Source organism: Capricornis sumatraensis, chromosome 4 (genome assembly GCF_032405125.1).
Source record: "Capricornis sumatraensis isolate serow.1 chromosome 4, serow.2, whole genome shotgun sequence".
In the NCBI taxonomy this organism is placed as follows: domain Eukaryota; kingdom Metazoa; phylum Chordata; class Mammalia; order Artiodactyla; family Bovidae; genus Capricornis; species Capricornis sumatraensis.
In genome coordinates, this window is record NC_091072.1 from 75636856 (window position 1) to 75697094 (window position 60239).

The 60239-nt window shown below is 50.1% G+C and overlaps 3 protein-coding genes across 6 annotated transcripts; 2 read left to right on the forward strand and 1 right to left on the reverse strand.

Moving 5' to 3' along the window:
- Nucleotides 1-4788: 4788 nt before the first annotated feature.
- On the forward strand, nucleotides 4789-11657 carry RND1 (Rho family GTPase 1). Its single transcript, XM_068970916.1, has 5 exons — nucleotides 4789-4986; nucleotides 5753-5840; nucleotides 8419-8528; nucleotides 9596-9730; nucleotides 10669-11657. The coding sequence occupies exons 1-5, from the start codon at nucleotides 4867-4869 to the stop codon at nucleotides 10912-10914; spliced, it is 699 nt and encodes a 232-aa protein (XP_068827017.1). The 5' UTR covers nucleotides 4789-4866; the 3' UTR covers nucleotides 10915-11657.
- A 4054-nt stretch (nucleotides 11658-15711) lies between these two features.
- DDX23 (DEAD-box helicase 23) lies at nucleotides 15712-29998 on the forward strand. The gene is made up of 17 exons (XM_068970565.1): nucleotides 15712-15766; nucleotides 20467-20675; nucleotides 21092-21202; nucleotides 22706-22799; nucleotides 22917-22982; nucleotides 23510-23648; nucleotides 23926-24059; nucleotides 24176-24288; nucleotides 24518-24661; nucleotides 24758-24983; nucleotides 25282-25427; nucleotides 25789-25966; nucleotides 26675-26917; nucleotides 27339-27490; nucleotides 27716-27824; nucleotides 28586-28760; nucleotides 29168-29998. The coding sequence occupies exons 2-17, from the start codon at nucleotides 20467-20469 to the stop codon at nucleotides 29389-29391; spliced, it is 2463 nt and encodes an 820-aa protein (XP_068826666.1). The 5' UTR covers nucleotides 15712-15766; the 3' UTR covers nucleotides 29392-29998.
- Nucleotides 29999-31318: 1320 nt separating this feature from the next.
- CACNB3 (calcium voltage-gated channel auxiliary subunit beta 3) lies at nucleotides 31319-43224 on the reverse strand. Of its 4 annotated transcripts, none has more exons than XM_068971216.1 (13): nucleotides 43137-43224; nucleotides 36036-36158; nucleotides 35723-35845; nucleotides 35156-35271; nucleotides 34795-34859; nucleotides 34577-34596; nucleotides 34299-34379; nucleotides 34040-34098; nucleotides 33763-33872; nucleotides 33313-33464; nucleotides 33011-33106; nucleotides 32768-32917; nucleotides 31319-32317 (listed from the first exon to the last, which is right to left on the reverse strand). In XM_068971216.1, the coding sequence occupies exons 1-13, from the start codon at nucleotides 43176-43178 to the stop codon at nucleotides 32003-32005; spliced, it is 1452 nt and encodes a 483-aa protein (XP_068827317.1). In that variant the 5' UTR covers nucleotides 43179-43224; the 3' UTR covers nucleotides 31319-32002. The 4 variants fall into 4 exon arrangements, with proteins under 4 accessions (XP_068827317.1, XP_068827318.1, XP_068827319.1 ...); XM_068971217.1 differs by lacking the exon at nucleotides 43137-43224 and adding an exon at nucleotides 39772-39816; XM_068971218.1 differs by lacking the exons at nucleotides 35723-35845; nucleotides 43137-43224 and adding an exon at nucleotides 39772-39816.
- Nucleotides 43225-60239: the final 17015 nt, after the last annotated feature.

A 60239-nucleotide genomic window follows, 5' to 3' on the forward strand; every position in this document is an offset into this window, starting at 1 on the left:
TGTACTCTGTGCTAAGAGTCAGAGTGGATTTGAATTTGCTACCACCCTGAACACCTTGGTGTATTACGTCACTGTCCTAGATAAGGACCTTATCACAGTAATCAGAGTCAAAAAAGATAGGACAGCCCTGAGCTTTGAAGGTGTGGTACACATACACTCACACACACACACACACACACAAACACATACACATACACTCATGCACATGATATCCAGGCTAGTGGCTTTTAAATTGTGTTCCCTGGAGTTTGTCCCCTAGGACAAACTGGGGGGCTGAGTGAGTCCCATCCCAAGTACCTAATTCTGATTTAACCACAGAAGTTTTGCTTTTCATCTTTTTGTGTTTGGGAATACTGCATGAGATGTAATTTGTAAAAGTGTTTAATACATGTTAACAACACCATGGAGATACAATCAGCAAAATCCAGAATATGGAAGACACTGTAGAATAAACAACGTGGTTTCTGCATCAGGTAAACTATAGGGGAAAAAAGGAAATGGAACCTATGAAATAAAAGATGCTTAAGAGCCATATCAGTGAAATTCAGTGAGTGGACTTTGTTCAGATTCCAGTGATTTAGTTAACTAAATCAATGAATGACACAATTGGGGAAATTTTAGCACTGACTGACTATTTGGTGATTTTTAAGGAGTTATTTATTTTTGGTGGGAATAATGGTATTTTGATTATGTTAATGAAGAATCTTTTTATTTTTCAGATGAGTACTGAAACCTCTATGGATTAAATGATATGACATCCAAATTTGCCTTACAATTGTCCAGTGAGGAGGTGTACTGGGGAGAAGCTGGGTGGGGGTATAGATGAAGTAGGATTGTGTGGATGATTGTTGAAGCTGGGTGATGGTTACAAATGGGTTCGTTGTATTTTTCTATTTCTTTAAATATTTGAACATCTCCACACAATGTTTTTTTTTAAGAAAAAAAAACAAGTTAAAGGAGATTGTAAAGAAAATTTGAAATTATAAACTTATTTATTTTTTAAGTAACCGCTTTGGACTTCCTTGGTGGCTCAGTGGTAAAGAATCTACCTGCCAATGCAGGAGGCATGCGTTCCATCCCCGGTCCGGGAAGATCCTGCATGCCGAGCAGCACCTGGGCCCGTGACCACAACTACTGAGCCTGTGCTCTAGAGCCCGTGCTCCGAAATGAGGGAAGCCACTGCAAGAAGAAGCCTGCTCATTGCAACTAGAGAGCAGCCTGCACAGCAACAGAGACCCAGCCCAAAATAAATAAATAAATAAAATGTCAGGAAAAGTACCAGCTTTATCAAGATATAAGTCACATACCATACAACTCACCAATTTAAACAAGTCAGTGGTTTTCAGTATATTCACAGAGTTGTACAACCATCATCACAATCAAATTTAGAAGAGTTTGTCACCTCAAAAAGAAACCTCGCACCTATTAGCAGACATTCTACATTCCCCCACAACCCTTACAGCCCTAATCTCCTTTCTGTGTCTTTGGATTTGTTTTGGATGCTTCATACAAGTGAAATCATATAATATATGGCCTTTTGTGACTAGCTCCTTTCACCTTAGGATAATGTTTTCAAGTATAACCTAAATTTTCCTGGTCTTATAGGAGGGCTTCCTTGGTGGTTCAGTGGTAAAGAATCTGCCTGCCAATGCAGGAGACCTGGATTTGAGTCTTGGGTCAGGAAGATCCCCTGGAGAAGGGAATGGCAACCCACTCCAGTATTCTTGCCTGGAGAGTTCCACGGACAGAGGAGCCTGGCAGGCTACAGTCCACATGGTTGCAAAGAATCAGCCTCATAGGAAAATACAACCTTATACATTTATTACTCTGGTTTTGGATTTTTAAAGAAAGATACACGGAAGAGGTTTAAACAAACTTGGGGGAGGTAGTCTAACTGCTAAAAAAAAAAAAAAAGGCTAAAATCCCCTTCGTTAGTCGAAACCCCTCACCTTACGTTCAAGGAACTAGAGGCCCAGAGAGACTAACCCAAACACACATAGCTTGTTAAGGACAGAGCTGGTCCAACATCCAGACCAGCTGAGTTTTGGTTCCATCCTCCTTTCATGTTGCCACACTGCCTTCTGAAAACACACCCCCTCCCCACATTTCCCACCATAATTCATAAACACGTGACCCACAAAATATCTTCGGAGACACATCTTGACAAGGTGAAGGGACCTAGAGAAGAAGTCTGGAGAGCTCTCCCTTCTGCTCAACGTCAGTTTTACTTCAGTCCTGATCCCCAGGAGGCCCCATGATGGGGGCTGCTCCATCTCACAGCTCAGGCTTTCTGCTTTCCTCCCCTGAAATGCAACCACTCAGGGAAGCAGTGTTAGCACAAGTTCCCAGAATTTCTATCTCAGTGGACCTCAGGAGTGGCAATCTTGTTAGAAGTTAGAGGAAGTTGTTTGCATAGCAAGAACAGTTTTTACTTATTTGAATACTATTTGGAGTGCCTCGGGAGGGGGTGCGTGTAGGGGGAGGCTGGGAGAGAACATGGGGAGAGAGGGCTAAAGCCTTTGGGGCTGCCATTGGAGGGAACCCAGTTAAGGGTTAAGAGGCTGTATGGGAACCACACTGGTGCTTCCAGAACTGAGTTCGGATGACATGGAGGGAGGGAGACACCGGGAAAAAGTCATGCTGAGGGAGAGGACTCCAGGCTGAGGCAGTCTGTGATCTTACAGCTGTTCCTGGAACACTCCCAAAACATGTTTATGGGGAGCTCAGAGAGGCTGTCAGGCTGCTGCAAAAGGGCAGAAAGAGGACAAATTCTATAGACAGAACATTATCTTAGGGCTGAGGATGAGACCTGGGGAATGGTAGGGCAAAGAAGCTTCCAAAGAGCCTGCCTGGGAGAGGAGGGTAACCAGCCAATGGTATCATCTGGTAACTGATTTTGTACCGTGGAGATTCCCTGAAGTGATCCCTGATCCCTGGAAGGGGGGCCTTAGGGCAGAGGACAGTGCAGGACTTAGCCCCAGGACCCTCAGCCAGGCAACTTGGACTAGACGCAGGAGACCTAGGTTTGATCCCTAAGTGGGGAAGATCCCCTGGAGAAGGGAATACTACCAACCCCAGTATTCTTACCTGGAGAATTCCATGGACAGAAGAGCCTGTATGGCTACAGTCCGTGGAGTCCAGGAGGTCCCAAAGAGTTGGACACGACTGATTGACCAACACTGTTGGGGCTTCCCAGGTGGTGTTAGTGATAAAGAACCTGCCTGCCAATGCAGAAGACATAAGTGATGCAGGTTCAATCCCTGGATCAGGAAGATCCCCTAGAGGAAGGCATGGCAGCCCACTCCAGTATTCTTGCCTGGAGAATGCTATGGACAGAGGAGTTTGGTGGGCTACAGTCCATAGTATTGCAAAGAGTCAGACACTGAAGACTGAAGCTACTTAGCATGCACACACATTGGTTAGGCTACATTCTCAAAATACTCTCCATTCTCCTGTCTATAGAGGATGTTGGCAATCCTGTCCCTTTGGGACCAGGGAAGATTTTAAACATCCTATGTAACAGGGAACACACTCCCCTCCCCTGCCCCAGTGGGGCAGCAGTGATGGCAAGTCAGAGTAAAGCTCCAAGGGAATAGGGCTCAGGCTGTGCTCCAGAGGCACTGGGCTTCCCAAGGTGAAGGGACCCAGAGAAGTCTGGAGTGCTCCGCTTTTGCCCAGGGTCAGTCTCACTTCAATCCCTGATCCCCCAGGAGGCCTCATCTAGACTGTTTTGGTTCTTGAATAATCAGTAGGTTATTCAAGCTGGTTCTGTCTAGTGGAGAGGCGGTAACATGAAGGGCTCTGAGGGCCAAGGGCTGGCAGGCAGTTACGCAGCTCATCTCAACCTCATTTTGCCCTTCAGCTTCCGAATCCCAAAGTCCCAGGCCCATTCTTCCAGTCTGGACTTCAACCAGCTGACACACGCAGTACAGCAGCGTCAGTAGGTGTCAACCTGAAACTGGACCTGTGCCTGATTCATCCAGGAAGCTGAACCCAAGAGGCAGAACAAACACCCCTAAAGCAGCTCCTGCCAGGCCTGGGGTGAGAGGTTGTCTGGTCAAACAGACAGCAACTTTGTTTGTTTTGCCCTCTTCATGCCCCTCCCCACTTGCCAGACTCCCTCATTCCTTTCTCTGTGCCCATCTCTGGGTCAGAAGCTCTGTGGGTTTTTTCCAGATGACGCAAGAAGGTTGTTTAATTTATGTACTTTTTAGTGAAGGTGATTTCTGAGGAAGAGACTTGGGTGTTGAAAGGGGTCCAACCGAGTTAATAAGGGGGTCCAGCAAGAGATTCTGTGAAAAGAAGCCAGAAGTGGGAAGTGGTCCGAGTGGGGATTAGATGGAACGAGGGGGCCAGAGATTTCTGGGACCACCCCTTCCCCAAGGAAGTGCCACCAGGCTGCAATTTAGGCAAGTCCTGTTCTGGAACAACTCCAGCTTGACTTCACTATCCACATTCTTGGCTAGTTTGTTGTTTTTGACACTAATTGGTGGACACTCAAGACCATTAAAGTTTGGTTCATTTTCCCCCACCCCAACCTCATACAAACGCAGAACAACGTGGGAATTCCCTTTCAAGAGGAAGCAAGAAACGGTGCAGCTTTAAGAGAAAGGGAAGGGAAGAAGAGGGTTCTGACTCAGATCCTCCTGCCATTGGCTGCTAGAGGGGATCCCACTTCAGGGATTGGCTGTGACAGAGTCCGCCTTCTCTTGTGATTGGCTCAGCCATGGCAATATAAGGTGGCCGTACTGGCCTCTTTCTCAGTTGGAGAGAGGCAGGGAATCCGGCTGGGTAGTGTGCTGAGACGCACCTGGCGTAACCCTCTCCTTTCTGAATCCGAGTCCAGGTCCCGCGGAGGCTGCAGCCATGAAGGAGAGACGGGCCCCCCAGCCAGTCGTGGCCAGATGTAAGCTCGTTCTGGTGGGGGATGTGCAGTGTGGGAAGACAGCAATGTTACAGGTGTTGGCCAAGGACTGCTATCCCGAGGTGAGTTGCTAGCCCGCCCGCTGGCCACCTTTCCTCTTTGACCGCCTGCTGCTGCGGGTAGATTCCCACCTGCCCAGGGGAGCTGTTTCATCCCACCCCACCCCTCCCCATCCTCAGCCGCTTTCTGGCTGGAGGACCGCCCTGCCTTAGCTTCCCCTGAGACCTGTTCCACTTCTGTCGCCCAGCTGGCTCCTCCTCACCTCTTCACCCATAGGTCCCTGATCAAATCCCCTCCTACCTCTCTTCATCCTGGAGTCTGCTCTTGGGAGAGGAACTGGAGGCATTTGAGAGTCAGGGGTTTCTTCTTGACATAATACCTGCCGTCCCTTCAGCCATTCTATGCGCTTGTCCCCAGGCAGGCTTCTGCCGCCCTGCTGGTCCAAGGGACCTGTGGAGAGAAAAAGAGCTAGAATTGATTTGTGGCTCTGAAATTTGTAGACAGGCAAATCTGGGGACAAGAGGAATCCGTGTGTGTGTGTGTGTGTGTGTGTGTGTGTGTCTGTGGTGTCTCCCTGACCGTCTAGGATATGGGGAGATTGTCCCTGGCAGGAAGTGTTTTACATTTCTCACTTTGATGGAGCAAAGTGCCTGAGCTTCTACACCCCTCTCTCCTGTCCCACGTGGTCCCTCCTGCCCCAGGTATCCTCTCCTTTCCTGCCACGTTAGTGTCTCACTAGGGTGAGTGGCTTCTTGTGTAGCCAGCACTAACTGGAGGGTTCTGAGGGTTGGTACGTCCAAGGTGTGAACAGTTCCTCTCTTTTCACAGACGTATGTGCCCACTGTGTTTGAGAATTACACAGCCTGCTTGGAGACAGAGGAACAGAGAGTGGAGCTCAGTCTCTGGGACACTTCAGGTAAGACTGCTGGCCGCGAGTGCCCCTTTCCCACCCGCACTGGTCTGTTGCAGTCGCTGTCTCAGAAATTGTTTTTCTCTCTGACGGGGGGAAGGAGTATGGTGCTTGCCCGGAGACTGAAAGAGAGAGACCTGAAGATTCTTTGGGGGGTGGGGTGGGGCTTGGCTAACTCAGTTGGCTCATCCAGGGGTGGAGAATGGATGAACCCCAGAAGCTATCACTTCTCTTGGTCTGGCTCCATCCTTTGGAGAGCTGGAATGGGGAGGGGAATGGACCCCAGAAGACTACTGGAGGAGGCAGTTAGGGCTTCTGCATTTCCACATTCTGCCACCCAACACACACACTCACAGCCTTTACTGCCTCAGAGCAAAGCCAAATAAAAAGCAGGAGGCAGTGGTGGCTGTGGCAGGGAGACAAGTCTGTTTTGGGGGAAATGTTGCTCCTGACTCAGTTTTCTCTTCTGCATTTCATCTCTGGCCACTGCTGCCTGCCTGCCTGCCGCAGCTCAGCCCCACTGTCATGCCTCTGCGGCTGAGGGATGAAGCGATGCATCGTCAGTGTTTTGGAGGGTGGGGGGGCTCAAATGGGTCATGGTCATGTTGTACATAGCAGGGGGCTGTTGGCTCTGACTAGGCTGAGGTAGAAGATGCTCTATCTTTCTGGAATGTGAAAAGCAATGTTTTAAGTCTCTCGTCCCTAAATCTTCAGTGCTAGGCTATCCTTTGCTTTTCACTCTGACCCCCTTTCCATTATCTCTTTACCCCAGCCCTTTTAAAATAGACTGAGCTCGGAATCATAATTAAAGGCTAAAAGCCAGAAATATGAGAAAGAAAATAAAATCCATTTCTCTTCAAAAATGCTGAGTTTAAAGAGGAACTATAAATCACTAGGGGTTTCCTGTTACATATAAATATGCCATCCTACTCCTCCAAAGATCTATTATTCCCATCATCCAATTTTGAGGATTGGGAAGACTGGAGGTAGGATATGGGTAATCAGAAAATGAGACATCCCCCTTGCTTCCCACTCCCCAAAACAGGACAAAAATTCCTCCACCTGGTGTGTTTCCCTCTGTTGCAGTTCCAGGGGTTGGGAGCCAGCATTCTGATTATCCGGACTGTGCTACGCTGGCTGGATTGAGCTGGAATGCAGCTCGGCTGCATGATATATGGGTTTTCATCTGCTGTACTCTGCCCACCTCTCAATCTTCCCAGAATCTTCCTGCAGCTCATCTCTTTTCACTACCACCGCCCCCGAAGAGCCCCTCCCCCTCCTCCCACAGTCAGAATGCAGTCCTGGAATCCCAATTCAGATAATGGAAGATCAGCAAGGTGGTCTCTTTTCCCTGTGCCGCATCCCCACCGCCCAAGTTCCCAAAGGATGCCGGCTGTCCGTCGGCCTCAAACTCCCTCTTTCAAATGAGATGCCCGTAAGGAAGGAGGAATGGCAGGGCTGTGTGGGATGGGGCTTCCCAGCACTGGGGCCATTATTCACTTGCTGGTCTTAGGGGAGGGGGATCGCTTAGAGCCAGAAAGGAGGCCTCCTCTCCTCCTCCTTCCCCAGGGCTGCAGTGTTCCCTTTGCTCAGTGATACTGTGATGAGACCCCACTTCATCCCTCAGAGAGGGATGGGGGCTGATTACTGAAGGAGCAGGCAGTTATCCCAACTCCCCTCTACTCCTTTTTTTGAACAACCAACCCCCTGCCTCAGCTTGGATTCCCCCCAGTTTCCATGGCGATTGCGGTTCAGGGAGAGGGGCTGCTTGCTATTCTGAGCACGGATTGTCTGGGTTCCAAAGCTGCTACTGTTCCTTCCCCAGGGTGGAGGGGGGCAGGTTCAAACTCCAGCCTTCTCCCACATTGGACCACCTGGGTCTGCACTGCCTACTCCCCTCCCAGCCATGGACCCTTATTCGAGAGCCTCTAAATCCCAGCTGTTGGTGTTGCTGTCTTTGAGAATGCCTCCCTGAGATCTTGGGACAGGGGGCTGCAGCTTTCCTTTTGCCCTTTCCAGTGTAAGCTTATTTGGGTGGGAGGAGCAGTGGGACCCTGAATTCCTGATGCTCTCCCTCCCCTGCCTGCCTCCTAGAGTTCTGACCCCATGGCAAAGAAGCAGGGCAGCCAGTTATATAACAGGCAGATGTGTTTCTTCACTGGGGAGACCCTGGAGCAGAAGCCAGGAGCAGAGGTTGGACATCAGGCAGATTCTAGAAAAGAGACCTTAAACAAGGCCTGGTCTCTCTGCAGGAGTAGGAGGCGCTTCCCCTGGGACTCAGAAAACTGGTGGACCTTCAGTGAAGCCCACTGTAGGAGATCCAGACAGGGCCCGATTATACTTCACCTCCCTTTTATTTTGCACCCTTTCCCTTTTTCAGGATTAAGGAAGATGACCTTCTTGCACTGTCTCTTGGCAGGTGGTCAGGTGCCAAGCTTCCCATTGCAGCACGTTCCCCTGGGAAATAGGTGGGGCCCTCTCCCTTAAGGGACCAAGCATGGTGTTCCCAGTGCTCTTTGGGTTTAGGCCTCTAGGGGAGGGAAAGTGCCATGATTTACCATCAGCTCTTTCTCCCCGCTACCAGGATCTCCCTACTATGACAATGTCCGTCCACTCTGCTACAGTGACTCAGACGCAGTATTACTGTGCTTTGATATCAGCCGTCCAGAGACTGTGGACAGTGCACTCAAGAAGGTAAGGCTGATTGAATTCTACCATCTCTAGCTCAGCTGGAGAACAAAAAGGAATCTTGGGGACCTGGTCATCTAACCCTTCTTGTGTAGGAAGAAATTGAGGCCAGGGAAGGAAGAGATTTGCCCAAGGCCACACCATTAGCTACAGTTCTGGGACCAGAGGGGCTTCCCAGGTGGTTCAGTGGTAAAGAATCTGCCTACCAGTGCAGGGGCACGAGTTCAGTTCCTGGATCAGGAAGATTCCCTGGAGGAGGACATGGCAACCCACTCCAGTATTCTTGACTGGACAATCCCATTGACACAGGAGCCTGGCAGGCTATAGTCCATGGTGTCGCAAAGTGTTAGACACACTGAGCCACTAAACACTGGGGCTAAACCCAGATCTCCAGTCCCTCTTCATCCTGCCTTCGCCCCTATCCTGCACTGACCTGCCAGAGGCCCAGCAGGGGAGGGTGGTGTTGGAGACTCAGGAAGTGAGGGTTGAGAGCAGAGAACTTTCTGGTGATATGGTTTGAGAGTTGGAGAAGGGGCCTTTGGGTGGCAGCTTTACAGACCTTGATCCCAGGCCTTCTGGGACTTAGCCAGGCAGGCCTGAGCTGAACTGCTGGTAGGAAATGCCTCGGTCATGGTAGTAAGGTCTACCCATACTGAGGAGTCCCAGGAAACCTTGCAGAACTAGCCCAGTTTCCCAGAAGACTCCGGGATTATCTCTTGGAAAGAGACTGGTCGGCTTCTTGGCTTTCTGGACTTGTGCAGCCCTTTGGGTTGAGGGGGTGGACCCGTGCCCCATATGCTTGGTGGAGAGTGAGAGATTTGTCCCTGTGCTCTCTTTGGAGACTGGGCCGTTGACTCTGGGGACAGACTCTTGGGTCAGCACTCCTGTGGCCCCAAAGGCCTCATGGGCAGGAAGATGATGTAATTAGTGCAGTGGCGATGCTGTGACTCACAGCGAGGGCTGGGGATAAGCGGAATGGTGTATGTGATGTTGCCAGCTGGGTTCCTCCGGGTGTCCGTCAGCCACTGACTCTCCTTCCTTCCTCCTTCTTATCTTCTTGCACGGCTCTTCAGTGGAGGACGGAAATCCTTGACTATTGTCCCAGCACCCGTGTCTTGCTTATTGGTTGTAAGACCGACCTGAGGACAGACCTGAGCACTCTGATGGAGCTGTCACACCAGAAGCAGGCGCCCATCTCTTATGAGCAGGTGTGTGTGTGTGCACGCCCATGTGTGGGCTGGGAGTTGAGCTGGGGAAGGCTACAGGAGAGGGCTTGGAAAATGGCTCTTGCTCACACTCTTTCACTATAGCAAGAGAGAACTGGTATTCTGGGGGGCCATCTATAATCAGCAAACTAGTTACCTGGATAGAGGTAGTGGATACCAATTTGCTCAGATTCATACTTCCCAGGTGGCGCTAGTGGTAAAGAACCTGCCTGCCAGTGCAGGAGACATAAGTGATATGGGTTCCATCCCTGAGTCAGGAAGATCCCCTGGAGGAGGGCATGGCTAACCCACTCCAGTATTCTTGTCTGGTGAACCCTATGGACAGAGGAGCCTGGTGGGCTACAAACCATAGAGATGCACAGGGTTGGACACGTCTGAAGTGACTTAGCATGCACGCAGGCACGTACTATAGTTTTTCAGTGAGCCATTCCTGTGTGTGCCACTGTTTCTCAGGTGGTTTTTTGTGTGTATATGTGGACCACCTTCATTAGAATCACTAGAGGTGTTTGTTAGATTCCTGACTCCTTATCTGCAGAGTCATTCTGGGAGAAAAGTATGGGAGTTACATTATAAATTAAGTCCCTGGATAATTTCCTATGCACATGGGAAGGTAAGAATCATTTCTTTAAACCAGTCTTTCACATTACAATCATCTGAGGAGTTCTTAAAAATACTAATTCCTAGGCCTACCCCCAGAAATTCCGATTTACTTGTTCTGGCATCAATATGGTTTAAAAATGTTCCAGATGACTTTAAGGTGCAGTAAGGCTTCACTCTCAGAAAATAATCAGTAGAGGGTGGTGGTGGGAGCCTGGCAGTTGGGTCCCTTGGAGCAGCCCTGGGGAGGACCGCTACCCTGAGAAAGCAGGGTTTCAGACCCATTTTACATCACTGCATGGATGACCTCACTTCCCCTGCAGGGCTGTGCCATTGCCAAGCAGCTGGGTGCAGAAATATACCTGGAAGGCTCGGCTTTCACCTCAGAGAAGAGTATCCACAGCATCTTCCGGACAGCGTCCATGGTGTGTCTGAACAAACCCAGCCCGATGCCCCCGAAGAGCCCTGTCCGAAGCCTCTCCAAGCGACTGCTCCACCTCCCCAGCCGTTCTGAACTCATCTCTTCCACCTTCAAGAAGGAAAAGGCCAAAAGCTGTTCCATTATGTGAAGTGGGGGTTGGAGAGGGGAGACAACCTCCCACTTCCTCCCTTGGGTTGCAGGGGCACGGGGAGAGGGAGGAGGAGACAATTTAGGACTCTGGACATGAGATTTTCAGATGGCCGCGGTGAGGGCTCGGAAGGAGACAGGAATGAGACAAGGAAAGAGCCAGGCCCGGCTTGAGGACCTGACACTGAGAAAGAACCATCACACCCCAAGCCAGGCACTAGGTGGTAGAGGGGGCGGCTGCCCCAGTGGCCTCTGCTCCAGTGACAGAAAAGGTGTGGGGGTTTGGGGGGCATGCTGGCCTCACGGCTTTGGTTGGGGGCCTATAGGAGCCTCACTTCAGCATCATGCCTCTTCCACACAGCGTTTCCATGCAGGCCAGGGGATGGGAGGGGTCCCTGAACCCTTCTCTTCCCCTCTGAGGAGGCTGCAGAGGAGTGGAGGGTGGGGAAGCCAAGAGGCAGCTCCCTTGGGAGCTGAGCCCAGGTGCTTCATAACTGGTAACTGAAATCAGAAGGCAGGAGCTGGTCAGAGCCACCGAGAAGGAAACCTCATCTTTGCATAGCCCATGCCTCATGGAGAGGTGACATCATACATTCGCATGCTTCTCGCCTGAGTCCCCAGGGTCCAAGGGAGAAGCCCCAGACCCCCTTCTCTTGCAGTGTGGGGGTGGTGGTGCTGCAGGAGGCAGGGCTGGGTGGGGGTCACCAGACTTTTTCTGCCCTAGGGCAGTATAGCTGGCGTTTGTTTTATAGACTCTTGTCTTTGGAATCGGGGGGAGGGGGGAGTGTTTCAATCTGTTATATGTTCTGTGTTTAAAGAAGAAAACCTATTTATTAATTAAATATATAAGACATACAAAGAAGTTGACTCCGTTTTCTTAGTTTCTTTCTTGGTTTCCTTTGGTCTCCGATACTGAGGAGAAAGTGGTGCTGGGGTCCTTTCTGTGCATTGCAGAGGGGCTGCCTCCACTGTTCCCTGGCACCTCCAGCAAGGATCTGCTCCCTCTCCCCACAGCCCTGCTTCATCGCCTTCCCCACCCATTTCCTGCTAATCTAGTGCGCCTCTCCTTAACTCTGGAGCAGGGTTTCTCAACGTGGGAACCAATGACACTTTGGAGTAGCTACTGCTTTGTGGTGGGGGCTCTCTTGTGCACAGGAGGACGTCTAACAACATCCCTGGCCTCTCCCTGCTAGGTGTGTATAGCACCCTGAATTGTCTCAGCCAAAAATGTCCCCTACATTGCAGGTAGATTCTTTACCATCTGAGCACCAGGGAAGCCCAAAATGTCTCCAGATGTTGCTAAATGTCTCTCAGGCCAAAGTCATTTGGGGTTGACAACCATTGCCCTAGAGAGTCTAGAGGAGAGAGACAAAATCCAGTGAAAGCATCAGATGGAGAGCCAACCCCACCCCTACAGAAAGTAGGCAGGCGGAAGCAAAGGCTGGGAGGTTCCAAGGGTTCAGGTCTCTGAATTCAACGTGAGGTGATGCCTTTTGCTTTCTTGACCTTCTAATTCCAAGGCCTGTTGATGGCAGCTCAGGGGCCTTATCATCTCTTTAGCTGCTTATAGCTTCTTTTTTCTAAGTGTCATGCTGTACTGGAAATAAAAATTTACTGTGTATTGCGTACTTAACTATGTGCTCAGCGTTGTGCTGAGTGCTTTACCTTATCACATTTTTTTTTGATTTACTATTTAAAAAATCCTATGGTAGTTTATTTACAGTGTTGTATTCTGGTATACAGCAAGGTGATTCAGTTACATATTATTTATCTTGTCCATTATGGTTTATCACAGGATATTAAATATAGTTCCCTGTGCTTTACAATAGGGCCTTGTATAATAGCCACCCTATGTATAATAGCTTATATATGCTGACCCCAAACTTCCAATCCTTCCCTCTACATTATCACATTTCACCTCATAAATGAAAATAACTAACATTTATTAAATGTTTACTATCGGTCAGGTGTGCTTATAAGTTCTTCATGTTACTTATTCTTGTGATAACCCTATGATGTACTAACACCACTCTACAGACAGGAATACTGAGGTTCAGAGAGATTAATGTGCTTAAGGTCACACAGCTAGAAAGTGGTAGAACCTGAATACAAATCCAGGCAACCTGGCTGTAGAACATGCACTTAAAAAAAAATGAACCATTAAATTTTTTTATTTAAAAAAAATTGAATGTCTTTAAATTCTATAGTGCTGTGCAATTTTTAAGTTTCACACACATGATTTCAAATATCCCATATTCTTCCCTTCACCCCTATATTGCTCCTTCACTCTCCCCACTGGTAACCAGTAGTTTGTTCTCTACAGAACATGCACTTTTTCCTGATCTGCTATCCTATGGTTGTAGTGGTGTCAGTTGCTCAGTTGTGTCTGACTCTTTGCAACCCCATGGACTATAGCCCGCCAGGCTTCCCTGTCCATGGGATTCTCCAGGCAAGAATACTGCAGTGGGTTGCCATTCCCTTCTCCAAGGGATCTTCCAAACCCAGGGATTGAACCTGGGTCTTCTGCATTGCAGGCAGATTCTTAACTATCTAAGCCACCAGGGAAGCCCATGCTATCCTATCCTGTGAGGCAAATGGTCTTATTATTCCTATTTTATAAATGAGTAAATAGAAAAGCCAGAGATGCCATATAACTTGCACAAGATTGTACTCTAGTAAATAGTGGAGTCAGGATTCAAACCCAGTCTCAGTGTTAACTAATTCCATGGGTCCTTTACTGCTAGCCATGTGGTACTGAAATAGGAGACTATACTTATGAACCCTAAGAGAATGTAGCCCCTTTGTCTCCATCTCCAAAGATGCATATTTGTGAAAGAGCTAGCAGGGTAGGACAAACCATGCAAGTATCCTTTAAAAAAAAAATTTTTTTTTTGGCTGCTCTGCTAGGCATGTGGGGTCTTAATTCCCTGACCAGGAATAGAACCCCAGCCCCTTGCATTGGATATGGAATCTTAACCACAGGACTGCCAGGAAAGTCCTGCAGGTATTCTTTAAACTCAATGTCTCACAAGTATCATGAGAAAGCTATGTGCAAGTACCAGGGAACTCTGCCTCTATGCACTTGGACAAGCTTAATCAATTTTCTGGGCCTCCCTTTACTGATCTTTAAAGATGTTTGACAATGGTAGCCTGAACATGGGGACAGCATCTACGCTGAAGTTAAATGAACTTGGAGTTGAATCCTGGCTTCGTTCTTTGAACTATGTGGACTTCAAAGGTATAATTAATCTTTCTGGGCCACAAATCTCCTTATCACTGAAATGGAGATAATGCCCATCTTAAAGTGTTAGAACCAGTGAAGTAAGTAATGTAATTAAGTATCCAGCACAGAGTTGGGCAGTAGAAGATAACTTAGTTAAGAGCAGTCGCAGCTCTACCCCTTGGTCTGATTAGTTCCAGTCTGTGAGTGGAGAGCCCTCCAGTGTTCACTGGGTGAATTACACCTAACTGATCTTGGACAACTTCTTCCTTCCCTTTTCTGAGGTTCAAGAGGGCAGATAAAGGCTTCAGAGTTCTAAGAGCAGAAGGATGCCTCTCCTGGGGTTACTGTTGGACTTTGTGCAGTGACGTTCCGAGTTTTAGGTTATTTGGGCTTACTCCAGGCTCTACTTCAGCAGCACTGAACACATTCAGAGAGAAAAACCAGACCAAGAGCCGTGTGGGATTGAAACCCTAAAGCTTGTGATGGGAAAAAAGGAAAGGAAGGAGACGTTAGTTACTTCCTGGTCCGTGGTGCTGCAAAGAGTCGGACACGATTGAAGCGACTTAGCATGAACGCATCTATCTAAACCATCCTAGAAGTTGTCAAGATTTTTGTTTTGGGGAGGAAGGGAGGTAGAATTATTAACCACAAGACCAAAGAGAAACAAAGTGAAAGTACAGTTTTTTGGGGAAAAAAGCTCATTGGAGGACTGAAGAGAGAGAAAGAATAAAAAGTATTAAGGTAACCCAAACAACTGGCCAGATTCCAAAGAGCGAGAAAGTGAAAAGGGCAGGTCCTATCTGGGATGTTTAGAAAACCAGGTGCCACAGCCCGGAAGATACTGTCTTTCCAAGAGGTGCAATCCACCGTGTGAGCTCATTTCAAAATGTTCAAAATGTTGTAACAGTAACTACGGTGTTACCGAGGGGGCCAGGGTTGTTAATATGTTCTCCCAAAGCTGGGATAGTCTCACACAATGAACTGTCCCACCCTCACTGGTAAATACTAGGCTGCTCCTGTAACTTAAATTTTCATTTGTCCATCTGTAAATAATCTATCTCAAAGATTTTTTTTTAACCCACTTTTCCACAAATGGTAAAGTATTTATTGCTGTTAGTACAGTTGCTAGTTATAACTACGTGCTATTGATATGTAAGTTCAGTTCAGTCGCTCAGTCGTATTCGACTATTTGCGACCCCATGAATTGCAGCACGCCAGGCGAGTTCATATGTAAGGAAAGCCTTAAATTACTCCGTTGTAAGCCACGGGCCATGATGTCGTTAACTACAGTTTTCAGGAAAACCAGCATATTCCAGGAGGGCTGCGCCCGCAGAGAGAAAAACCTTCTGATGAAAGCCCACCTATGAAAAACTCTTCCTCCCACAGACTCAAATGTTTGGCGAACCACATTGCCCAGCGGCCCCCGCGTCCCGGGACCGGCGCTCGCGCCGTGCATTCGGGGATTGGTAGTTCTCGGCCCCGCGTTGTTGGCCTGCGCTGCCCGGGACCAGGAACTCGCCTTCCCGGCTTGCCGCGCGGCCGAGGGAGCAGCCCGGCGACCAGGAAACGGGAAAGATGGCGACTACTCGGCGACGTTGAGGCCGCGTTGGGCGGTTTGGGCTCAAGAGTGGTGAGTCTCGGGCGATGGAAGCGGTTTCCACGAGCCTGCAGAGAAGGCGAGAATGAGGGCACAGCGGTCGACCCTGTCTCTGGGACCAGGAGAGGAAGAACACCATAGGGAAAGGGCACGAGCTTGGAAAGATCTATCCGGCAGGAGCGAAGGGGCGCGGGCCCCAGTGGGAGTGTTGGCTCCGGCGGGGATAGGGCAGGTCCCTGGACGATGTTACGGGTCAGACCTTTGCCCATGCGCACAGCACCCGTGATATCCTCAGTCCGATCTTATTCTTTCATGTTTGGAATAGCCCTTGCTCCAGCCAAACTGAAACTCTGGCTTTTCTCCCATAACTAGTCATGCTTTCCCGCCTCTGCGCCTCCTGTATTATTTCTTTTGCCGGGAATGACTTATTTCCGGAACCCTCAATTACACATCTTCAAATTCTACCTATATTTTAATACTCAAGAGCCAGTTCCTCTACACTCTTTCGAGATTTCCTTTTTCAAGTGAAAGGAAACTTCTTTGAACTCGTGCAGCAATTCATCTGAGCCTGCATCTTGGTATGTGTCTCATATCCTCTATTGTTTTGTAAGCTTCCTGTGGACAGGATCTTGCTGATTTCCTTTTGTAACTCACACTGTGCCTAGCACTGTGCCTTGCATATGGTGGTTGTTTGATAAATGCATACTTCATTGAATGAAATGAAGTTCATTCAGTGAAGTTCCTCAGTGCTGTCTTGCAAGCACTGAGGAACTCAAAGATCCGGAGGTTTGTGATGAGTAGAACCTACAATAAAAGTTGCCTGTGTTTACTGTCTGCTTATTTGCACTTCTCATTTTTTTCTAAACTCATTGCACTCAGGCTTTTACTCCCACCATGCCATTAAAACAGCTCTTGTCGTCTCTGTTTTTACAAAGGCGAGGGTGACTCCTTTATCTTCCAGTCTTTCTCCACTTGACACAGATCAGCATTCCCTCCTTGAAACACATTTTTGGCTTCTGTGATGGCATACTTTACTATCTTTTCTTGTTTTTCACTGGCTATTGTTTCTTTCCAGTTTTCTTCTCTGGCTTCTATGCCTGACTTTTAAACGTTACAGTGTTTCAGAGCTCAATCCTGGGTCCTGTTTTTAAAACAAATATTTATGACTGAGTTGGGTCTTAGCTGCAGTTCTGGTAGTGAGGGGGTGGCAGCGCTGTGGTGTAGGTTTTTTCCTGCCAGCGCTTGGGCTCTCTAGTTGGGGCAGGTGGGCTTAGTTGCTCTGCAGCATGTGAGATCTTACTTTCCTGACCAGGGATCCAACCTGTGTGCCCTGCATTGAAAGGTGGGTTCTTAACCACTGGGCCACCAGGGAAGTCCCTGGATCCTCCTCTGTTTTCTTCCTAACTAGAATGCCTACTTAGATAATAATCATTTAGTGTCCTATGGTTTTAAAAGCCATCTGTATATTGATAACTCACATTACTGTCTCCAACTCTCTCCTAAGTTCCAGAATTGCATTTTCAGCTGCCTTCCTGGAATCGCCACTTGGTTTTCTTACTGACATCTTACATTCACCGGGATCAAAATGAAACATTAAATTTCTTCCTCCATCTTCTCCTTCCCCAGTCTTCTGCAGTCATTAATGGCGCTGTGAGCCATTTAAGTTGGTCAGACCATATAGGAGTTTGAGTGTCTCCTGTTTGCTTCCTCCCTTCATCAGTAAGTCCTGTTAGCTCTGTCTTCAGAATCTGCCTTGAGGCTCTCTTCTTTCCGTCTCCACTCTCACTTTCCTAGAACAAACCAGTTACCTTTTAAAAAATATTTATTTATTTATTTGGGTGTACCGGGTCTTAGTTGGACACAAGGAATTGTTTAGTTGTGGCATACAAACTCTTAGTTGTGGCATGTGGAATCTAGCTCCCTGACCAAGGATCAGGCCTGGGCCCCTTGCATTGGGAGTGCAGTCTTGGCCACTGAACCACCAGAGAGGTCCCCACTGTTATCTTCTGTCTGGACTACCATAATAGCATTCTCAGTGGTTCCGTGTCCATTTTTGCCTTTTGCAAGTCACCGAAGTGATTCTTTAAACATGTAAAATAAGACCATATTACTTCTGGTTTAACACCTTTCTAAGGTTCCCACTGCAGTTAAACTAAAAGCCAAGTTCTTCTAGCCTGCCCTAAAACATGTTTCCATGATCTGACTCCTGCCTACCTCCTTGAGCGCATCTTGAGCCAGTTTTCCCCTTGGTCTCTGCCACTCCTGACCACATGAGTATTTTTTTTTGGCAGTGCTGCATAGCTTGCAGGATATTAGTTTCCTGACCAAGGATTGAACCTGGCCCTGGCATTGTGAGGGCCTAACTATTGGACCACCAGGGAATTCCACACGTGCCTATTTTTAGTTAGCAAACATGCTAAGCTAGCTCTTGCCTCAGTGTCTTGCTGTTCTTTCTACACAATAAATTCTTTTCCTTGATTTTTATGGACTATCTATTTCTCATCATTCAAGTCTCAGCTTACATGTCATTTAAAAAAGTCTTTCCAGAGCCCTCTTGTTCATGCTGCTCCCCATCAGACACCCTGCTTTGTTCTCTTCATTAGCACTTATACTGTTTGAAATTCTCTTATTTTCTGCCTAACTGCTGTCTGCTTCACTGGAATTTAAGCAGTAAGAGTTCAGAGGCTTTGTTTTGCTTACTGCTGTATCTCTAGTACTGGAACAGTTTCTGGCGCCTCTCAGGTACTCAGTGAGTATTTGTTGAAATAATGGTGATGTCCAGGATTGCCTTTCCTCTGATTGTTTTCTTAGGGCTATAAGTGAAAGAGACATAAGTGTAATGTCCATGGTCTATGCATGATGTACTGGCAATTCTGAGGTAAAATAGATTGTCTCCAACTTTTTTAAAGTGCTACTTGTTCATTTTTCTTTTCTTTACCCTCTCCCTTCTTAAAGATACATGACAGGAATTACATGGGAAAGGGGGATTGTAAGCTGTAGGTTAGGGAACTGTTATTGCATGGGAACCATTTGGAGATAAAGTAAGTTTTGAGAAATATATTCTGAGGCTTAGGAATGATGATGGTGATGGTAGAATAGAGGCAGATTCAGACTTGCTGTCTGAATTTAGCACCTCGCTGAAATAGATTTTGTAGTCTGAAGGGCAGTTGACAGTATGGTATGGTGTTCAGTATCCCCCAGGCAGGATGGGGACAGAACAATTCCTGCTCAAACTTTTTGTGGGACTGGATCATAATCAAGGCTGTGAAAATCTGGGTACGGAATGTCAGAACGTCTGTGATCTCTAGTTTTTAGTACACTTCTTCCTCCCTTCCTCCCTCCTTGCTCTACTCCATCCCTTCCTCCCTTATTTTTAATTGTAAAATAATCATAGATTCACAGTTCAGTTCAGTTGCTCAGTCGTGTCGGACTCTTTGTGACCCCATGGACTGCAGCACACCAGGCTTCCCTGTCCATCACCAACTCCCAGAGCTTGCTCAAACTAATGTCCATTGAGTCGGTGATGCCATCCAACCATCTCATCCTCTGTCATCCCCTTCTCTGCCCGCCTTCTATTTTTCCCAGCATCAAGGTCTTTTCAGATGAGTCAGTTCGAATCAGGTGGCCAAAGTATTGGAGTTTCAGCTTCAGCATCAGTCCTTCCAATGAATATTCAGGACTGATTTCCTTTAGGATGGATTGGTTTGATCTCCTTGTAGTCTAAGGGGCCCTCAGGAGTCTTTTCCAACACCGCAGCTCAAAAGGATCAATTCTTCAGTGCTCAGCTTTCTTTATAGTTCAACTCTCACATCCATACGTGACTACTGGAAAAACCATAGCTTTGACTAGATGGACCTTTGTTGTCAAAGTAATGTCTCTGCTTTTTAATATGCTGTCTAGGTTTATCATAGCTTTTCTTCCAAGGAGCAAGCATCTTTTAATTTCATGGCTGCAGTCACCATCTGCAGTGATTTTGGAGCCCAAAAAATAAAGTCTCTCACTGTTTCCAAAAGACATAGATTCACAGGAAATTTTAAAACAAAAGTGCATGGAGGTCCTATGTACCTGTCACCCAAGTTTTTGCCATTGCATAACTAGAAGTACATTTCTTTTAATCTGTGTAAAAGTGAGTTTCTCTTCTATTTGAACTTAGGTTTTCCTTGAGGTGCTGATCATAATCCCACATCTCAAAATTAAACTCCTTTTTTCTCTTTTGAGTTTTCTTTTTTTTTTCTTTTGAGTTTTCGTTATGTGCCCAAGATAACTTATCTCTCTTAGATGTAGTTTATTGATCCTGGTGGGCTGGCAGATACAGTAGATTCCAAAGATGAGCAATACAAGATATTTCTAGAGATAGCTAGTATACTATTCATTTGGTAAATTTCTTTTAATATTCTTGCAGTTTAATTATAAAAATTAGGTATGCTTATTGTACACTTTTGGAAATGAATATATACAAAAAGGAATCCCAGAGAGAGAGTATTAATAAATAAGAATGGGCCTCTGGAGCCAGACTGCCTGAAACTCTGACACTTAACACCCAGGTATCCTTAGGCAAGTTACTTTATATATCTGAGCTTCAGTTTCTTTATCCATAAAGCAGGCACACCACTATATCTACTTCAGAGGATTGTTTTGAGATTAAGTAAATTGTTTGTAAAAAGTTCAGAAAAGAAAAAAAAAGTTCAGAAAAGTACCCAGTACATAATAAATACTCGTCTTATGCACGATAGATGGCAGGAGAGCTGGCTGATAAGAAGGACCGTGATGCATCACCTTCCAAGGAGGAGAGGAAGCGATCTCGGACTCCTGACAGAGACCGCGATAGAGACCGAGACCGGAAGTCTTCCCCATCTAAAGACAGGAAACGGCATCGTTCAAGGGATCGGCGTAGAGGAGTCAGCCGTTCTCGCTCCCGTTCCCGATCCAAGTCTACAGAAAGGTAAAGTAACTTGCTGTGTGTTACCTGGAAAGGGAGTGTACATTTCAGACTCCTTTATCCTTGGTTCCTCTGATGCCTCCATATTGGGACATGAGTCTGTCATAGGTTTCTCTACATCTGGGGACCCAGTAGCTCTTACAGGTAAAGAGGAAACTTGTAAGATGAAGTTCCCAGCGATTGAGGAAGATAGTTCATCTGTTCACACAGTCCATGGCCTATCATTGTCATTAGTACTTAGCAGTGCAGCTTGGAGTTCTAAGACCTTATTAATAGAATTCCCTCATAATTTCTTGGGAAACACATTTTCTAATTTGTAAAATATTACTTTGGGAAGAAAAGAGCATGGGAACCTTCTTAGGGCTGCAGTGCAGGTCCACAGGAAATATCACATGATTTCTTAATTGCTCTGTCTTCAGAGATCGCCGGCACAAAGAGCGAGAGCGAGATAAGGAACGAGATCGGAATAAGAAGGACCGAGACCGGGATAAGGATGGGCACCGAAGGGACAAGGACCGCAAGCGATCCAGGTGCCTGACTGGTTGGAGTGGGCTTTAGGGCAACGCCCTCACTGCTTCCTCTCTGCATCTCAGCTCGCCCAGCTTCACGGGAAAGTGAATTTTCCACAGTGAATCCTGTTGGTAGTTATTGCAGAGCTGTCTTTTAGAAGGCACACATCTTCTTCAGAATGTATAACCAGTTAGTGAAGTCACAGCCCCTTGAGGGTCCGCTTGTTCTTAGAATTTTGAAATTAGTTTGAAAAGGTTACCAGCCAACAGAACATTCCTATAGCTCCATCAGACCATTCAGTTTCCTACCCAGAATATACAACATGTACTTGTTGGGTTAGCTTAATGTGCCAATATCTTGATCTCTTTGTTCTGGAAACTTTCTATACAAAGTTTTTATTAGGCCCTGAATATGTAGGTTAGAATTCAGGGCGAAAGATAGAATCCTCATAACAAACACTGTGGTTATTTGAGATCTCTTGTTTATTATGCTTATAGCAGATATGGGGAAAAGATTGCTGGGACTGATGGGAAGGAGAAGTGAGCAAGGGAATATATAGCAGTATCTGGGAAGGGTGTGGGTGGTGGCCATGTTGGCTGAATTCATTGTGCATTACAAAGTAAGGCAGGTCTTTTTTTTTTTTCCTTCTGATGTGCATTTGCTATTTGGAGGAATTTTTTTTTAATTGAAATATAGTTGATTTACAATATTGGGTTAGTTTCAGCTGTACAGTGAAGTGATTTCAGTTACACATATATATTTTTTTCCAATTCTTTTCCATTATAAGTTACTATGAAATATTGAATGTAGTTCCCTGTGCTACAAAGTAAATCCTGTTGTTTATTTTATATATAGTAGTGTGTTTCTACTAATCCCATACTCCTAATTTAGCCCTCCCTGCCCACTTTCCCCTTTGGTAACCATAAGTTTGCTGTCTGTGTCTGTGAGTCTGTTTCTGTTTTGTAAATAATTCATTTGATTATTTTTGCAATTCCATGTATAAGTGATATTATCTCATATTTGTCTTTCTCTGTCTGACTTACTTTACTCGGTATGATAATCTGTGTCCATCCATGTTGCTACAAATGGTAATATTTGATTGTTTTTTGTGACTAATGTTTGGAGGAAATATTTTTGATATCAGTAGTTAAGACCCACATCCCAGAGGAGATTAGTCTCAGAAAAGGAGGTTCAGGTATCATGGGCCCAAGACAGGGCCATCATTGGTTTCAGAGCAGGCAGAGTGACCAGGCCTGCCAAAGGAACTTCAGGACTTGTTGGATGACCGTGGGCAAGTCTTGTTGAGTCATGGGAAAACTTCCATTGTCTTTCGGGGGCTCAGGCTGAATCTCATCCAGGGGCTAGAGTAACAGTGATATGGGGAGTTCTCTGGTGGTCCAGTGGGTAAGACTCCTCACTTCCACTGCAGTGGACCCCTGGTTGGGGAACTGAGATCTCACATGCTTCACAGCGTAGCCAAAAAAAAGTGACGTGGACTGTTCCCCTGTTCATTTGCCTTAAAGTTTATCTCCTGGCCGAGGAAAAGAGTTTAAATCTCGGAAAGATAGAGACTCTAGAAAGGATGAAGAGGATGAACATGGTGATAAGAAGCCTAAGGTAAAAAGAGGAAGAATTTTTTTTTTCCCTTACCATCCTCTTCAGTTTAAGCCTGACTTTGTTGTTCTTCAGAGGGAGAGAGCCTCTATGGACTGAAGTCCTGTGTTTTATCTTCAGGCCCAGCCATTATCCCTGGAGGAACTTCTGGCCAAGAAAAAGGCTGAGGAGGAAGCCGAGGCCAAGGTAAGAGCTTGAGGGTCTGTATTAGTTGCCTAGGATTGCCACGACAGAACATACGGACTGAGTGACTTAAAGAACAGAAATTTACCTTCTTACAGTTTTGGACGTTAGAAATGCAAGATCAAATGGGGTTGTTTCTTCTGAGGCTTCCCTCCCTGACTTTTAGGTGGGTGGGTTTTCCATCTTCACAGGCCCTTCCCTCTGTGTACAGGCCCCTGGTGTCTCTGTGGGTCCAAGTGTTCTTATAAAGATACAGTTAGATCTGTGTAGGGCCTATCTTTGGAGCCTCATTTTACCTTAATCACCTCTCTACATACAGTCTACTCAGAGGGATGGGAGTTAAGGGCTTCAACATCCAGATTTTGAGGGAGACATAGTTTAGCCTTTAACAAGGTCCCAGGCCTGTTTGTATTTTCCTTACACATTTAATGCCTGAACAGGTATTTCTGGGCCCTTTGCCATCTCACCATCAGTGATGTGAGTCTACCCTGTCCCCAGATCCTTGTTAACAGTTGTAATCTATTTTGTAGCCCAAGTTCCTCTCCAAAGCAGAACGAGAGGCTGAAGCCCTGAAGCGACGACAGCAGGAGGTGGAGGAACGGCAGAGGATGCTTGAAGAAGAGAGGAAGAAAAGGAAGCAGTTCCAGGACTTGGGCAGGAAAATGTTGGGTTCGTTTTCTTACCCCGTGGCCCTCGATGGGGGTAGGAAAGGGTGGGACAGGATTGTGGTGTCACTCAGAAGGGCTTGAGACCTGTTTGAGTTTGGAGGAGGGTGGCTGGGGCACGTTCATGAGAAACATCTCTTTCTGTTAGGTCTTCATTCCCCTTGTATCATAAATGTCCCCCCTTCCTTTTTACTCGTTTGGTGTCTGTTGTTTGGATGATCTCCATGCCTTCTTTTTCTTCCACTGAGTTCTTCTGCAGCTTTGTTCTCTTTGGTCTGCAGAAGACCCTCAGGAACGGGAACGTCGGGAGCGCAGGGAGAGGATGGAGAGGGAGACCAACGGGAATGAGGATGAGGAAGGGCGGCAGAAGATCCGGGAGGAGAAGGATAAGAGCAAGGAGCTGCACGCCATTAAGGTTTGGGCCCCACCCTCCACACACACAAATGAGGTTTAGCTGTGTGGCTGTTCTGATCTCTGTATGTGAGGTTTGGGCCTCCTGCTTGAAGGGCTTTGTGTTTTGTCTCTGGGCAGGAGCGTTACCTCGGTGGCATCAAGAAGCGGCGCCGGACAAGGCATCTCAACGACCGCAAGTTTGTCTTTGAGTGGGATGCGTCTGAGGACACTTCCATTGACTACAACCCCTTGTGAGTGGTTTCATGCCTCAGTGCTAGGTCTTTTAAACTAGGCAGTTGCTAGAGAGAATCAGTGACTACAGAGATAGGAGTGAGATAGGCTGGGATGGGGAGATGGGTAAAACAATAGTCAATAGCCCTCTGGGTGGGAAAAGACTCTGACCGAAAGGGGAACTGGTACACCTTCAGCCTTGTGCTTAGCAGCTTCTTCTCTTTTCCTCTTTCTCTGTCCCAATCCCAGGTACAAAGAACGGCACCAGGTACAGTTGTTGGGGCGAGGCTTCATTGCAGGCATTGACCTGAAGCAGCAGAAACGAGAGCAGTCGCGTTTCTATGGAGACCTAATGGAGAAGAGGCGGACGCTGGAAGAAAAGGAGCAAGAGGAGTGAGTGGTCAGGGCTATGGGTTCGGGGGCACAGCCGAGTCTACAGGAAGGAGATGGAGGATATGGACCCCATGTATTCCCCGTGTCCTGCTCCAGGGCGAGACTCCGCAAACTTCGAAAGAAGGAAGCCAAGCAACGCTGGGATGATCGGCATTGGTCCCAGAAAAAGCTGGATGAGATGACGGACAGGGACTGGCGGATCTTCCGCGAGGACTACAGCATCACCACCAAAGGCGGCAAGATCCCCAACCCCGTCCGGTCCTGGAAAGACTCCTCTCTGCCGCCACACATCTTGGAGGTCATCGACAAGTGTGGCTACAAGGTGAGACGCGCAGACTGCCCGAGGTCCGACACGCTGCCAGATTCCAGGGGCACATGCTTAATTTGCGAACAGAAGACTTTGTTCCTTGACTGTTTGGTGCCTCCTCTGCCAGTGGGCACCAAGGTGATGTTGTTGTCAGTTTCTGAAGTATTGTTTGTTGATTGTGTTTCTTCTCGGGTCCCATACCTTTTCACTGTGCTTGGTTTCTTCCCATTGTGCCCAGCCTGGCAGCAGTAGTCCAGGTTGCATAATTCTGTACCCGTTGTCTGTACCCACTGCTATCTCTGGGTCACTGCAGGAGCCGACACCTATCCAGCGCCAGGCAATCCCCATTGGGCTACAGAATCGTGACATCATTGGCGTGGCTGAGACTGGCAGTGGCAAGACAGCAGCCTTCCTTATCCCGTTGCTGGTCTGGATTACCACTCTCCCCAAAATTGACAGGTGAGAGCAGCCAGCATTGGCTCCTCTGGTTGGGAAGGGTGAAAATGGCAAATGAGCATTTGGTCTTCTTTTTTAAGTCTGTAATCAGAAGGGCCCTTCTTTAGTTAGCCTGGGTCAGATATTAGGGAATAATTGGATCATGATATCAAAGAAGCATATGGTTATTTTATTGCTGGTACAGATCACTCCTTGGAGTGCTTGGCTGTCCTGGAGTCTGATTTTTAAGAGCATTTGTTGCATTCTTTTCCCACCACCCTCCCCATTCTCATAGCTGCCCTTAAGAGTGACTTTATCTTGCTCCTGTTTGTGGTTGGATGAGAACCAAAGCTCATGAAACTGCGGGCTGCCCCATTTACCACAGGATCGAAGAGTCCGACCAGGGCCCTTACGCTATCATCCTGGCCCCCACTCGTGAGCTGGCTCAGCAGATTGAGGAAGAGACCATCAAGTTTGGGAAGCCGCTGGGCATCCGCACTGTGGCTGTTATTGGCGGCATCTCCAGAGAAGACCAGGGCTTCAGGCTGCGCATGGGCTGTGAGGTTGGTTCACCTAGCCAGCAGCAAGCCCGCCGTTTGGGATGGAAGTGTTTCTAGTTCTGCCATAGATGTACAGTAAATGAAAAGGGGGCTGGCTTATAGATACGTGCTGTTATTTATGGAGGACTTAGGCACCAGGGATTGTACTTTGCACATCATTGTCACAACCACCTTAGGAGAATGGATAATGGTACTTCCATTTTACAGATGAAGCTGAGGATCAAGTTAATAACTTGCTCAGAGTCACAGCTGGTGATGGGCAGAACTGAGATTCATGTCTGAAGGCTGTGCTCTTAATCACTCTGCCAGACTGCGTCATTGATTTTGCTTTGCATTCTTCTCAGGGTAGAAGGAGAGCTTTTTACAAGAGGTCTGCTGGAGGAATTGAGTCTTCTGCAGGCTTCCTAATCCTTCTATCCAACCCCCTCCACCATATCACTTAGTCTCTCTTCCATCTAAGGAAGTTCCTGTTGATGTTGCCTCTTCGGTCTAACCCCTGGACCTTACCCAGAGACCCCATTCACTCCTGAGAAAAAATAATCCAAGTGATTTCATGCCAGTTCTCTGGAATTTTCACTCCCAAACCTAAATAGAGTTTGGGGGCCAAGTTTCTTAGCACTGGGGATCTGTTGCCCAAGTAGGTGGATAGTTGACAGGAGGGGAAGGAAAGGGTATCTGCTGGGCCACACGTGACTCCCCTGTGCCCCCCAGATAGTGATCGCTACCCCGGGACGTCTGATCGACGTGCTAGAGAACCGCTACTTGGTGCTGAGCCGCTGCACCTATGTGGTTCTGGACGAGGCAGACAGGATGATTGACATGGGCTTTGAGCCAGATGTCCAGAAGATCCTGGAGCACATGCCTGTCAGCAATCAGAAGCCGGACACAGATGAGGCTGAGGACCCTGAGAAGATGCTGGCCAACTTTGAGTCAGGAAAACACAAGTACCGCCAAGTAAGGCTGCTTCCCCAGGCCGGGAGAAGTTGGGCAAGTTGCCAGACCTGCTCCAGGGCCCTTCTTGCCCTTGGTGGGCCAGAGTACCTGTTTCCAGAATGGTGAGGCATGGCTGCGTACGGTCCTCTCACAGTGCTAGCAGTGTAGCCTCTTAGCCTGGAAAGATGATTCTTGAGAGTCATGCTGCCGCCGCCACGGGTTCTGGCAGATGACTCAGCCCTTCCTTCTATCATAAGGTAGAAAGTACTCTGCTGAGTAGCCACTGAGGAAAGAAGTGGGAAGGCAAGGGGCAGTTTTCTGAAACACTGTTTCCTGTCCAGGCTCATTTTCTGTTCTTTAGTTTGGGGTGTGCTGCTTGTGCTGATGGTGGCATGTGTGGTGTGTCTGCCTGCGCTCAGGGCTAGACCTCTTGTTTTCACAGACAGTCATGTTCACGGCCACCATGCCCCCAGCGGTAGAGCGACTGGCCCGGAGCTATCTTCGGCGACCTGCTGTGGTGTACATTGGTTCTGCAGGCAAGCCCCATGAACGTGTGGAACAGAAAGTCTTCCTCATGTCAGAGTCCGAAAAGAGGTATGGGGGCACCTGAGTCAGGAAACAGAAGGGAGAAGGGACTCTTTAGTGCCAGTGGTGGCTGGAGGGTGATTGTTCTACCATGTTGAAGAGTTTCTGTTTTTTTGTTCAGAATTCCATGGGCACTGGAGATTCTGGAATTGGTGTTTGTAGATCAGGGTTGGGCATTTCACTTGGAGTGGAGGGGTAGTATGCGTGTAATTTTTCTCATCCTTTTCTCTCCAGGAAAAAGCTGCTGGCAATCTTGGAGCAAGGCTTTGATCCACCCATCATCATTTTTGTCAACCAGAAGAAGGGCTGTGATGTTTTGGCCAAATCCCTGGAGAAGATGGGGGTGTGTCTGGCAGGGGAGGGCAATGCCTCTTCTCTTTGGTGCTGCTTTCTGAAGCTAGTCGGGCCCCCTGGTCTCCTGCTTTCAATTCCGACCCATTCTTGAACCTTTACAGTATTTAACAAGTCAGGGTCAGAGGGAGAGGGGTGGTAGATGGGGATAAAGGGGACTCGGTCAGTTGCTGTGACTCCCTGTCCATTCCAGCAGTGCCAGCCACAGCTGCCTCGGCTTTTCCTCCAGGTGGGCTGGGGCCAGGGAGACACACGTCCTGGCAGGATCTGAGCGTGTGGAGTGGAGTGGGTTGGAGTGTTCTGTTACCAAGTATTTTGAGGAGAGGGGATGGCGTGGTCAGGAGGCAGATGTTAGTGATCAGCGACCTTTACTCCTGAATCTGGTGTTTGAGGGGAAGGGTGTGTCCTCTCCACTCAACACTGAAACGGCCTTGAATTTCTCGGTCCCTGCTTTCCATCCTCATCTTGCCCTCATTCTCTCTTCCACTACTTGTCATCTGTTTTGACTCCACATCTCACCCCGATTGCCCTGCCCTTAACCTTGTCCTGTCTGTCTGCCGCACCCCCCGTCTCTTCCATCCCTTTCCTCAGCTCATCTGCTCCCTTCATACTTCACTTGCCCTTGTTCTCCCGCCTCCTTCCCCTTCCTTCTCCCTCTCCTCTCTGCAGCCCTCCCTCCCTGTCTACCCTCCTGCCTTCTGAGTCTCTCTGTGATCCCATTGCTCTTTCTTCACCTCACCATTCTTCCAACAGTACAACGCTTGTACGCTGCACGGTGGAAAAGGCCAGGAGCAGCGAGAGTTTGCACTGTCCAACCTCAAGGCTGGGGCCAAGGATATTTTGGTGGCTACAGATGTGGCGGGTCGTGGTATCGACATCCAAGATGTATCTATGGTCGTCAACTATGACATGGCCAAGAACATTGAGGGTGAGTGCGGGGGAAAGCAGCTTCACTCCAGGTAAAGGGTGAGTCCCTGCCTGGTTCTTCTCGAATATCTCCACCGAGGGGGCCGCTGCTCTCAGCTCTCTCAGCCTCGAGCTTGGAGTTGCTTCTTCCTGTGAGGAGAGCTCCTGTCCCTCAGCGCCTGGGACAGCACTCTGTCCTCTGGGTGTGAAGAGTGGAGCTGGGCCACACTGTCCAAGTGTGATAGGGTGACCTCCATCAGCAGTGCTGCTGGGGAGAGCACCGTGGGCCCTGCAGGTTCAGGCAGCACAAGCTGCGTTTACTGCCCTTGGAGGTGTGGCAGGGAAGAGGGTGCCTTTAGAAGTGGAGGCTTCAGACACTGCCCACCAGGGCATCTGGCCTGGTGCCCTGACATTTCTCCCCCTCCCCAGATTACATCCACCGCATTGGCCGCACGGGACGAGCAGGCAAGAGTGGTGTGGCCATCACCTTCCTCACCAAAGAGGACTCTGCTGTGTTCTATGAGCTGAAGCAAGCCATTCTGGAGAGCCCGGTGTCCTCCTGCCCCCCAGAGCTAGCCAACCACCCTGATGCCCAGCACAAACCAGGCACCATCCTCACCAAGAAGCGCCGGGAAGAGACCATCTTTGCCTGACACAGCACTCGCCCCAGGGTTCAAGGCCACGCTCTGGAGCCTGTTCCTCAGGAGCCTCACATCTCTTCCCAGGCCCTCACTCCTCCAGGGGCTTAGGAAGCAGTCAGACTCCCTGGCCCAGGCCCTCAGGGCTGAAGGCCTGAGTGCAGGTCTGTCAAAGGGGAGGAAGCTGCTCTAGGAGGCAGGCAGAACAAACTACCAGGGATTTGGCCCAGCTCTGCCCCTCAGGCAGGCTTTGGGATTGCATCGGGCCATCAGTTCTTGCCAGTTAAAGGGGGAGCCAATTGGCATCGCCTCCCAGACTGAACAAAAACCTGGCTGCTGGGCTGGGACTTCTTTGGCACAGACTTGACTGCCTAAGCCACGGCACCATCGTTGCCCTAGATGACCCAGGGAATCGGGTACTGAGGATTATGGACCTTGGACTCTTATCGTCATTTTGACAGCTGTTTGCCCTTTTGGATTATAAAACAAGTCGAGAGCCTTGTTTAGAGTTGTGCACGGCCCCTGTACCAAGGGGTGTTGTGCACTTGAGGCGTCCCTCACCCCGGGAATTTTTATAGCAGATGAGGGGACAAGGTGAGCTGGCTGAGTCCATCTTGAAGTCAGTGAAATTTCTGTTTTCTATTCTCTGAGAAGATGAGTTTGTATGTTCTGAGAATAAATACACGAATATGAAGGCTGTGTCTAGTTCTGGCTAAACTCCTCTCCCAGGCCCTCCCTAGTACCACAGGAGACGGAAGGACAGCACTGGGCACGGTGGGTTGACTTGGGAAATGAAGGAAAATCACATCTGAGAAAGATCCTTGGGTCTAGGCTGTTAGCCTTAAGTCTCTAGGAACCACTTGAGGGGAGATGGGAAAGGCAGTGACGGTGGGACCGTCATGCATTTTCCCTCCTCAGCTCTGGCTTCACAGAAGTAGCTCTGGCCTGGACAGCCTTCTGGGGTCTTCACCCAAGGGTGAGGAAGGAAAGCAGCTGTGAAACTCTGGCAGGAGCAGCACAGTCAGAACCGTTCTCCCACCCTGGAACAATGTGCTTGACCCCGAGTCTTCAGGACCACTGCTTGTGGCTCCCAGATTGCTGCTCTGCAGGGTGAGGAAACAGGCACCCGAGACAGCAAGGAGAGAGGAGCTGGGCCCGGCTGAGTTTCCGTGTGGGGAGGGGGCTGCAAGGCCTGGGTCCTCCCCCTGTACTCTTATTCACATGCTCTTCCTTACCCCTCAAAGAGCTGGGCAAGGACACGGAGTTCGAGTTGCAGCTACTGCAGGGCCTTTCTGGCCTGAGGCTGGGACAGTGTGAGGCTGTGACTCAGCCTCTTCTCCACCTCCCCAAACAAGTCCCTTCTGTGCTGCTGACAGTCTCCCTCCAGGGCCTGGGCATGAGCGGCTGGGTGAAGGGGCGCCCGGGAGTCTAGTGCCTCCTCCAGCTCTGTCCTTTCCCCTTCCCACTCGGTCTTTGAGAGAGCACATCGAGGATACGTATTCACCTCCTCCAGACTTGGGCCATGCAGTAAGGACCTTGGCTACCTGAGCCAGCAGACAGAACAGGAGCCCAAGGGTCTGCGCATGGTGTTTATTAGTGATGACAGTGAGGTGGGGCAGGGTCTTGTGGAGCATGCTCTGTAGGTCATACACTAGAGCCTTAAGACAAGGGTAGCCAGGCTGACAGGGCCTCTGGGGGCTGTCCGCTGGGTCCTATCTCCCCCTCTAATCCTAACTTACGAGCAGCAGCTATGGATCAGGGAATAAAGTCTGAGGCCCATATCCCATGGGTGTGGGAGGCATGAAGGCCAAAAACAGAAAAGATAGGATGCAAGAGCGAAAGAATGAGTCGGGCAAGGAGGCGCCCGGAGCAAGCCGTCCATATATTCTCTGCTACACTCACCCTCCCTCCCCCAGCCCCCAGCCCACCATGTTCCTAGTCCCTGGTCCCTTCAGATGTTAAGATGCTTCCTGGCAGGTGGGCAGAGCCCTTCCCTGCTGGAGCTTCAGCTGGCCCTGGCCCAGCTGCCCGTGCTCCAGCCTTTGTGTGGATGCCCCACCCCAGCTGATGCCAGGAGTGCCACCCTGCTGGGCTTCGACTGTCTCATGTCTCACGTGTGGCAGTGAGGTGAGTAGAGGCCCTCGGACCCCCAAAGCACGACCCCTGAGTCCCTCAGGTTAGGACAGGACCGCACCTGCTCAGGGACCTTGTTTCTCCCTCATGCCATGCTGCCCATGCCCCACCCTCTTGTCTCTTTGGGTGGCATTCCTTCCCTGAGTCTGGTGGGAAGGCCCCTGCTAAGGGGGTCCTGGCCTGAGGGCACTGCCCAGTGGGGCAGTTTCTTGTGCGGGAGGAGAGGAAAGGTGCCAGGGTGCAGCACACACAGCTATTTCCTGGAATGGCAGCCTAGGGGGGGGGGGTCACTGTGCCCAGGAGGTGAGGGGGCCCCCTGCTCTTCTCCCAGAACCTCGGGACTGCAGGCAGGCCTGGAGCTGGGGCTGGGCGGGGGGGTTCGGGGGCTGAGCCTAGTGCCAGCCTCATGCCAGTCTAACTCCGACCTGCCTGGAGCAGGGGCCCCAGCCAGCCTGTGCCTGTGCCTGCCGGGGCAGGGTGGCAGGAGGCTGTGTCAGTAGCTATCCTTGGGCCAGGGCCGGTTGCGTTGCCAGTTCCGCTCATTGTGGTTGTGCTCCGAGTCCTGGGCCAGGAGGCGGTCTTGGGGGTCGTGCCCGTTGGCACTAGGCAGCCCCGAGGTGTGCTGGCGGTGAGGCTGGTACAGGTCGTGATAGGCATCCGCATAGTCCTCCTCCAGGTGGCGGGAGCTGCGCTGTGAAGAGCCCGTCCAGGCTTGGCGGGAGCTCTCGCTGGCCTCGTCTGAGGGCATCAGGCTGTCCCGCTCCAGGGGTGAGTGCTCCTCGCCACGCTCCCCTAGCAGCTGCTGGTTCTGGGGGCAAGATGGCAGCTCTACGTAAGGCCATGCGGACCTCGCCTCAGTCTCCCTCCCCACTCTGGCAGCGTGAGGATTCCTGCCCTCAACTCTCGGTCCCTGGGTACAGGAAATGATGCAGAAGGAGAAGCACCCCGGAGCATTCTTCTACTTCAGACAAGGAAAACTGGAGCTTTCGACTCCAGCCAAATCCAGGCTCTGCCTTCAAGACAGACGAGGAGAAGAGTTTGCAGAGTGTGTTTCTTTGGAATCCCAGGAAAAGTGGCCTCTGATTACCTGTCTCATTGCTTTCTTCCCTCATCAGGGAGTGCTTTCACCCACACACCCTTGCTCTGCTCTCTGATCCTTTGGCCTTCAAACTGGAGGTCAGGAATGATCCGCTCGGTGGGGAGGGGGCATTGCTTTGGCTAGCTCAGCCTGAGCATCAGTGCCCTTGGAAATGGTTACCTGAAGTCCGGGGATGGCACTGGGAGGGCCCAGAAGCCCAGGGCCGGGGGCTGGGTGGTGGGTTGCCCTCCAGTAAACCTCCAGGTACTCAGCCAGGTGCTCACAGGCGTCTTCCAGCTGGTTTTCATCCAGAATCACATCAAATGACTCCTGGAAGGGAAAGGGGGAATGTTCCGTCTCTATCAGCCCACCCCAGCCCTGGAAAAGCAAGAGTGGGCACAGGAGTGGTGCCCAGCCACTTACGGGTGGGCACTGGACCAGCTTATCGTATGCCATCATCTGCACAGTAAGGTGCTTCATCTGCGACTTCCCCCGGGAGCGGATGAGACGCTGGAGTACCTGAGGGGCAAGGGCAGAGCTGGGCCCAGGAAGCACTGGGCGTGCCCCCGACTCATGGCATGAGGAGCAGGCAAGGAGGACTCCGAGCGGTGTTAAGCAGCAGCAGGAAAAGGGGACTGAGGAGCCCTTGGGCAGGGACCAAGCAGAGTAGTACCGCATTCTAAGAGGGCAGCCCTGTAGGCCTCCTCCATCGCCACAGCTCTTACCTTCGGTGAGGACACTTTGACAAAGACGATGATGGGGGCCAGTGAGGTCTTGGCCAGCTGTGCCGGGTGGTTGATGGTGTCGGCGTCCAACACTACTAGCTGCAGGGATTTGGCCAGCTCGAATATCCGCTCAATCTCACTCTGTACTTCAGCTATGAAGGGAGGGAGGGGCCGCAATGCTCAGCGGTGGCTCCACCCCCATCTGACTCCAACAGGGCTTTGGGGTCTCCCAAATGGTGGATGGGAAGGCATGGTGGAGGGAGAGGCTGTTCATCAAGGCCTGGGCAGGCAGAGGCACGGGGAATTGAGACTGGGGTGGGTTCTTGCCAATCCTGGGGAAGGTGGAGAAGGGGTTGGGCAGGAATGCAAGTTGTCAGGAAAGAGAAAGGCATGAGGAAGGTTTTCACTAATGCATGAGTGGGCAGAGAAGCAGGACTGGGGACTTCTCACCAATGCTGGAGCGGGCAGAGGAGCGCTCGATGATGGTCCTCTTGCCAGGATTGTTGAGCACAGATCGCTTTGCCAGTGAGAGGTCTGCGGTGACTCGGGTGATGGAGATCCTGGGGTGGGCAGGGAGAAGCACAGCCCACCTCTAAATTTCAAGCCTAGGGCCCTCCCTACCCAGGTCCCACCAGCTTTCACTTTGGAGGACACCGGGCTACAGTATCTGGAAGGAGGCAAGGACTTCTCCCTGGTTCTCATGCCTCCCCAGGCCAGAATAGCTTACCTGCCATCAAACCTATGTTTGAGGAAGTCGAAGAGTGCCTTCTGCATCATGTCTGTGACCTGGGTTGGGGGGGCGGGTGAGGGGAGAGGCGTGGAATTGGCTGGGAGCCTTCTTGGAGATGGGCAGCCTCCCCAGGTACGGCCATGGAGCTCAGCCTCTCCACACGCAGACCTTGATGGAGGGGCAGTGGGGAACACCCCCTCCCACTGTTTCTGTGGCAAGCTTGGTAGAGGCAACTCTGGGGTCAGGGACCTCTCACCTCATAACCTTTCAGAGAGGGTCCCACCAGCACCACAGGCCGCATGGAGGGTACCACGTCATATGGAGGAATATGTTCCGCCTGCAGAATTGACCTGAGGTCAGGCAAAGTCATGGCCATGTGGCCTGCCCTTCGCCTGAGTGGGGTGGGGCAGATGCAGACGTCTGGGCCCCCTCCCCTCTGTGTTTTCTTGCCCCTTCAACAATGACTGCCCAGAAGCCTGTCCCCACAGCCAGACGCCAGGAGCCCCCCAAGCCCCAGTCCCTTCCTTGACTCACCTGCTTTTGCTTCTGCTTGGCTTTTTGGAAAAGGAAATAAAAGATTAAAGTTGGTGAAGGGGGAAAGACCCCGAGGACACGGTGTTCCCGTCCCCAGGGGAAACCCTGGGCTTCTCCCAGCTCCAACCCCTTCCCACACTGTTCACTGGGAGAATCTCCCTTCCCCCTGTGTCTGAGTGGCCCACCTACCCAAGACAGGTGGGTGGAGGGGAGGCTACCTAGAGATGGAGGAGGGGAGCGTCGGCTGCCAATGTCACTCAGGCTGGATGGGTTCCCAGATCTCCTGAGAGCAGAGAGGGAGGTCAATGAGAGTCTTTGTGTGTCTGCTCTACACAGTACTCAATAGCTGTATACATCTTATGTTTCTGCTAGTGAGAGAAGTGCATGTGACGTGAGCCTTTGTGTGTGAGCTTCAATACGTGTGCACTGGTACCTGTGCATTGCGAATGTACACGTTAGGTCTGAGTGTGCACACTGCATGTTGCGGGGAGCGGGGTATGCATGCCTGTGTGGTGATGTGGACCGTGGGTAAAGAGCACACGTCAGGAGGTATTTACTGAGTCTCAGCCCTGCTCTCACCTGGCCTTCTGCTCCTGCTTGAGCCGGATGCTCTCGAGGCGCTGGGGGCTGGGGATGAAGGCGATGTCTCCACCCTCTTTCACTAGCCGCCCGATCCACCAGTCATTGCTGTATTTCTAGGGGTGGGGTGGGGCGGAAGGAGTGGTGAGAGGAGGCGGTCCAGGCCTCCGCGCTGGCTCTTCAAAGAAAAGGGAGGCGTGGGAGAGCTGGTCTGAGCCAGGCAGTGCAAGGGAAGAGGGTCAGGAGAAGGTGCCAGAGGGGAGGGCAGCCATGTCTGAGACCCCCAAGATTTCCGTGTGAGGCCTCACACTGGTCACTGGGAGCCTTAGAGGCAACTAAGCTAACTGCTCACTTGTACAGATGGGAGCTGAGTCCCAGGTCTCAGGAGGACAGAGATCCTGAGGACTAGGTCTTGGGTATGAGGGGTGTGTGTATGTACAGGGGTGTGTTAAGGATGAGTTTCGGAGTTTCAGGACTTGTTTATTAAAGAGGACTGAAGCAAGAGGCCTGGGAACTTGGGTAAGAGCAGAGAAACCAAGTGGCTTCTGTCCGGAGAGGGTCAGTTACCTCTTTAATGTGCAGAAAGTCTTTGGCCTCAAAGTTGACTCCAGAGCCCTGGACTGGACACTCCTCATCCAGCACGCCACAGTAGCTGACATTGGTCCTCACAGCAAACGCCACAGGTTTGTGCTGGGGAACGCAACCATCGGCACAAATGAGGGGAACCTCAGAGCACCCCTTCCAGGTTCAGGGCCCAACCATCCACCCAACCACACACATACTCATTCGCACATCCTGCCCGTTGACCCCTCGAGACTTAGGACCTGGCACCAGTTTCCACCCAGCCTGGCCCACTGTGCCGCAGCCGGCAAGAGGATACCTTGGCCCTTTCCAGCTGCTGCTGAGCCTGGCTCTCCACTTCACGCCGGGCACTCTCCCGGTCCTCCTCCAGGGAGACGTCTGAGTCCAGAGATGGGCGGCTGGTATAGGAGTCGGCTGAACCCTGGTGTGGGGAGAGGCTGTGACCTGTGGGCTCAGGAGTGCTGGGCACTAGAGAGGCACCTCCGAACCCCACGAACCTCAGCCTCTCCAGTTCCATGGGGGTGGCTGGCCCTGTCAGTCCCTCCTGTTTCCCCAGGAAAGGCACCAGTGCTTCTGGGGCTGCAGGAAAGCCAGTCCAACCCATATGTGCTGAGATCTGGGCTCTTCCTCCCAAACCTATTAATACTGCAGCCGTGAATAGAGCCTTCATTTCCCTCCTTCCTCCCTTTTCTCCCCTTGACCATGTCCTGTGAGGCAGAGGGAAGTGAGATGTACTGAAGATGACATACTGGGGATGATTCGGAATCTTTGGAATCCAGAAGACCCAACCCTCTTGTTCACATCAGCCTGCAAAGCAGCCTGGAAACTATTTCCTTAAAATGCCTGGCAGGAGTATAGCCAGCCAGGAACAGTCAAGAGACACTGGTTGGCATGCTGCTGGTCCTGAGTGTCAGGATATAGCTGCCTACCCTCTTAGATCCTCTTTCTCATCCAGGGTGAAGGGGAGGACACCGGGCTCCCAACTCCTGGCAGTTACTCCCTTCCTGCTCTCTTTACCCCCACTTTCTTTCCTCTCACCTCTGCTGGGACAACTGGCCAGGTGTGGGCGGCACAGACTGAGGAGGCAACATAAAGCTACCTCCTTGAGCCCAGGTGAGCCCTGGCCACGACTACCAGCTGGCCTACATCTCTCCGCCCCTTGCCCAGGGGGATATCAGCTCTGGAGGAAGGCGGTGCTGGTGCCGGGCAACCCTGGGGATGGAGGGAGGGGGTCTCTGGTAACCTGAGCCAGGAGGGTGTGAGTCCTGCTCAGAGGTCGGGCCTCTGGGCAATGAGGGGCCTTTGGAGGGTGGCAGAGCTCACCTTCAAGGCCATGAGGTTGATGAACAAGGGAAGCTGGACCTCAGGGCAGGAGGGAAGAAGTCAGAATGTCTGGGATTCCCCCTCAGTCTAGGGAGAAGGGAGTCTTTGGTTTCCTGCTTCAGTTTCCCCTCTTTATGAGCAGAAGCCTAAAGTGATACATGCATCAGTTCTGAGGTCCAGGGGGAAGAGATCAGGCAGGAGCCTAGATAAAGGGACCGTGTAGGAATGTACACGTGTGTGCGTGTGTAGTAGAATGTTCTCAGGCTGAGGAACATTCCTTCAGACCCACTGTGCATGACCACCACAGAAGGCAGCGGAGGCCTGATTCTGGGTGAGGAAGACAAACTCAAACAGCTTGCCCAGCCCACTGTGGGCAAGAGGGCTGGTCAGCCTGCGGGCAGCCCAGGTCCTAGTGTGGAAGCTAACGACAATGTCTGTGCTAGACCCAAGGCATGAAGACAGCACGAGGAGGGAAGGGCCTCCATTTTACAGAGCACGTTCCCATCTCCCTTGAGAACTAAATAAGGCTGGCTTGGCAGCAGGATAAAGAGCAGCTGAGCCCCGGGAAGAACCTTAGCTATAACAGCTGAGTTGGGGATCTCATCCCAGGGGCCTGGGGCACAGGAGATGCCTCTGTGGGAAACAGCTGTCTGAAGTGAACAGGGGCCAGCAGGCGAGGGGGCAGGTGAGGCAGGATGACCACCTGCGTTGGTAAGTACATGCCAGATGCTTCCTAGATGGGAGAGGAGTCTGACCCTTCCTCTGTTCTCCAGGCTCTCAGCCTGAGTCATTGTTGTGTTCCTGCCTGGGGCACCTGGGTTACCTGACCTCTTAGCCTAAGATGGGAACGACAGGGTCTCTTCCTAATGTTCCATGAGTCATGCTCAGAATGCAATCCCTCTCCATCTCTCCCAGGTCCTCAGAGCTCACCCATGACTCAGGGAGGCCAGGGCTGCCCCACCAAGCAGACCCTGGGGTCTTGGCTCCCCCACCCCCTGTTATGCCAGAACAGCCAGAGGCTCAGTGCTTTGGAGCTGCCAGGAGTTGGCACTGTGCCCTGGTGGTGCCCCCCTCGCCTGGTGAGTGTGTGGGCAGGCTGCAGCTCTACTCTTGCCTGGCACGGGGGAAGGAGAGGAGGGAGATGAGCCGTTGGATTTATTTAGAGCCTGATTTCCCTCCTACTGCTTCAGAGGGGGCCTCAGGGAGAGCAAGGAGCCAGGCAAGAGAAAGGAAAGTGGGGGAGGGTAACCCAGGAACCAGAGAGGGGTGGGGAGCCAGCAATGGGTTAGCAGGCTGCCCCAAACACCATCCCTAAGTCAGGCTTTACCTTGTAACAGTCCAAGCCTTCTCAACCAGGGGTGGGAAGAACCTTCTAGGGCCCTCCAGCCCCACAGAGGGAGGTTCATTCTCCAGCTCACCTTGGCACCCTGGGCCGTGGCCAGCTGTCCCTTCAACTGTCAGGAAGAGGTGTTCACCAGAGCCTTGAAAATCATCTGCTCTAGCTGCAATGTAATTAGCCTCAGAGGCCCAGTGGGGAATTGGGCCCAGCAGGGGCCCAGTCCCCGAAAAGGACTGATAGATAGGTGCCTTTCCTGAGCCCCAGAACTCATCTATCCTGGACATGGCAGCAGGAGATGGGAGAAGACGCCAACAGTCCCCTTTGACCCTGGCACACTCTACCCTCCTTATCAGATCAGAGACCCCTCTCAAGCCATCCAGCTGCTTTCATAAGGAGGACTTCTTGTCGGATGCCGGAGAGAAGGGACTGAGACAGTGCTGCCCATCCTTGCCGCATCTTTCCAAGCACTCTCCCTGCTCTCTTGAGCTCCGGGAATCACTGCCTAATGAGCTGATTTGTCTCAGTGGGTCAGGAGATAAAAGCAAAGAGGAGAATTAAATATTTATCAGTTGCCTGGTTCTCTGAGCAAAGAGCTTCCTCTCCATCCCCAGGCCCTGGGCTCCTCTGGCTTCATCTCCTGGCCTCCCTGCTGAGCAGGTGCTCAGGAGGCCCCCCTGCTTGGGGGTGCCTCAGCAGGAGGAGTGGGATGGCTGGGGCACAGTCAGCCAGCCCACCCATGTGCGGGACACCCAGTTTCCAGGCTGGGAGAGAAGCTGGGCTGAGGGGTGAGGAGGTAAGGCAGTGCCCGGGGATGGCCAGCTGAAGGCGATAATGGAGGTCCTCAAGTTTTATGATCCTTCTGTCTGAAGGGGCTGGTATGGGATTCTCTGCTCTTCTCCAGGCTTCCTAATCTGTCCTTTACTAAGGCTCAGGAGGGCTGGACTGTCCCCCTCTGTAAGAGCCCCCGCATCGCATCTTCTGTGCCTGCTGTTCAGACCCCAGAAACCCTCCCTGGGGAACTCCAGACGTTGCCCGAGGGCCTCTCTAATGCCTCCGGGCCCTCAGTCTCCAGCCCCGCCTCCCTCTACCCTTCTGTCCTGGTCTGTGGAGCCACCTGCTCTGAGCCTCCCCCCACCCGAGTCCCTCTCGGCACACACCGGATGCGCCCTGTTCTAGCTCGGGGCCACCGGGAAGCCTCCGGCGTGAACATCCATCGCTCCACTTTGCGGGAGGGCCACCGCCCCCCACCCCCCACGACATGCCCTGCCCCGCCACAGAGGCGTTCCTCAAAGTCCTGAACTGGGGGAAGGGTCCGAGGGACAGGAGGTGTCACCCCAGCTCCCCCACCCCCACCCTCCCCGTGGGCACTCACCGCCTCCGAGTCCTCAAACCCGGGCACGTAGGAGTCGTCATACATGGGGGAGTCCGGGTGGGGGGGAAGCGAGCGGCGCCGGGGGCGGGAGCGGCCCGGAGGCAGGGGCGATGACAGCGGGCCGCGCCCGGGAGATGCCACCGAGCCCCGCAGCCCTGCGGGCGGCGGCGGAGAGCGAGAGCGCGAAGGAGGGAGCGAGCCGCGAAGACCAGCTGCTCCGAGCGCAAATCACCGCTCCCCCCGCCCCACCCCCCCAAAACCCCGCCGGTCCCACCCCGAGCGCGGCTGAGGAAATCTGGCGCCGGCTCCTACAATAGCGCCCGCCCACCTGACCCCCCTCCCCGGGAGCGGGCGAGGGGGCGGCGGCAGGGGGCGCCGGCCGCCGGGGGAGCCCGAGGCCCGGCCGCCGGAGGGTGGCCGACGCCAGCGGGGTAGAAGGTGGGTCCCCGAGCACCTACGGGGCAGAGGGGCGGCGGGGAGGAAGGGGAGGAGAGACTGCGGGCGGGGCGGATCCCGGCGTGGAGGAGGCGGGCCGAGGAGGGACGCGGAGACCGAGGCGCTCGGCAACCCAGGAAATGCTCCGCCGGGAAACAAAGGGCTGGCGCGGGGGAGGGGCGGGGCGGAGACGGCCGCGGAGCCGGGACCCCGCGAGCGAGCCGCGGGCGCAGGTTAAGGGGAGGCGGGAGAGAGGGGCAGGCAGCGCAGGGGCAGAGGCCGAGAGAGGAAGAGGGGAGGCCGGGTAGCGGGAGACCGGAGACAGAGGAGGCGGGGCGGGGCGGGGCGGGGGCGGGCGGCAGGTGAGACGGCGGCGTGTCTGCGCCCCGGCGGCCCGGGAGACTCCGAGAGCAAACCCCGCAGGGGTCCTGGGGAGGAGTGGCTTCAGCGACCCCCGGCCAAATGCCGAAAAGTAGCTCCCGTCCCCCGCCTCTCCAACCCCCCCACGCCAGGCGCTCGGGCCCGTTAGTGCTGGGACTCGCTCGCCGCCGAGGGCCTCGGTGGTTGCCCAACCCGGGCGGATTGGGGCCCGGCCACCTTACTACACCTGTTGCGCGGGCAGATTTCATCCTAGTCTGGCCAGGATGGGGGTTCCCTTCCTCATTTCCTTGCCAAGGACTGTGCCAGGCATTGCCAAGGCATCGTGGGAACTGGCGTAGGGAGGGGCTGCTTTAGGCGAACCTAAAGGGAGGGGGAAAGAAGCCAGAGAGTGGAGGTAGGGGGTGGTTGTGGCTGGGACTGAAGGAGGGAGCCTGGCCACGCCGGGGTTGGCGGGGGGAGCAATTCTCCTCAGAGTCACTAGTCTAAGGCCAGATACCCTCCTTAGCAAAAGGATGAGGGTGGTCCGGGTGGCCAGTGTGTGGGTTGGAAGCACGTGTACCACTCTTCCAGTCAGTCTCCTTCAAAGGGGCACTAAGGTTTGAGGTTAGAGACCCGAGCAGCATCCCTTGTCTTGAGGAAACTTCCTCAAAGATCCACCCATTTGAACTCCAGAGCAAAATTATTCCTTTGAATTTTGATTCCCTCCGTACCCTTTCCTCCCCTCTCTGCCTCCTCCCAGAGATTGGGGCGGGTGGCGGGGATGGGGAACATGAGATAGAGGGGTGCCCTTGGACAGCTTCTGGTCTCAGGTCTTCTCCCCTCCCAGAGTCTCACACCCAGGAGGGTGAATCTGATATTTGCTCATCCCTTTTCTTCCTGGGCTACAGGGGAGTTGGAAAACCAAAACTCTGACAGGGTTGGGTGAGATCTGTGGTAGGAAGCACTGTGCCTGGGAGAGAGAGGAAGACCACCAAACCAACTGGCTTCCCACTTAGGTCACTTGTTCGTGTTCCTTAACAAGAAAGAGAGAAGGGGGGTCTCATCCTAAGACTGTCTTGGTCTGCCTTTAGTCTCTCACCCCCTGTGAATGGTGCAGTCCAGCCCTGCCCAGCATCCACCTCCCGCAGGGACTCCGCGTACAACTTTCTTGGAGCCCCTATGGCCCGCTATTGGGGGAGGCAGTGTACTTTCACAGTTCCCTCTCCTGAGGCTAGCACCATTTGGGGCTTGGTTATATGTTGGATTCTTCTGTATCGGAAGTTCCCAGACACTGTCTTCTCGCTTTGTGCCCTCCCGCAGTTCCTCAGTATTTCTCATAGCCTCCTTTATTCTCTGTCTCTGTCCTTCCAGAGGGGCAGAAAGGGGGCATTAAATGTGACGCAATAAGACTTAAGGTGCTCTCTCCTGGGAGATGATTCTAATGAAGGCGACAGCTACCAGGGCATCTGCTTCTCTCTCCGTCCCTGAATTTACTCTCATGGCCCCTCCTTTTGGGACTCTATCCACCACGGGAGTGTCCAGGGGACTGTAGGTAACAGTGGATCTGCTATCAACCTCACTCCTGTCTTACACACCTTGTCTTCATCCCCATCTGGGACAGTGGTGTCTTAAGTCTGCTTATGAAGCATGAATTGCCATGCCAACCACCCCCAGGAGATGTATTCAAGTTCCGCATACCTGGGCCATCTCCTGGGTCCTGCGGGAGCTTCAGAGCCTCTCCCTGGTTCCCTTCTCTCCGAGTTGCTACTCACTGCCCTCTTCCATTTCTCACCTCACCCACAACTGCCTGCTCTGGTTCTCATGCCAGCCTAGTGCTTCCTGTCCTATATCAAGACATGTGCCTGTCACTGTCCATGTGGTCCCTAATCCATTTTCTTTTCCCTGGCTAAGCATAAGAAGAGTGAGCTGGGGGGTGGGGTGGGAGGAAGATTCATGGACAGGATTCCTCCTGCCTTCCTCTTTCTAGGAGAGCGTCATTAGACTGGCAGCTGGCAGATACCCAAGGCATGGAAGCAGGACATGGGATCGGGGCTGGGGGGAAGCCTGAATAACCAGGTTTGGGAGTTGGAATTCTTGGGAATCTCCAGAATACATTCTAGCTTCTCCTATAAGTGCACCAGGAAACTGGGTGGATCCCAGTCACAGAGTGTTGAAGGGAGGAAACTGAGGCAGAAGCTAGGACCTCTAGGGAGTCCTCCCCAGCAGTATTTAAAATCTGGAGAAAGCCAAAGCCTCTAGCATTCTAGCTGCTGGGCTGCTCCCAGGGAATGCAGGGAGGAGCACCAGGGGAGCTTTGCAGAGTCCTCCCCTCAGTCCTCACATCTAGACCCCTTTTTGGCCCCCACACAGTTCCCCGCCCCCATTCCAGTCCCAGTGCTTAGAGGCTGCCAGCACTGGCTCTCCCTCCTTTCCTACCTGCCACCTCTACCCTTAGCCTCACCTACTCCGCCTCCCTCCCCATCACTGCAGTCTTCCCCCAAATGCCAGCCCTCTCCCTAGCTCGGAGTGGGCTCTCCTCCCACCCACTGGGAGGGGGCCCTCGCGTTTACCTCATTCAGCAGGAAGGTTGCACTGGAGTCAGAAAAAGACATAGACCGGGCTGGCGGCCTTTCTCCTTCCTCCGGGCAGGGGCTCCGAGGCGGGAGCAGGACCGGGCAGCTGCTCTGCACACTGGCTCCCACCTGCACGCCTGGCCTCGCCCCACGCCCGGCTTCCACGGCGCTCCCTTCCCTCTCTCCGGGCTCCCTCCTCCCTTCTCTCTTCCCTCCTCCCTCCCTCCCTCTCTCTCTCTTCCTTTCTCGCCGCCTCTGTCACTCTCTCCCTCCCGTTTCTCTTTTCAGCCCAGCTTTCTCCATTCCCGTCTCTTCCCCCCTCTACGATCCCTGTTCTCTGTTTATCTGGGGGCCTGCCACTGTCCTTCCATCCATATGTCTCGCCTTTCTTCCCTGACCGCCCCCCCACACCACCTTCTCTTCCTTAACCCTCTCCCCAGAAAAGGTAGGGGCTCCGGAGCTCCCACTGCCGCAGGCAGAAGGGCAGGAGTAGCCGAAGGGCTGCCCGGACTCCAGAGCTTTAGGCGGAAGGCTCCACTCCCTTCCGACACCTGCTCGGTGCGCCCGGAAAGAAAGGCGCCGCGGTCCCAGAGACGACTTCGACCTGTCCTCAGCAGAGGGAAAGATCGGAAAGGAAGAATGCTTGTGTACGGCTCGGTAGCCCCAGCGTCCAGCGCTCCCTCTGGGTTCCGGGGAAGCTCCGTCCATCCACCCGTCCCAGGCCCAGACCCGGTGGCTCCTATGGGATCCAACTGGCGACACCCCAGTGGGGATGCGCCCGGCACCCGGGGCGTCTCTACTGTCACTCTTCTCTCCCGGGTTCCGGGAGCCGCGGGACTCAGCTCGCACAGGCGGAGAGCGAGGCGAAGCGGCTCCTCCCGGCCGGCTGCAGCGCCCCCTGGGCTTGCTCGGCCCGCGGTCGCGGTCGCACTCGCCCTCCAGGTGGTGGCACCCGGGGTCCGCCTGTCGGCCGGCAGGGCTCTGGCTCTGCCAGCAGGAGGCGCTGCCCTGGCTAGACCAGAGGCAGCGCGTTTCGGAGCCAGACCCTCGCCCGCCAGAAGCCTAACAGGGCCCCCTCATCCGCTCTTCTTTCCAGGAACTGCGATCCCACCTCCAGACCCCTTTGGGATCTGCACTCTATCCCCTCCCCCAAGGGGCTTCTTTGAGGTCTTTGGCCCTTCTGGGTCCCTACGCTGCTCCTACCTCCATCCCGCTCTCCGGGGGCTCTCCTGCTGAGCCCGGCGGCGTCCTGGCCCGGCCTGGGTAGCAGGGAGTACGGAGTCGTGGGACCAGTCTTCGGGTCAGTACCCGCTCCCTCCCGTTTAGGCGGGCACGTCAAATAGGACAAGCCCAAGTTCTGGCGGGGGAAGGGGGGAGCAGGGGTGTAGCCCCAGCCAGCTCTCTCCCTGCACCCTTGTGAGCGGATCAGCTTCTCATTGGTCCTTCCAAACCCCAAGTATCCCCAGGCTGGACTCTGCTCCATACCAAAGACCGCGGATGGAGGGAGGGGGCGGCCGACAGAGACAGATACACCCTGAACAGTGACCCAGCGTCTCCAACTTTCCCCTCGGCATCAATTAGAACTCTTTCCTTTGGATCCAGGGTATTCCACTCGCATTCTTGGCTCTTCTTCTGGCTCTTTCCTTTGGGGAGTTCCCGATTCCCCCATCCTCCTATCCTCTGGGGATTTTGGAAGACTTCTACCTGCTTCCCCGTTCAGCTTACCCTGTCCTTGCCCCCATTCCGGAGGGAGCTAAACTGAGGGAGAATCAACTTTCCTCTTTCTACTCCCAGCCCCTCCTTAGGCTTAACCTGCAAAGTGCTTTGGGGGAGCACCTCCTCTCTCTCTCTCTGTGATCTAGTCCCTGCATCCCCTCCCACCCACCTACCCCTCAGTTATTCAGCTTCAGCTATTCAGAGGAGATAAAGAGGTTGCATGTGGGCTTTAAAATTGTGCATGCAAGTTTTTATGGGTTTTGTTTTGTTTTGGCTCTAACAGAGGGAGCAGAAGCTTTGCTATCATTTGGCAATAAGACCTGGAGGGAGAGAGGCCCCTCCCTACACCCCTGCTGACCACAGCTAATGGACTAGCTCCTCTGGGCCTTGGGGCAGCTTAAGTTTCCATAGGAGAAGGGGAAGGAGGGGGGTGCTGGCCAAGGCAAGCAATTGTCCCTAGCTTCCCCCTCCCTCCCTCCTCTTCAAGAACCTACAGCCTCTCCATCCCTTACTTTAAAATAGAAATATCAATGGCTTCTCTCTGAGCCTATCAGGGAATCTAGGTGCACAGGGACAGCTGAGCACCCTTCACTTGTTCTCATTTCCACTCTAGCTGCTGGAGCACACACCCCTCTCTCTTCTGCTACTGAGAAAAGGTAGGACCCTCAGAGCTGGAGCTGGGAGCCCAGCCTCCAGGTCCACAGAGCAGTCCTCTTCCAGTCCCCTCCATGTGAGATGACTGCTTAGAGGACCCACAGTCTTCCTCCTCGCCTTACCTCCCTTAGCGGCCCCATCTCTGGCCCTGACCTCACGGTGTCTGACACCCTGCTCAGAGGGGCCTCAAAGCCTGGATGCACTCCTGTGAGCCATGTTTTAGGTTAGCCCCTTCTGGCCCCTAGCTCCAGCATCTGCTTCCCACCTCTGCCCTCCAGGAGGCCTTCCCAGACAGCCTTCATCCCTTCTCCCTGGTGTCACCTCCTCTCTGACCTCCCAGGTTGTCAGGCCCTCAGGATATGTGACAGGACTCTGGTAGCCCTTTTGGCTAGCCTTTGTGCAGACACCACCCTGCACAGGGTGTTGCTCTACTGACCTAGAGCTAGATTTCGATCCCCACTTGCCTCCTCAGCAAGGCATAACTCACATAACTGTACTTAGTGGCCCTAACATCTGAAAACCCCTGCACCACAAAGACAGAGAACAGAGATCACCACATCCGTCCATTTATGTCTGCTCTACTGGGAGCTTCTGAGAAAGCTCTGTGGGGGTAGTTTCCACAGGGAATCCCTGTTGCCAACTCCAGATATTACTCTGGGGAAGTTCCTCTACCATCAAACCTCAATCCTTCTTGCTGCAATCTCTGTTTTCTTTTTCTGGGCTCTGCCTCTAGACTCGTGGTGATATTTGATGCTTCTGGGCACTTTCAGTCTCCATCCCCTGACGCAGCATTTGCTATAAATATGTCTGAAGAGTTTCTTGCTGACAGTGCTCAGCAAGACTGCACCTTCCTTCCCACACAAGGCCTCTCTAGAGGGACTGGGCTCTCAGCTATGTCTCCCAGACCCAACTCTTGCTGGTTCTGAGGCAAGTGGTGTGGATGCTCTGTGGATTTGGGGGTTCCTTTTCATCCCTGGGAAGAGGGGAAGGTGAGAAGGCTGAGATGCTTAGCTCTCATTCTCTTTCTCCCTGGAGTTTGGTTCAGAGTAGGTGGCACATAGTAGGTGTTTGAAATATGTCTATTTTAGTCTTAGATCTTAGTTTCCATTAAATGTGACTGGTGATTCCAGTTCCGCAAAAAGGATTGGAGAGAGGAACAAGGCTGGGCACAGGAGGGGAACGCTAGTGCTGCCCTGGGTGGAGGAAGGGGTATGAGAGGCAGGCTCCCTAGGGTGGCCTGGGGAAGGGGGTGCTGACCTAGGCTTTACCTCCTTCTCTCCTTTGCTCTTGCCAAACTCTTAACACTTCAGACACTGAATTACAGCACCACCCAAGGGATCAGGTCAAGTCTTTCCTCCACTCTCACATATTTATAAGCTTTGTAAACATCAGAGGTTGGGTGGGGAAGCTGGGGTTGAAAAGAGATGCGATGGAGGTGGGGAATCCCTGGGAGGAGTGCTGAGGCCTAAGTGGGGGCAGGATTCCCTAAGTGGAGGCAGTGGAAGCATCCCAGGCCTTCCAAAAGCTGGGACAGAGTGGACTTGGGCATCCTTTAGAAAAGTGGGGCTGCTGATGAGAGGTTGAGGTGGCCTCAAGAAGGCTCAACAATGGTAATAAGGCAGGCCCTGATGTACATACAGCTGGAATGAGAGAGCTGAGACTTGGGTCCTTTCTTTCTGCACTCTTGGGCCTACTGCAGGTCCTCGGCTCCTTTATCTCTCACAGGACGCCTGACCTCCACCCAGATCAGTCCCCTTCTCTAAAATAAGAATTAGTGGGAGAGGTGTCTGTGGTGGGGCTGGAGGCTGGGTACTCTTCTACTTGCTTACTCTAGCTCTCTCACCCACCTGTGACTCCCACCACTGTCAATTCAGGGTCTGAGCTGTGGTAGCCATCTCCAGCTCAGAATGAGGGCCTGGAGCCCTCAGCCTCCCCGGGAATGAATTATTGAAGAGAACAGAGTGCTAGCTGCTTGGGTGGCTGCCCCCTGGGGCCTGCCATTGCTTCTCACTCCACTTCTCATGGCTCCTTCACCAGCTGTGAGGAAGATGAGGTCTGGCTGCCTGGGATGGGACAGGCCTTAGGAGATATTAAGGAGAGGCTAGAACTTTGTAGGGATGGGGAAGTGCTGATTCAGGCCTTGAGGAGAAGCCTTCTGGGGAGGAGGGCAGAGGACTGGTGAAGAGTTGTGGCCCCTCATCGTGGATGATGACAGGGTGCTCACCCTGGAGCTGGGTTGGGGAAATGAGCCTGGAAGACCCTTGACCTGAGGGGCTGCATTGTCAAGGGGTGGACTCCTATATGCCTTTCTGAGTAACATAGAGCCAGGAGTCTGGATCCTTCTTTGAGTCAGCATCAGGTCACTAGGGGTGCTCTGCACAGAGCTCTCTGTTCCCCCCATCCTCCCCAACCCCGGAAATAAGGCCCTACCAAGATTGCAGGAGAACACAGAGCCGCTGGAAGCGGGTGCTGGTTTAGGGTTGACAGGGAGGAGGGCAACAGTCGAGGGTCAAGGTTCTAGGTAGGCCATTGGTGGAAAGAACACAGGATGTGGAGTCCCCGAAAACCAGCAGGCAAATCATAATTCGATCACTCACTAGTTCAAGCGAGCCACTTGGAAACAGTTTTCTTACTTTTAAAAGGGGCAAGAGCAGTGCTTGCTCAAGAGGTTCTGTGAGAATTCAGCAGGAATATTTGTGTTTTATAAAATGTAAATTCCCATGGAGAAGTTAGTTGTTGTTATAAACAGGGGAGCAGCGCATAGTGGAGAGAACCTGTCCGGAGTCATGGTCTGGGTTACCACCCGTGCCCTGTGACTGACCCCTGTCTTTCCACTTCTGTGGTTACAGGACTTTTCAAAAGGCCACACTCGGTGCTTGGCTCTGGATTTAGCCCTAGATCTTCAGATTCTGTCTCCTGGGTTCTTTCCATTACACCATGTGGGCTGGACACTCTGGTCCACTCTGACCTTCCACCCGTGCTCAGCACAGGGGACTTCCCCGAAAAGTCCCCCACACCCTGATGCCACAGCGATGAGTACTTCATTCCTTTGTCTCATGTGTGGCCACACCCCTCTCTCTGTCAGGAATAACACAGCAAATACATTTCTTAGCTTTCCCCTGAGGCAGCATAAATGATATTATCAAGCATGTGGAATGTAGTTTAAAAATAACTTTATCATTACAGAAGTAGGGATTATGTATTGGAGAAAGGAAATACAGGCAAGCAACAAGATGAGACAAGTCAAAACACAGTATTCTCACCACCCTGTTATTTCCACCATTAATGCTTTTGGTGTAATCCTTCTGGGTATTTTTTCCTTAAAAAAATTGGGATATAACTTAGTTGTATATAGCATACTGATTTAAATGTACAATTGGGTAAATTTTTTGCATATACGTACCGATACATCAATGTCTGTGTAACCACATCCATGTCAAGGTCTGTGACATCCTCACTCAAGAGCTGTCCTTGTACCCCTTCATGGTCAGGATCCAGAGTCTTGTGGTGAGGGCGCCTTAGGCTCTTATCACCATAGATTAGGTTTGCCTGTTCTTGAACTTCATATAAAAAGGATTGCACAGTGTGTACTCCCTCATATCTGGTGTCTCTCCCACAATATTACATTTTTGAGATTCATCTCTATTGCATTTATCAACAACTTAAAAAAAATGTCATGTGGTATTCTATTGTTAGAATACACTATAATTTATTTTTCCATTCTCCTCTTGATGAACACTTAGGATGTTTCCAATTTTGTTGTATGCTGAATAAAATTACTATGAACATTCTTGAACATGTGTCTTTTGGTTAGACACATGAACTCATTCCTCTTGGAGGTATACAGCAAGAAATGGAATTGCTGAGTTATAGGTTAGGCTGTATCTTTTTTTTTTTTTTATGTACACACACATATACACAGAGTGAAATGAATGCTTTTTTAACCTGCTTATTTTCATCCAATGTTCTCCGTGGTTTCATTTCATTAATTTGCTTTTTATCTAATCCCAGTCAATATTCAGATCTCCCAATTGGCCCCCAAATGTCTTCTATAGCTGATGTGCCTTAATCAGTATCCCATCAAGAATTCACACACTGCATCCTGCAACATCTCACTGTGGGTCCTTGCTGGTTGGTGGCTGGAGACGACTTCCTTGTCACATGGGCCTCTATGCAGGACTGCGTACACATGGCAGCTGCTGAGAGAGAGAGAGAGAGAGAGAGAGAGAGAGAGAGAGAGAGAGAGGTGTGGTCTTTTCGGAACCTAATTTGGGGAGTGACTTGTCATCTTTCTTGCTGCATTTTATTCCTTAATTCAAGTGACTAGATCCAACCCACACTCAGAGGGTGGCAATTAAACAAGGACTTGGATACCAGAAAGTAGGGATCATGGGGAGCCATTTCAGAGCTGATGGGAAGATATATAATAATTTAAAGGGAACTTTAATGTATACATAAGGACTTCTTCCCTGATAGCTCAGTTGGTAAAGAATCCACCTGCAATGCAGGAGACCCTGGTTCAATTCCTGGGTCGGGAAGATCTGCTGGAGAAGGGATAGGCTACCCACTCCAGTGGCTTGTGGCTCAGCTGGTAAGGAATCTGCCTGCAATGTGGGAGACCTGGGTTTGATTCCTGGGTTGGGAAGATCCCCTGGAGGAGGGAAAGGCTACCCACTCTAGTATTCTGGCCTACAGAAATTCCGTAGACTGTATAGTCCATGGGGTCGCAATGAGTTGGACATGACTGAGCAATTTTCACTTAATGTATATATGATACGCACACACGCACATATATATAGACCAATACTTCTATTTACATTTTATGAGTGAGAAGACAGCCTCCTTTTTCATTCTGTTTAAAGTAGGTCCCTCCGCTCATAGACTTAGAGAACAAACTTACAGTCACCAGGGAGGAAGATGGGAAAAATGAGGCGGGGAGGGATAGTTAGGGAGTTTCGTATCAACACGTTCACACTGCTATATTTTAAATGGATAAGCAACAAGGGCCTACTGTATAGCGCAGGGAACTCTGCTCAGTGTTGTGTGGCAGCCTGGATGGGAGGGGAGTTTGAGGGAGAATGGATACATGTGTGTGCATGGCTGTCCACTTGAAACTATCACGGCACTGTTAATCAGCTATGTGTGTCTGTGGCCCATTGCTCAGTCATGTTTGACTCTTTGCCACCCCATGGACTATAGCCCATCCGGCTCCTCTGTCCATGGGATTTTCTCAGCAAGAATACTGGAGTGGGTTGCCATTTCCTCCTCCAGGGGATCTTCCTGATACTCCAATATAAAATAAAAATTAAAAAAAGAAGTAGGTCCCTCCAGTTACCTTTTATTATAACTACCTTTTATGGTAAGTTCTCACAACACCCTTAAAAAATAGACTATTTTTAGAGCAGTTTTAAGTTCACAGAAAAATTGAGGGGAAAGTAGATTTCCCATTAATACCCTCCCCCACACATGCACTGCCTCTCCCATTATTAATATCCCCCAGCAGAGCAGTACAGTTTGGTTTTGTTAAAATCAATAGAGGGTGATTTTGACACATCCTTGTTACCCAAGAATCCCTAGTTTACATCAGGGTTCACTCTTGGTGTCGCACATTTTATGGTTTTTTTTTTTTTTTCATTTTATGGTTTTTTAAAAAAATTTATTTATACTTTAATTGAAGGATAATTGCTTTGTAGAATTTTGTTGGTTTCTACAAACATGAATAAGCATCAGCATGATGCTTATTGATGTTGGTGAATAACATGAATAACATCAACATGAATAAGCCATATATTCTATGGGTTTTGACATGTATAATGGAATATGCTCACTATATGGGAATACCAGACCATCTGACCTGCCTCTTGAGAAACCTATATGCAGGTCAGGAAGCAACAGTTAGAACTGGACATGGAACAATAGACTGGTTCCAAATAGGAAAAGAAGTACGTCAAGTGTACTTCATCAAGTGAACTGAACTGAAACTATTCTAGTAGGATGCTTTTAGTTCAGTTCAGTCACTCAGTCATGTCCGATTCTTTGTGTCCCCATGAATCATAGCAAGCCAGGCCTCCTTGTCCATCACCAACTCCTGGAGTCCACCCAAACCCATGTCCATTGAGTCGGTGATGCCATCCAACCATCTCATCCTCCCTCGTCCTGTTTTCCTCCTGCCCCCAATCTTTCCCAGCATCGGGGTCTTTTCCAGTGAGTCAGCTCTTCACATCAGGTGGCCAAGGTATTGGAGCTTCAGCTTCAACATCAGTCCTTCCAATGAACACCTAGGACTGATCTCCTTTAGGATGGACTGGTTGGATCTCCTTGCAGTCCAAGGGACTCTCAAGGTGTTGGTCTTTTCCAACACACAGTTAAAAAGCATCAATTCTTCGGCACTCAGCTTTGTAGTCCAACTCTCACATCCGTACATGACCACAGGAAAAACCACAGCCTTGACTAGACAGACCTTTGTTGACAAAGTAATGTCTCTGCTTTTTAGTATGGTGTATAGGTTGGTCATAACTTTCCTTCCAAGGAGTAAGCATCTTTTAATTTCATGGCTGCAATCACCATCTGCAGTGATTTTGGAGCCCAGAAAAATAAAGTCTGACACTGTTTCCACTGTTTCCCCACCTACTTGCCATGAAGTGATGGGACCGGATGCCATGATCATAGTTTTCTGAATGTTGAGCTTTAAGTCAGCTTTTTCACTCTCCTCTTTCAGTTTCATCAAGAGGTTCTTCACTGCCCTTAAAATCCTGTATGGTCTGCCTATTCACTCCTCTCTCCCTGCAAACCTGATCTTTTTACAGTTTCCGTAGTTTTACTTTTGCTGGAAGCTCGTATAGTATTTTGTATTGTTGTTAGCACTATAGTGCCGTTGATAAGTTGTGTCCCCATCGACTACAGCATGCCAGGCTTCCCTGTCCTTCACCATCTCCTGGAGTTTGCTCAGACTCATGTCCATTTAGCCGGTGATGCCATCCAACCATCTCATCCTCTGCCAGCTCCTTTCTCTTCCTACACTCAGCCTTTCTCATCTCATTTGGCCTTTTCCAGTGAGTCAGCTCCTCAAGTCAGGTGGCCCAAGAGTTGGAGTTTCACCTTCGACATCTGTCCTTCTAGTGAATATTTAGTGTTGATTTCCTTTAGGATGGACTGATTTGATCTCATTGCTGTCCAAGGGACTCTCAAGAGTCTTCTCCAGCACCATAGTTCAAAAGCACCAATACTTTGGCATCCAGTCTTCTTTACGGTCCAACTCTCATACCCATACATGACTACTAGAAAACCATAGCTTTGACTATATGGACCTTTGTCAGCAGAGTGATGTCTCTGCTTTTTAATATGCTATCTAGGTTTGTCATAGCTTTCTTTCCAAGGAATAAGCATCTTTTGATTTCATGGCTACAGTCACTGTCTGCAATGATTTTGGAGCCCAAGAAAAAAATCTGTCACTGCTTCCACTTTTCCCCCTTCTATTTGCCATGAAGCGATGGGACTGGATGCCATGCTCTTAGTTTTTTGAATGTTGAGTTTTAAGCCAGCTTTTTCCACTCTCCTCTTTCACCTTCATCAAGAGGCTCTTTAGTTCCTCTTTGCGTTCTGCCATTAGAGTGGTATTATCTGAGTGTCTAAGCTTGTTGATATTTTTCCTGGCAATCTTGATTCCAGCTTCTGATTCATCCAGCCTGGCATTTTGCATGCTGTACTCTAAATATAAGTGAAATAAGCAAGGTGACAATATACAGCCTTGATGTACTTTCCCAATTTGGAACCAGTTCATTTTTCCGTGTCTAGTTGTAACTGTTGCTTCTTGACCTGCACACAGGTTTCTCAGGAGACAAGTAAGATGGTATAGTATTTCCATCTCTGTAAGAATTTTCCAGTTTGTTGTGATCCGCACAAAGGCTTTATTTAACATAGTCAATGAAGCAAAAGTAGATGTTTTCATGGAATTCCTTTGCTTTCTCTATGATCCAATGAATGTTGGCAATTTGATCTCTGGTTCCTCTGCCTTTTCTAAATCCAGTTTGTACATCTGGAAGTTCTCAGTTCGAGCATTACCTTGCTAGCATGTGAAATGAGAGTGGTTTTTCGATAGTTTGAACATACTTTGGCATTGTCCTTCTTTGGGATTGAAATGAAAACTGACTTTTCCAGTCCTGTGGCCACTGCTGAGTTTTCCAAATTTGCTGACATATTGAGTGCAGCACTTTGACAGCATCATCTTTTAGGATTTTAAATAACTCAGCTGTAATTCCATCACTTCTACTAGCTTTCTTTGTAATAGCACTTCCTAGGACCCACTTGACTTCACCCTCCAGGATGTCTGGCTCTGGGTGAGTGACCACATCATCATAGCTACCCAGGTTATTAAGACATTTTATGTATAGTTCTTCTGTGTACTCTTGCCACTGTTTCTTAATCTCTTTTGCTTCTCTTAGGCTCTTACCGTTTCTGTCCTTTATCGTGCCCATCCTTGCATAAAACGTTCCCTTGATATCTGACATTTTCTTGAAGAGATCGCTAGTCTTTCCCATTCTATTGCTTTCCTCTATTGCTTTGCACTGTTCACTTAAGAATATTTTTTTCCATCTCTCCTTGCTCTTCTCTGGAACCTTGTATTCAGTTGGGTATATCTTTCCCTTTCCCCCTTGGCTTTTGCTTCTCTTCTTTTCTCAGCTATTTGTAAAGCTTCCTCAGAAAACCACTTTGCCCTCTTGCATTTCTTTTTTCTTTGGGATAGATTTGGTCACCACCTCCTGTACAGTGTTACAAACTTCCTTCCATAGTTCTTCAAGCACTCTGTCTACCAGATCTAATCCCTTGAATCTATTAATCACTTCTACTGTATAATTATAAGGGATTTGACTTAGGTCATACCCAAATGGCCTAGTGGTTTTCCCAACTTTCTTCAATATAAGTCTGAATTTTGCAATAAGGAGCTTATGATCTGTGCCACAGTCAGCTCCTGGTCTTGTTTTTGCTGACTGTATAGAGCTTCTCCATCTTCAGCTGCAAAGAATATAATGAATCTGATTTCAGTATTGACCATCTGGTGATGTCCATGTGTAGAGTTATCTCTTGTGTTGTTGGAAGAGGGTGTTTGCTATGACCGATGTGTTCTCAAGGCAACTCTGTTAGCCTTTGCCCTGTTTCATTTTGTACTCCAAGGCTAAACTTCCTGTTACTGCAGGTATGTCTTGACTTCCTATTTTTTTAAAAAAAGAGATCGTAGTTGGTTTTTTTTTTTTTTTAAATATTTATTTATTCAGCCCTGGGTCTTAGTTGTGGCCTGTGGGATTCAGGTCCCTGACCAAAGATAGAACCCAGGCTTGGGAGCATGGAGTCCTAGCCACTGATCCACCAGGGGACTCCTTGACCTCCTACTTTTGCATTCGAATTCCCTGTGATGGAAAGGACTTCTTTTGGTGTTAGTTCTAGAACGTCTTGTACGTTTTCATGGAACTGTTCAATGTCAGCTACTTCAGCATTTGCGGTTGGGGCATAGACTTGGATTACTGTGATGTTGAATACTTTGGAATGCCTTGGAAACCATCAGAGATCATTCTCTTGTTTTTGAGATTGTACCCAAGTACTGCATTTCAGACTCTTTCATTGTCTATGAGGGCTGCTCCACTCTTCTAAGGTATTCTTGTCCATAGCAGTAGATATAATGGTCATCTGAATTAAACTCGCCCATTCCTGTTCATTTTAGTTCACTGATTCCTAAGATGTCGATGTCCCATCTTGCATCTCCTGCTTGACCACATCCAATTTAGCTTGATTCATGGACCTAACATTCCAGGTTCCTTTGCAATACTGTTTTTTAGAGCATCGGACTTTACTTTCACCACCAGATATATCCACAACTGAGCATTGTCTCTGCTTTGGCCCAGCCACTTCACTCTTTCTGGAGCTCCTAGTAATTGGCTTCCACTCTTCCTCAGTAGCATATTGGATGCCTTCTGACCTGGGAGACTCATCTTCTAGTGTCATATCTTTTTGCCTTTTCATACCGTTCATGGGGTTCTCAAGGCAAGAATACTGGAGTGGTTTGCCTTTCTCCTCTCCAGTTCTATAGTATGTTCATACAATATGTAGCTAGATTATGCAATATACTTTTCATGATATATATTTTTCTATTTCATTTGCCTGTTTGTTTATTATCTGCATCCCTGGACTAGAATGTAAGTAGTATGAGGCCATGAACCTTGTCAACCTTTTTTACTTCCCATTATATCTCAGTACCTAGAATTGTGCCTGCTACCTAGTAGCATCTCACACACTAACAGAGTAATGCTCAAAATTCTCCAAACAAGGCTTCACCAGTACATGAACTGAGAACTTCCAGATGTTCAATCTATATTTAGAAAAGGCAGAGGAATCAGAGATCAAATTGCCAACATCTGCTGGATCATCGAAAAAGCAAGAGAGTTCCAGAAAAACATCTACTTCTGCTGTATTGACTATACCAAAGCCTTTGACTGTGTGGATCACAACAAACTGGAAAATTCTTCAAGAGATGGGAATATCAGACCACCTGACCTGCTTCCTGAGAAATCTGTTTGCAGTTCAAGAAGCAACCACTAGAAACAGATGTGGAACAATGGACTAGTTCCAAACTGGGAAAGGAGTATGTCAAGGCTGTGTATTGTCACCCTGCTTATTTAACTTCTATGCAGAGTACATCGTGAGAAACGCTGGGCTGGAAGAAGCACAAGCTGGAATTAAGATTGCCAGGAGAAATATCAATAACCTCAGATATGCAGATGACACCATCCTTATGGCAGAAAGCGAAGAACTAAAGAGCCCCTTGATGAAAGTGAAAGAGGAGAGTGAAAAAGTTGGTTTAAAGCTCAGCATTCAGAAAACTAAGATCATGGCATCTGGTCCCATCACTTCATGGCAAATAGATGGGGAAACAGTGGAAACAGTAACAGACTTCATTTTCTTGGACTCCAAAATCACTGCAGATGGTGACTGCAGTCATGAACTAAAAGATGCTTGCTCCTTGGAAGAAAAGCTATGACAGATCAAGACAGCGTATTTAAAAGCAGAGACATTACTTTGCCAAGAAAGGTCCATCTAGTCAAAGTGATGGGTTTTTCCGGTGGTCATGTATGGATGTGAGAGTTGGACCATCAAGTAAACTGAGCACCAAAGAATTGATGCTTTTGAACTGTGGTGTTGGAGAAGACTCTTGAGAGACCTTTGAGCCTCAAGGAGATCAAACCAGTCAATTCTAAAGGAAATCAGTCCTGAATATTCATTGGAAGAACTGATACTGAAGCTGAAGCTCCAAAACTTCAGCCACCTGATGAGAAGAACTGACTCATTGGAAAAAACCCTGATGCTGGAAAGATTGAAGGCAGGAGGAGAAAGGGATGAGATGGTTGGATGGCATCACCAACTCGATGGACATGAGTTTGAGCAACCTCTGGGAGTTGGTGATGGACAGGGAAGCCTGGCGTGCTGCAGTCCAAGGGGTCACAAAGAGTCAGACATGACTGAGCAACTAAACTGAACTGAACCGAGTAGGCAATTAATGAATGTTTGCTGAAAGGATGAATATCTTTTACAGTTTGTCCCAGTTACATTCTGATTGGAATTCAGGTCTTCCTGACTTCACAGCCCAGATGGAGGGGTGTTCATTACATCATATGCGTGCATACTCAGTCACGTCCAACTCTTTGTGACCTGGTGGACTGTAGCCCGCCAGGCTCCTCTGTCCCTAGGATTCTCCAGGCAAGAATACTGAAGTTGCCATTTCCTTGGCTCCAGGGGATCTTCCCAACACAGAAATTGAACCTGCATCTCCTGCAGTCCCTGCTTTGGTAGGCAGATTCTTTACCACTGAGCCACCTGGGAATCCCTCATTACACCTCACTGGGAAGGGAAAAAGATGATGGGAGAGAGAAGGGGATGGGCAGAAGGAATGAAGACAAGAAAGGAAGAGGATAGGAGGCAAATAGCTTTTCTTTAGCCAAGGGAGAAGCTCTGGAAGGCTCTCCTTTCCCTTGAGAGCCCTGCCCCAGCAAGAAAGTTAAGAGTTCACCTGCCTCTGCAACAAAGAGTGAAGATCCCAAGTGGTGCAATTAAGACCTGGCACAGCCAAACAAACAAATATATATATATTTATTATTTTTTTTTTAAAGAAAGTTCCCACTCTCACTACAGCTGGCTTTATCCTTGGACATCCAGGCTTGGCTCCTTTATAGATCTTGCCCCCAAGATAACTGCTACCCAATTTAAAAGTTAGTTTCTTTCTCTCTCTCTCTCTCTCTTTTTTAATGACTTTGCAGTGAACTCCGGGAGATGGTGATGGACAGGGAGGCCTGGCGTGCTGTGATTCATGGGGTCGCAAAGAGTCAGACACGACTGAGCGACTGAACTGAACTGAACTGTATGCCTTCTGGGTTTCCCTGCCTCCCAGCTCCTAGCCTGTTTGTGCTGGTTGATGGGTGTGAGGACGTGATAAGATGCCCTAAGCATGACAAAGATTATAATGATCCTTGTACAGTGAAAAACAATTCAACCCTCAAGAAACTCAACTGCAAAAAAATTTCGAGGTTTAACAAAATTCTGAAAATTTCCATGACAAATTTGATGTGTGGGGGAAAATATCAAATATAAAATTATTTCTAAATAAATATTTTTCAGTGTCTTGTTTTGCCGACACCTAGCCCTCGGCATGTCTATTGAGTAAACAGTCACTGTTAAATCCCCAAAACCCCACCTTGGTGGGAGGGAAATGTGAAATTTAGGGGAATTATAGCATATTGCGTCTTTCCTTATTTAGAGTATTTTTCTGAATTGGCATTTCCCCAAACGTTTGTCTTGGAAATTTCTAAACCTTTCTGTAGATTTAAAGTTGCAAGAATTATATGTCTATATATGACTTTCACTTAGATTCACTGGTTGTTACAGTTTTCCCACATTTGCTGTGTAGACATGTGTTTTTGCCGAACCATTTGAGTTAGTTCCAGATATCAGCTTCATTCCTAAATACTTCATCATGTATTTGCCAAGAACAGAGACATTTCTACATAAGCACAAAATGTTATCACATTCAGGAATTTTAACATTGTTACAGTATTATCTACTACATAGTCCATTGCAAATTCCCCCAATGGTCCCAACAATTTTCCTGTGATTAAAAGAACAAACAATAAACCAAAAAAACCCCCCAAACCTGCGGGATCCAATCAAGCATCATGCATTACGTCTAATTGTGTCTCTCTGGTTTCCTTAAAACTATAAGATTTCCCTGCTCTATTTTTTTCTTGCATAACATTGATATTTTTGAATTGTGCAGGCCAATTATTTTAGAAATATACCTCAATTTGTCTCCTTGGGATCAGATTCAGTTTAAACATTTTTGGTAGGAATACGACAAGTGACTCTGTGTCTTCCCTGGTGCATCCTGTGGGGGACAAGTGATGTCAGCTTGTCCCATTTTTGGCGACGTTAAATCTGATTACCTGGTGGGACTTCCTTGGTGGCTCAGTGGTAAAGAACCTGCCTGCCAATGCAGGGGACGCAGGTTCCATCCGTGGTCCAGGAAGATTCCACATGCCGCAGAGCAACAAAAGCTCGTGCCCCGCAACTGGAAAGGCCACGCTCTAGAGCTGGTTAGCCACAGGTACTGAGCCCACAGGCCCGGAGCCCGCGTTCCGCAGCAAGAGAAGCCACCCCAGTGAGAAGCCCATGTACCGCCACCAAGAGGAGCCCCTGCTGCTGCAACTAGAGAAAGCCCATGCAAAGCAAGGAAGACCTAGAGCAGCCGAAAATACAGAAATAAAATTGTATAAAAATTTAGTCATCTGGTTAAGGTGGCATTCGTCCATTTTTCTTAATTAGGGAGGATGTTACCTCAGAGAGGAGGAGAGGGATGAGAGAGCTGGAGGAAAGAGTGAGAAGACCAGGGAGGAGAGGAAAGGCAGGGCTAAGGTTGGCCATCATTTTTCCTGGGGCCAACACTGTGCAAAGTGAAGCGTGCTTCCTGCTCCCTGCCGCGGAGCCTTGGAGCCAGCCTGTGCCAAGGCAGCAGCAACTCAATGACTTTCTCTTCTCCCTTCTCTTCCCTGATGCCCAGGTCCTGAACTAAGGGCTGAGATGCACCTGGGTCAAAACCAAGTTCAAAGAGAATCCTTGTCTTGAGTGTCTGCCACCCACATCTACAGAGTGATAGCTGATTCCTAGGTGCTGGTTCTCCATCCTGGGATTTCTCTAGGATCCTTTCTCTTGATCTTGATCTGTCCTGAAGAACTAAGCACAATACAGAAGAGGAAATGCCGTACGCTAAACACCAATTTTTTAAATGACAATATCTATAAGCCAATGACAATCATCTCCACCCCACATCCTTCTATTCAGGGTGGATGAAAGCACTTTAGTGAGGTTATATCTATCTATCTATCTATGTATATTTATGTATTTATGGGGGTTCCCGGGTGGCACTAGCAGTGAAGAACCTGCCTGCCAATGCAGAGGACCCAGGAGATCCCCGGGTTTGGAAGATCCCCTGGAGGAGGGCATGGCAACCGACTCCAGTATTCTTGCCTGGAGAATCCCATGGACAGAGGAGCCTGGCAGACTACAGTCCATAGGGTCGCGAAGAGTCAGACATGACTGAAGCGACTTAGCACACAGCACACACACACATATATTTACAGCCTTACACACAACCTCTGAGGCTCATGAGATGAGGAATTCTGATATTTATTAGAT

Bases quoted from the DNA above. Each gene is read 5' to 3' on its own strand.
- RND1 (XM_068970916.1), top strand. From the start codon at position 4,867: ATGAAGGAGAGACGGGCCCCCCAGCCAGTCGTGGCCAGATGTAAGCTC. The intron at 8,529-9,595 runs GTAAGGCTGATT...ACGGCTCTTCAG, and splicing joins TGGACAGTGCACTCAAGAAG to TGGAGGACGGAAATCCTTGA. The intron at 9,731-10,668 runs GTGTGTGTGTGT...CTTCCCCTGCAG, and splicing joins CGCCCATCTCTTATGAGCAG to GGCTGTGCCATTGCCAAGCA.
- DDX23 (XM_068970565.1), top strand. From the start codon at position 20,467: ATGGCAGGAGAGCTGGCTGATAAGAAGGACCGTGATGCATCACCTTCC. The intron at 24,984-25,281 runs GTGAGACGCGCA...GGGTCACTGCAG, and splicing joins TCGACAAGTGTGGCTACAAG to GAGCCGACACCTATCCAGCG. The intron at 27,491-27,715 runs GTATGGGGGCAC...TTTTCTCTCCAG, and splicing joins ATGTCAGAGTCCGAAAAGAG to GAAAAAGCTGCTGGCAATCT.
- CACNB3 (XM_068971214.1), bottom strand. From the start codon at position 36,254: ATGGAACTGGAGAGGCTGAGGTTCGTGGGGTTCGGAGGTGCCTCTCTA. The intron at 35,846-36,035 runs GTATCCTCTTGC...TGCGTTCCCCAG, and splicing joins AGCAGCTGGAAAGGGCCAAG to CACAAACCTGTGGCGTTTGC. The intron at 32,318-32,767 runs GTAACCATTTCC...TCTTGCCCCCAG, and splicing joins GTGCCATCCCCGGACTTCAG to AACCAGCAGCTGCTAGGGGA.